We start from the raw sequence: 72,089 nt of genomic DNA on the forward strand, positions 1-72,089 counted from the left end.
CTACCCGCTTTGGATTACTGGGTTGTGGTTTCTTCCCTTAAATACCACTTCTCCCAGTTAGTCGGGGTCAAACTCTCTACCCCTGCGTGGGAAATTAGTTTGGTCCCAGTGCACTGGCTCCTGTCCTGTCAATAAACCTCATGTGATTGCAGCAAGGAGGGTCTCTTGTGAGTACCTGAGGGGTCGTGTTATCCTGAGACTTGAGTGAGAGTCTCCCTGCTCTGGAGGTCTTTCAGAAGAAATAAAGGAAGAAAGGAAGGAAGGAAGGAAGGAAGGACAGAAAGAAAGAAAGAAAGAAAGAAAGAGAGGAAGAGATGAAGAAAAAAGCTTCTTGGCAAGAAAACAGTAACAGAACACCACCTGCTGGCATCATTCAGTCTTGACGGTAAAGAACATATTTTATAATAAAACTTTCTTCTCCAGAAGTTCCTGGATACATGATCTCCACCTCTACAGAGAACTGGCATCCTTCATTATTCTGATTAAAGAATAGTCTGCTTCAGTCCTTATCTAACATGTATGAGACCATGCTCATCTTTAGATATATGTTTTAAATATATATGATAATATATAAGTACGTATATATAATACATATTAATTGTTGATTTCTTTACTTGTTTATTAGGCTCTTTGTTTATTTGATTTCTACCATCATGCCTGACAAAGAGGAAGCTGGACAGGCAAGCATGGGTGCTGAGAACTGAATCCCAGTCCTTCTGGCTGTGAACCTTAGCCTTTAGCTGCAAGGCATCTTTCCAGCTTGCACTTCATTTCAATGTTTTTCATAAGAGCAGTGGATTTCAGTGACAAACACTCTAGAGAACGAACAAAGACATTGTGAGATTTCTCAGAAGGGTGAGGTTTTTTTTTTTAATTTATTTATTTATTAAGGATTTCTGCCTCGTCCCCGCAACTGCTTCCCATTTCCCTCCCCTTCCCCTGATCAAGTCCCCCTCCCTCATCTGCTCGAAGAGCAATCAGGGTTCCCTGACCTGTGGGAAGCCCAAGGACTGCCCACCTCTATCCAGGTCTCATAAGGTGAGCATCCAAACTGCCTACGCTCCCACAAAGCCAGTACGTGCAGTAGGATTAAAAACCCACTGTGATTGTTCTTGAATTCTCAGTATTCCTCATTGTCCGCTATGTTCAGCTAGTCCGGATTTATCCCATGCTTTTTCAGACCTAGGCCAGCTGGCCTTGGTGAGTTCCCAATAGAACATCCCCATTGTCTTAGTGTGTGGGTGCACCCCTCGTGGTCCTGAGTTCCTTGCTCGTGCTCCCTCTCCTGCTCCTGATTTGGACCTTGAGATTTCTGTCCAGTGCTCCCATGTGGGTCTCTGTCTCTGTCTCCTTTCATCGCCTGATGAAGGTTACTATTCATGAGGATGCCTATGTGTTTGTCTTTGGATTCACCTTCTTATTTAGTTTCTCTAGGAACATGAATTATAAGTTCAATGTCCTTTATTTATGGCTAGAAACCAAATATGAGTGAGTACATACCATGTTCCTCTTTTTGGGTCTGGCTTACCTCACTCAGGATAGTGTTTTCTATTTCCATCCATTTGTATGCAAACTTCAAGAAGTCCTTGTTTTTTACTGCTGAGTAATACTCTAATATGTATATATTCCATACTTTCTTCATCCATTCTTCCGTTGAAGGGCATCTAGGTTGTTTCCAGGTTCTGGCTATTACAAACAATGCTGCCATGAACATAGTTGAGCATATACTTTTGTTGTATGATAGGGCCTCTCTTGGGTATATTCCCAAGAGTGGTATTACTGGGTCCAGGGGTAGGTTGATCCCGAATTTCCTGAGAAACCGAAACACTGCTTTCCAGAGTGGTTGCACAAGTTTGCATTCCCACCAGCAATGGGTGAGTGTACCCCTTTCTCCACAACCTCTCCAGCAAAGGCTATCATTGGTGTTTTTTATTTTAGCCATTCTGACAGGTGTAAAGTGGTATCTTAAAGTTGTCTTGATTTGCATTTCCCTGATGGCTAAGGAAGTTGAGCATGACCTTAAGTGTCTTTTGGCCATTTGAAGTTCTTCTGTTGAGAATTCTCTGTTCAGCTCAGTGCCCCATTTTATAATTGGGTTGATTAGCCTTTTGCGGTCTAGTTTCTTGAGTTCTTTATATATTTTGGAGATCAGACCTTTGTCAGTTGTGGGGTTGGTGAAGATCTTCTCCCAGTCAGTGGGTTGCCTTTTAGTCTTAGTGACTGGATTGGGAGGATCAACATAGTAAAAATGGCAATTCTACCAAAAGCAATCTATAGATTCAATGCAATCCCCATCAAAATCCCATCAAAATTCTTCACATATCTGGAGAAGACAATAATCAACTTTATATGGAAAAACAAAAAACCCAGGATAGCCAAAACAATCTTATACAATAAAGGATTGTCTGGAGGCATTACCATCCCTGACTTCAAACTCTATTACAGAGCTACAGTATTGAAAACAGCTTGGTATTGGCATAAAAACAGAGAAGTCGACCAATGGAATCGAATAGAAGACCCTGACTTTAGCCCACAAACCTATGAACACCTGATTTTCGATAAAGGAGCTAAAAGTATACAATGGAAAAAAGAGAGCATCTTCAACAAATTGTGCTGGCAAAACTGGATGTCAATCTGTAGAAGAATGAAAATAGATCCATATCTATCACCATGCACAAAATTCAAGTCCAAATGGATTAAAGACCTCAATATCAGTCAGAACACACTGAACCTGATAGAAGAGAAAGTGGGAAGTACTCTACAGCACATGGGCACAGGAGACCACTTCCTTCGTATAACCCCAGCAGTACAGACACTAAGGGCATCATTGAATAAATGGGACCTCCTGAGGCTGAGAAGCTTCTGTAAAGAAGGGTTAGGTTTTTATTTTTAAATGTTATTAAAGAGATACAAAAGATGACATGCTAAATTGTATGTTCAAAAACTCATTGATGTCCATTTCTAACAGGTTATGTTATGATTTTATGGATTCATTTTCACTGCAGTGAAACAAGTCATGTAATAGATTTCAGCTTTTTATACATGGACTGATGCTAAGAAAAGAACCTTATTTTGTCACAGCATTTGGTGTGTCCTATTTTGTTGGAGCCCACAAGACTACACAGTGAATGCACAGCTGACAGACCAATAGGCAGATCTATGGGAAGTGTATACATACACATCCACATGGAACAACCCATTTTGCAGAGCTGCAGGAACACTTGTCTTTTGAAAAACCACTGTCACAACTACAGAAATCTTGTGAAACCATGATTCTTCCCTTTGAAATGGGATTTGTTCCCAAAACACCTCAGCAGTGTGACTTCTGCAAGGCAGCAGAGTGATCTTGCTCCATTCCCCACCACCCAGAAGCCTTAAGGAAATAACATTCATTCTTTGTTTTAACAGTAAATTTACATAGTGTCAGTCCCACTCAATTACCCACCAATAGACCAGATAGAAATTTTTATAGAAGACAGGCACTGAGCAGAAAGGCAGCACGTTCCACCTTTGCTAAAAAATAAATCTGCTTGTCCCCAAAGCTGGTTATTGCAAATGAGATTAGATGAAAAGAATGGGTGAATTCAGGATTAGGGGATGTTTAGTAACTTTACCTAATGGTTTGAAATATCAGATACTTCCCACTGAGTGCTGGCTCTTTCCTTGGTGGTACCACTTGTTCCAGTGTTGTGATCCAGCTGCCCTCACTTCCAGTCAGTGGAACTTCCTTGTGGTCTGTAATTGACAAGGATGTTTGTGTTCTTCCTGGCTGGTGGGTCTCCACAGAAGGAGTAGAGGTATAAAAGGTTGCTGGGCAAAATAAAGGTTGCTGTTCTTCCACCTGAAAAGAAGCCTCCATATGTCAATCCCAGCACCCCCACCCCCCAGTCTCAGCTATCCAGGCTGTGCTGGCAGCAGCATTCCAGAGTATTGCTTGTGTCAGGGGCCAGCCTTGACAAAAATACTCTTTCCAGAGTGCAGGTGTGGGAATGTAGAAATATAATAAAGAATACAAAGACACAAACAAAAATAATAAAACCCAGAAACATATAGGATAGTATCAGGAGGGAATTTTTCAGTGAGTACTGAAAATTCACCAGTGTTTTATTTTCCAACAGTTTCATACACCCCAGATTTCAAAATGTAGTAGATCAAAAGAACAGCATTAACATACAAATTGAAAGTCCTGGGGTGCATTCATTGCTCATTCCCTTGACTCATGCCCTAGACCAAATACTCTGTAGGCAAACCACTCCCTGGGTAGAATCCCAAGTTATTTCCATAAAGGGAACTAGAATTGAGCTGGGTCCTTAGACTTTTGTTTTAGGTAGGAACCAACTACTTCCCTATTTCAGGAGGATGGACAAGGTCTGGTAACTAGCACACCTGTTGATGATAGTCTTGAGAGAGTAGAACTTTGATTTACATATAGGTGGGACCTTTGCTTGAATGAACTACAAACAAGTCCCAAACTCTCTGACCTCTTTGGCCTCTTTGGGCCTCCACAGCTTTGTCAGGTTCTACCTGCCCCTTTTTGTGATTTTGATATCCATATTATCATTGTCCTTGCCTATGGCATTTTCCAACTATGTCTGTAAAAACTAGAAACCTCAGGAAGATCAGCTCTTACCCTTATTCTTCCTCTTCTACTCTCTACTTCTCTTCTCCCCCTTACTCTCCTTCTTTCTTCATATTCTTCTCCTAACTCATCTTATGTTTCCTCTGCTCTGTGCTGCCTTCACTTCATTTTTCCTTTACAAGAAAAATAAAGAAGAAGCAGAGGTAATTTTCTTGAGTTAATTTTTTTACCCTAAGACCCTTGCCTTCCACAGATATCTAGTTCTGAGCCCTGAGGGGGTACTGAGGCTGGTACTCAAGGCCCCCAATACCACTTCCCATGGCTCACATAGTCTGTATCTGTGTTGATTCAACATTAAGTCTGCTGTTGATTTACTGCTGTTTTCTGTTCAGTGATGTGGATTCTGGTTTGGTTGTCAGAGAAATATCAGCTTTCCATTTAAAATGTAAATATTTGCTTCCAATATTTGGTCAACTTTGTCATCTCTGGGTCCATTGTTTGAGGACTATGCCTCCAGTAAGAAGACTTTAAGGAAAACTAAAGATGAATAAATTGTAACTGCTGTGGTCATGGTTACTAGAGAAACTAAGTATGGGTTCTCTGTGAGCACTACAGCAGAATAACCACCCATGTGAGGCAAGAAGATAGAGTTCAGCACCTCTCAGTAGCCGGTGTGCATTCAGACATCTGGACTGCAGAACCAGGAAGATTGTTTGAGACATATTTAAATACAACACAATTGTGGAAGAGCATTTCCTGGTGACAATGAACTCAATCCTATGTGTGCAATAAAGCTTAAGGCATCACTACATTGAATTGTAAAGTACCTGTGACTTCTGTGAAGATGGGTTCTATATTGAATGCATGTGACATATTAAGGGTGTGGGGGATGGTTTGGTGTCATCATGGTCTTACAGATAGCATAGAGGGTCCCTAAGTTATTAACCACCTCTTCTCCCCTTTGTAAAGTTCATGTGACATCTCCCATAAGGATGAGCCCCTTTGACTGAGAATCAGTGCTCAAGATGAGGGTCTCATGAGGAAGAGTTTGGGGAATCAGGTGTGGCCTGGCCATAAAGACTCAGAGGTCACCAGGTTATTGGTCACATCCATTTCCAGACTTTTGGCAGAAAATAGGTTTGACTTCCATGTTTAACATTCCGGGTTCCTTTAGTGCTTATCTGTGAGAAGAAATCTTTGTGTCCCCAACAGCCGTGTGTTACTATATACAAATCAATAAAATCCAATGAGGTTTTTCTTATTTTGTTTTGTTTTGCAGTTGGGGTGGGGGTGGGGGGATAACAAAGTGTCTTACCTAGCCAGAGTAGTCTTTATCTTCTGCCTTCTACCTCCCAGTGGGGATTATAGGTGTGGTACCTCTGGGTCCTACCATAGGCTTTTTGTTCTTTAATGAGTTCTATCACCACAACCCTATTACCACATAGCATGTCACATAAGATCTCACTTTTCACATAAATTTTATGATCCCTTCATTAAGTCGACAATCAGGAATGAAGAATGAGGCCAGTCCTTGAAATAGTTCCTAATAGCTTTTGTGCACAACTATTTCATTTTGAAGGCAACAAACATATTCTATATGTTTTTCCTAAAGATCATCTTCAGAACCTTGGCAGTCATTAAAGTGCTTGCCACATAAGTGTAAGCACATGAATTCCATCCTTCAGAAGGGACATAAGAAATTTGCACCTGGTGACATGAGCTTGTAAATGCAGTTCCAGGAGGGTAGAGACTGGCAGATCCTTGGGACAAGTTGGTCAGTTGTTTAGCTTAATCTGTGAGCTCCGGGTTCAGTAAGAGAACTTGTCTTAAAAAACAAAATACAGTAATGAAGGAAGTGAATGTCTCTACCCTTACCTACCGAAGACAATGAGGCCTTTCTTCTGAGGAAGTATTGAACATGGTTCCAGGATGTGCCACCTGTGCTAGGTACTTTAAGATTTCATTTTCTTTTTCTTTTTTTCCTTTTTTCTCCCCTAATTACAAAAAAAATGGCAGGACCTGGCTGGTCCATCCTAGTGGCCATTCAAAGCAGGGCCTTGCAGTCTAACTGCTGACTCTTATCCTTTGAAATTTCAAAATGGAAAAAAAAAAAACAAGAAATCAATGTTACACCCAGGTTAAATCATCCCTTCCCCTCTTTGAAAGGGTATTAAGAGCTGGTTAGAGATCCAGAGTTCTTACTTTTTTAAAAGAAATGCATTATTTTATACTTTCTTTTCTCTTTTGCCACAAGCTTTGCAGAGAAGTGAAACACAAGGAGCCCAAAAAGTCCTTGAGTGGATGAAATAACTGGTCTATATCAACTCCTGAGGGAGCCTCAAAATAAAATTAACCAACAACACCCTACACCCTCAAAACTCTAGGACTCTGGCTGAATGGGGAATTTGGAGTGAGTTAGGTAGCAATGCAGTAAGGTGGGAGGACAATAGCTAGAAATATTCAAGGAGCTCCTTCCTGCCTTATTTTCTATCTTCCTGCCTCCCTCTGTTGAAATATGAGCAGCGGGGCTGCGTCCCCAGCACCCCGGCCGCCCGCACGGCTAGCTTATACCCCGAAATAATTACACGGAAACTGTATTCTTTTAAACACCGCTTGGCCCATTATATCTAGCCTTTTCTTGGCTAACTCTCACACCTGGACTAGCCCATTTCTAATAATCTGTGTAGCCCACGAGCTGGCTTACCAGGAATGATCTTAACCTGTGTCTGCCTGGAGTAGGAGAATAATGGCGACTCCTTGACTCAGCTTCTTTCTCCCAGCATTCTGTTCTGTTTACTCCACCCACGTATGTTTTAACCTATGAGGGCCAAGCAGTTTTTTATTGCTTAACCAATGAAATCAACAGATAGAAAGATGACCCTCCTCCATCATCCCTCTTCTTCCTTCCTCCTTTCTTTCTTAAATATTTATATGCATGTGTGCATGGTAATAGAACCTCTGAGACTAGTGTTATAGGCAGTTAGGAGCTACCCAGTTTGGGTTCTGGGAACAGAACTCAGGCATATTCTTCTAACTGCTCAATCATCATCTTTCCAGTTAAGCAAGTCTTAGTTCTGAAAAAGAAATTTGTATTTAGAAGTTGAAAAATTCCTAATAAATAATAAAGAAGCACTCACTACTGCATTTGCATATATTAAATAAAGAATAGGCAGCTTTCTTCCAAATCTGTAAGCAGGACAGAAAGTATAACCCAAGGAAGCAGAGAGAACTGGCTCCTGTGACCACATGACATCTCACATATGATGTGGCATGGGTGTGCCCCCCTTCACTAGTTAGTCAACTAACTTTTAATGGCCAAAAGGTAACTCGCCCATATTTCAAATGGGTGTATATGCCTAGTGAATATAATTATTTATTGCACACTAAAACATGCTTTCCAGGGAAGAAAGGTAGCTCTTCCCATCACTGCTTTCCTAGGGCTCCTGAGAGTCAGTGCAGACAGACTGCAGTTACTTCTGAAATGGTTATAGTGGTAGTAAAGGCCCTTTAAGGGAAAATTCCTGGTCAAGAATAGAACCTCTGACATACCTGGAGACCTACAGTTCCAGCAATTACAATGTCACACAAAGCCCTCTGTCTTCCTTCATGCCTAAAATAAAACAAAAGACAGTAAAATTTCGGAGTATTTCCAGTATCACAGGAAAATTGGCTGGAAAGTATTGAGACTTTTTGCATTTGCTGTCCTTCCTGGATCGATTTCCCTAAGGTCAATGTACTACAGTGAGAAGCACACATGCCCAGGACAGGAATAAATATTGACTCTGTTATGACTCTGAGTCAGTCTGCTCTTGGCAGTGTGCCTTCTTTGGGTCTGGAAGAATAGACATGTACTTTTTTTTTACCCTTACGTTGCTACAAACTGTAGCCTCACTGCCTGACAATACCTGGGCTTCTAGGGATATCTCTCTTCAATCCAGACCAGGAGTCTGGATCTACTTATGCCTCTCCTAGGCTACCTGACTCCCAGAACTGCTCCAGGCTTGGGATAAGAGGAGGACTAGAGGTCTTTATCATTGGGTTAAAGTTCACTCTGTCCTCATTGCTGTGCCAGGCTTCACTGTGTCCTTATGGCTGGGACAGGCTATACACTCTGCTCCAGGAAAAGGTCTATAATCTCTTGCTCAGAATTCTGGGATTGGATGGAGAAGCCTCCAGCTATGGGAGGGTTGAAAGTCCTTGGGGTTTAGTAAGGTCTCTTGTGTTAACAGTTTCACTTCAAGTCAGAGCTCTAAAAAGAAAGTAAACACAAAGATAATCAGTTAATGAGAAATCAATCTTCAGATGGCGCCGCCACGGCTGCCATGTATTCTCATCCTGTTCCAGCAGGATTTTATGATCAGGAGTTCTGAGATCAGAGTCACACACTATTGTACCCATCACCCAAATATTTTATTCTACTATTTAAGTAAATTTTCTGAGATGTTTACAATTTTCTTTGGCATATGTTCCTAAATTATAAAAACAACACTAAGTTTGTTTTTATTGAGGTTGATGATATTTCATTGCTACAATTCTGAAGCACCTGCATTCTAAATTCAAACTCCTCAAGGAGCAATCTGATGCCCTCTGCTGACCTCTGCAGGCACCTGCACTCACAGGAACAGACCCATAGACTGGTATAACCTCTTAAATACATAGGATTCAATATAATACAAATAAATCTTAGACTCCAATTCTGCTTCATAAACTGTCTAGTTCTGAAGTTCTTTTTGGCATCAAAGCTGTGCACCTTGGTTTGTCCTGAGTCCATAGTCCCTGGAAATCTAGAGCAGTGATTCTCAACCTGTGGGTGGTGACCTCTTTTGGGGAAGTTGAATGATCATTTCACAAGGGTCATCATATCAGGTATCCTGTGTATTAATATTGACATTCTCATGTATAACAATAGTAAATTACAGTAGCGATGAAGTAATTTTAATGGTCTGGGGTAACAGAGCATGTGGAACTGTATTAAAAGCATTAAGCAAGCTGAGAACCACTGATCTACAGGCATTGTTTGGACTGGTGAGGGTGGCAGTAGGATATGTCTTTCTGTTTCCACACCACTAATCAAACATTTCCATGTTGGAACCTGGTATAAGAGACAATTTGAATCAGTTCTCAAAACTCAGAGTTGTAGCAACATGAGGATCACCTCTCACATTGTCTTTTGTGTGAGAAAAGGGCTGGCAATTGCAAAGGAGGAGTGTGCTGATTGCACAGTGTGGTGATTGCGTAGGCAGAGTGGAGACAGAACCGCCCATGAAACTAAAAGGTCATTGCTTCCCTCTCGACGATTTTAGCTCAATGATTTTAGTTTCTATCCAAGATGAGTGCTGCAGAACCTGCAGAGGCTTCTCTTGGCATGCTCAGTACCACAGACCACCTGGAGGAAAAAGAGATTGGTATGTATTTAATGCATATTCAAAAGGAACTACAGGAGCAGAGAGCTGCTTGCCAGGGACAAGCACAGACAGGGAGGACAGGGGAGCTGAACCTCATGCCTGTGAGCCTGTAACAGTGGATCTCTTTAGAACAAAGACAGCAGACAGGACTTTAGTTAGCTAAGAGGTTGTTACATTAGTTATTCTATTATAGCATATAATACTTAAATAGTTCTCACACAGAGAAATGAACAGTGAATTGTCATACAAAAGTCAGAGCATTCTGGTGATTCTCACCAAGTCCCTGTAGAACAGGCTTGCTCTTCAAGTTCCACTGAAAAAGCAAATCAAACAGCTTGGTAGCGTGCACTGACGGAAGTTGCCTGGGAAGCTGGGGCTTTTGCTTTACAGAGTCACTGTAATGGAAAAACAATATAAGGAGGAGTCCGGAGGCTTGGGGTCCAGACTAAACTCATCCAGGACCAAATCATCTACATTTTGAGCTAATAGTAAAATATGGAAAAGAATATAATGTGTTTTCTACTTCAGTCTTCAGGAAGGAGGCAAAATTGTGTTTCCTGCCTTTTGAAAATGTCTTTGCTTCAATATATTTCACTGTTTTATTTTGCTTTTTTCTTCTTCCCTGTCCATTCACTTTATTTATTTTTTTTATTTTGGAAACTATACTGGATTTTGGGAAAACACTACTGCTATTTACCAAATACAAAATTTACAACAAAATATTCCCCTTTATCACTTAAACAAAGTACCTTCCTAACTAAATCATTTATTTTTATTTTTATCATCCTTTTATTATTATTGTTGTCGTTGTTGTTATTGTTGCTGTTGTTAGATATTTCTCTTAAGCCAAACCTCTCCACCGATACCAATAATTACAGTCAGACCAAATTAAACCCAATTAAAGGATGCTCATGTTTAATGCAATGCTCCAGGACAGCATGAAGAGGGGAAGAGAAGAAAGGGGAGATCATGCAAAACCCAGAGACCACATGCTTATTCTCTGGGGGGCAGTTTAAATAGCCTGCGGGAGTGGTCTTGACCTTCCCAGGGGAGGGGTTACCTTTTGGTGGGCTTTTTGACCCTCTTATGCCAGGAGCTGGGGTGAAGCTCCCAGCCAAACAATCTGGACTTTTGTATAAAAGGGTGTTAAGGAGCTGGGGTGGTACTTTCAACCAATCATTGCAGGCTTTTTGGATAAAGGGGTGCCAACGAGCTGAGGTGAAGCCCTTCAAACAAAGTTTTAAACTCCTTAGATAAATGGGCACTGGCTCCAGTCTGGCTGCTTCCTGTGGGCATGGGGCAACGTGGGAGAGGGGAGAGCTGGGAGTTGGTGGGATAACACTAAGTGAGAGGTGTGGCTGGAGAGACATCTGGTTTACTGTCATCTTGGAGACCTCAAGCACCTGTTTCTTGAGGGAGATATGAAGGCAGGTGGCTAGGAGAAAAAAATTATTGTAACTATTGGCACTATGAATGGGACTAGCCATGGAGAAAAAATATATTGTTATTATTGGCCCTATGAATGGGGCTAGCCATGGGAAGAGTCATTAACTGCCAGAAAGAATGGGACAGAGAAGTGTCCTGGGTATCCAGGTGAGGCTCAGGTGTATAAATGGATACAATAGCAGATAAAAACAGATTTTAGTTGATAGGTATCCTTGATCCAGGAGAGTTGGTACAAATGGTGAAGTTCCAGGAGCTGGTGAAGTTTCAGGAGCCAGTGAAAGTTTTGGCATTGTCTGGAGAGTGTTTTGCTAGTTGGTCTTGGCCAGACAGCAGGAGTGAATGATGGAGGAAGGTCATTGGCTAATAAAGGAACTGCCTTTGCACATTTTATTGGTTAGAACATAGGTAGGTGGAGTAAACAGAACGGAGAGCTGGGAGGAAGAGGAAGTGAGCTCAGACTCCACAGCTCTCCTCTCAGGAGCAGACGCCTCAGAGAGATTCCATGCCTCGCTCCCGGGCAGATGCACGCGATGAAGTTCCGACCCAGGATGGACATAGGCTAGAATCTTCCCGGTAAGACCTGTGCTACACAGATGATAGGAAATGGGCTAGTCCAGGTGCGAGAGTTAGCCTAGAAGAGGCTAGATAGAAATGGGCCAAGCAATGATTAAAAGAATACAGTGTCCATGTAATTATTTCGGGGCATAAGCTAGCCGTGCAGGCAGCTGGGGTGTTGGGGACGCAGCCCCGCCGCTCTTATCACTACAGAGTGACCTGTAAAATATGCTAAAAACAAAATCAGCAATGTTTCATTTCTTTATGTTTTGAGAGATCATTTCTAATATTGCTTCCTAATAAAGACACAAAAGTTATCTTCCAACTGTGCTGTGGGAGGCATTAGAATTTAGAAGAGATGCTTACATATACCGTATGAGAAAGGCAGAAGGAAAAATTACCATTTTTGTATCAAAATGAAACAGACAGTATCAGATTTTATACAACTGTAAATACAGAGGATTATCAATAAATCTTGGTGTTGATTATGTATCTAAAATGTCTTGGTTAGAATCCTGTTGGAATATGGTGAAAATAAAAAAAAATACTGTTATGATTTGTGGTGCAAGTGACCCTGGCAGGTCTCCCTTCAGACGTGGGGACTGTGCAAAAGGTAAGTGACAGAGAGATATGCCAAGCAGAAAGAGCTTGAATATGTAGAGTTTATTTAGTGAGTATTGGAAAGCTATATGGATAGGGGTAGTATGTGGTAAAGAGAGAGAGAGAAATAGAGGGATAGAGAGAGAGAGAAAGAAAGAAGAGAAGGAAGGAAGGAGGGAGGCAGGGGGCTGCCTCTTCAGAAGAGTAGACACAGAGAGAGACTGGGAAAGGGAAGAGGGCCAAGACCAGCTTGCATTGGTACAAAGGGGAAGATTGGGAGTGGGTAGAGCTTGTCTCTAAAAGGAACAGGTCAGGCCAACATAATTATAATTATAACAATTACACCTTTCTTTTCTAGGAAGCTCTAGAATTACTGTCAATATTTAAATGTACATTTTATTTTTTAGTGGAAAATTGGTTTTCATATCTTGTGGGTAGCAGGGCCAGGGCATATTGTAAATGTATTCTCATTTTAACAAACTGATGATCTGTTTCCAGTTGTCTTTTCTTAAACCTGGTTATGTTGAACATATTTAATACATGATCTTTGTTAGCCACTATTCAGGTATTTGGTCCATTGTTATTCTCTCTCTCTCCCTCCCTTTCTTTCTCTCATAGACCAATAAGTTCTCACAACTCTCAGAATACAACTTCTTTTTGATCTATGCCTTGCAAAAATTATTTTTTGAATTCCCTTTGCTGGGCTCAGAAAAGAGGCTTTTTAAAATTAGATCAAAATCCAAGTGTTTCATTTTCTATAATGTGGATAAGGATTTTGGTAATATACCCGAAACATTTTTATTCACCACTAAGTCACAGAGATTTTTCTTCTCTCTTTTCCTCAGAGAGTTTTATAGTATTAGGTTTCATGCTTGTATAGCATTTTATAGAAGGTAGGAGAAATGAGTTTTGGCATGTGGATACAGATTGCTCAGACGGTAGGCAAAAGCCCGAACCATACTTATGTCTTTGTTTCTGTCCCTCTTTGATTAGGTGGTGTCCTTTCTGCAAATTTGGCCTCTTTATTTTTTCTAAATTGCTCAGCTAGACTAATTCTTTGGAATTTTCATACAATTTGAAAGTTATTTTGTGCTGGAGAGATGACACATGGTTAAAAGCACTGGCTGTTCTTGCAGAGAACCCAGGTTTAGTCTATAATACCCTCATGGCCATTCACAACTATTTGTAACTCCAGTTCCAAGAAATTCAGCACCCTTTTCTGGTCTCCATTTGGATCAGGCATGTATATCATGCACAGACGTACAATGAGTTTTTCTTTGTCCCTCTAGCTCCCAAATAATGACATAGAAACTTCTTAATTATGAAAGCTTGGCCTTAGCTTAGGCTGTTTTTAACAAGGTCTTGGAACTTAAATTGACCCATTTCTGTTCATCTATATTTTGCCTTGCAGCTTTTTTAACCTTCTTTTCATTCTATATGTCCAACTGTCTTAGTGTCTCATTGCATCTTGATTATTCCTCTTATTCCTTTCTCTCCAAGGAAATCCTAACTATCTCTCCTACAAAGCTATTGGCCATTCTGTTCTTTATTAAAGCAATTAAAAAGGGCCTTGGCAGAGACAATTTACAATTATTCTACAACACAGACATATATACAGGCAAATCAACTATATGAATAAAATAAAAAATAAAGTTAAGAAGAATGTCAAACCTTGCTTGTTGCTTTCAAATGAACCATATCCATAAATGTGTCTGGAAGAGTTCCTTCAATTCCTAACCTGTTGAGAGTTTTTGTTATTTTGGACTAATATTAATTTTTTTCACGGTTTTGGTAAACTTGTTAAAATGCTACCATGGTTCACCCATTAATTATGTCAATGAGTTCTATTATACTTATGTATGTACTTACTAAACTTTTGCTTGCTAGGTATTTTGAAACTGATCATTATAAGTCCTTTTTTATAGCCAAGGCTGACTTTGTATCCCTGACTTGCCAACTTCTGCCTCTCTAGCTCTAGAATTGCAGAAGTGTACTAACATATTTGTCTCATTGACTAGAGCAGGAGTTATACAAACAGTCATGAGCAGTCCCATGAGGAAACTGGGAGCCAAACTTGGGTCCTCTAGAAGAGCAACAACTGTTTTTAATCTCTCAGCTTTCTATATATCCAGCCTCCTGCTTATCCCTGCTACTGCCAACCCCCACGATGTTTTCCTCAAACTTAACCAGTCTATTCTTAAAGAATTAAATTTACAGGTAGTTTTTTGTTGTTATATTTTTTCCATCCTGATCTTCAATCTTTGTTTCTTGATCCATTATTGGCTCTAGTTCAATAACTGGAAGGCTCCATGGCAACACTTCTGCTTCCTTTTCCTCAACTTTTCTGTGAGTTATAGACCAGGACTTTCTGAGAAGGTTGTTTGCAGAGGAGTACAAGCCAAATCTACAGATGAATCTGAGTAAGTTTATCCTTTTCCCTGAAATGTTCTTAAGATTGATTTTTCTCATATTTATATTTTTACAGGTAAAAAGCTCCAAGAAAACATTTTCAGAATCGTTTCCCCCGTGTCTCCTGCTAGGCTTCACTGCTGCTATGCAGTGATCACCGTCCTCACTGGAGCTGTGATTGCACTTTCTGTGGCTCTGTCATTGTCAGGTGAGTGACATTCTCCAGATCCTGCAGCATTCTGTCCACATTCACACTGTCAGTTACACTTACTGAGCACTGTGAGCCAGGAACTATGTGAAGGGCAGAGAGAAACCACACTGGAAATTCCTGTTCTCTGGGAACTTAGGGTCTAGCATGAGATGAAGGGAAGGAACAGCACAGACTGGTGGTGTTCACAAGAGACCAGGCTCAGCATCCCTGGGAAGAGGACATTCTGCAACCTCAAGAGAGATGTATGAGATATGTCTTCCTTGGGGAGCTATTCAAGGTAAAGAATAAAGAGCACAATACCCAAAGGAAGAACTTCAAGAAAATGTGAGAACAAAGAAGAGTAATATGGCCAGGAAGATACAGTACCTCCCCCGATTACACATGGTGTTAGTTAAAATGTTCAACTGTATTTTGAAAGTATTCAATGAAAGGTTTTTGAGATGATCAATTTATAGGATTTTAGAACCACACTGTTCAGAATAGTGTAATAAAAGGCTTATATTGTTGCCGTCTAGGGGGGTGGTCCTCCTTCCTCCTTGTCCTGTTGGTCACCAGGCTGAGAGGGGAAAGATGAAGAAAGGGTGACAGAAAGTTTTGTATGCAGTCCATGAGCACAGATGAAAGGAAACCTCTGAGAGACAGACTTAGGTGAATCAGCTCAACTTTATTTCAGAGTACAAGGAAGATATAGGATTGGAGAGCCTGAGACAAGCCGTAATTTTTATAAAGTGCCAAGGTCCTATCACAAGGTCCTAGCACTAGGGTCCTTTAGCAGAGCTCCTAGCACTATTCTTAGCAGGGATCTATATTAAGGGTCAAGCTAATGATGAATCAAGCATTTGGTTACAGACAGCTTTCAGATGAGGTTAGTCCCCTAGGCTCAGGGACACAATCCAGATAAGACTAGTAGGTAAGGAGCAAGAAACTTAGTTGGGGGAGAGAGAGAGTTCTATATTGCTGAACATTGAGAGAAAGCTGCCAGGCTATGGCAGACTGTGACTTCTACCAGCAAGCACTGTTTTACAACTTATGAACAATCCCTTAGTGCCACAGGTACATACTGTATATACCACCTTCCCAATAGTCCTCATTGTTATCTCAGTTATCAGGCTGACTGTCAAAATAGGTGTCCATACAGAGTACTTGTTGCTCTAACAATTCCTATTGTAGAGAAATATCACAAAGCAGAAAAAGTGATAATATTATAGAAATACACATCCTGGAAGCCCTGTTTCCAATGGGAACTTGAGAAAGAATGGGGCAGAGGCCCAAGCTGGGACACCATTAAATAAAGAACCATCATGCTAAGGAGAAGATTTCTATAGATCAGATAGGAAAACTACAGTCAAATTCACATGCATCTGAGATCAGTAGGTTATGCCAATTCTTATAATAATTCATTTTATTGTCCAAATTTTAGAAAGAAAGCCAGAAAGAAAGCCAGAACAGGTCTCAGTCAAAACTACCTACAATACATGCCCAAGAAACTGGACTGGATTTGGGAGTAAATGTTTTTATTTTTCTGAAGACATAAGCACTTGGACATTCAGTCAGAACTTCTGCATGGAGCTGGAGGCCCAACTAGCTGGATTTGACAACATGGAGGAGCTGGTAAGAAAGGACCAGGAATTTGTTTGTTTGTTTGTTCTGCTGAATATGTATTGCCTTTAATAGACTGGTTAAAGAAGAAGCAGGAGGAAGGATCCCATCCTTTGCACCTGGAAAAAAGGGGAACACATGGGTATGTGTCATTTGTTGATGGTAGCACTGCTGATTGGAGCCCTGAGACATTCAAGAAACATTTTCTCATGTAATGCTCATAGTCAATCTGGAAGTTTGGATATGCTGTTTTACTGAGATATCTGCTGGTGTTGAGCATTTTTCTCCAAGCTAGCAAATGCCTCCTAAGGGCTACAATTGTTAATAACTGCAAAAGGAGGCATAACCAGGAACTATCCCAACCACAGAGAGATGTCATAAAACTTGGCAATTTAATTCAAATGAGGTACTTAAGAATTATGGATGTCAACTGGATCCACTGAGAACTGATGTCTATGGCTCCAAAGTCTATGTCCCTCAGGTACACCATCTTATCTTCTAAAGAGAAAGCTGTGGGTTGGAAACACTCGAGGGTCATTTGAAATAGAGAGACACATATATTTGCTTTCTGTGTTTTATGACAGAATTTCCTGAGAAGATACACAGTGAATTTTGACTACTGGATTGGCCTGCACAGAGAGTCACCAGAGCACCCTTGGAGGTGGATGGACGACACTGAATATAACAGCTCGTATGTTTTCAAACCACTTTCCCTTCTACTGTGATCAATTTTTAAGTGTGTGAGTTGTGTCTATTAGAGAGGAATGGATGTGTCATTTGAATCCAGCTGTACTGCTTTGGAGGTATATTGGCCATCATTTTCAAACCTTTAGTGTGATTTTCCTCAAAATTCTTAGCATGCTGATGGCATCTGGGTTTACTATTGTCTGCTTCTTCATCAATTTAAAGTTTTGTTGTTGTTGTTGTTGTTGATAAATGCCCTGTGTAGAATGTAGACTGAACCTCAGTTGGGCAATGAGGAATCTGAAATTTCAGGAAGTCACTGTAGAAAGGCAAACCTGAGACCCAGCAGTCCACTGTGTGGGTGACTGCACCCATTCACAGAAGCAGAGACTCCAAGGGCATTGGAAACCTTCTCTAAAGTCTTGTAATCAGAGTGCACCTAAAACAGTACTTGGAGGTGAGCAAAGCTGTTTTGAATGGAGCCTTTATAATGGAATAGTAGATAGCAGACGTAGGCTTGTCCATCATTAAAGTCCACTCAGCAGTTTACCAAGAAGTGGCTTTCCCCATATGTGAAACGCTTCAAAACAGAATTGAAAATCACCTCAGTGAGGCCACCCATGTCTGTAGTTCATCTGAACAGAGTGGTAAGCACCAGTCAAATGCTTTGTGCATATATTAAAGGGCTGAACATGGATGAATGTCAAAGTTCTGTGTTGAAGTCAAGCCCCGTGAATGTAAAAGACCATAGTTACAAAACTAGTGCTAATGATTTTCATGGACTCTGCTTTTTTTTGATTCATACTACAAACAAGCACTAGAGACTGACAAGATTTTACTGAGGAGCAAATGCAGTTCTGGACTCCACAGATTTACTGTTTATGGTTTATTTTCAGGGTTCCCATTCGAGGAGCAGAAAATCATGCCTACCTGAAAAACAACAAGATCAGCAGCGCCAGGATCTATGCAGAGAAGAGATGGATCTGTAGCAAGCCCAACAACTGTATCCTCCAATGCCAAATTCCTTCTGCTTCTTTCTAGTTTTTGTTAGGAGATGTTTTGTAACCTGTATCAACAGTTACTGCTCTATCTGCTATCTTCCAACACTGTTATCAAAAGAAACTGAGTATTTGTTGGCATCACAACTGAAAATCATCTTGGAAAATGGCACATACAGGGGATTAGAACAGCATTGATGCTTCTAAAATGGGTGCTGGCACTCATGACTCAAGCCTCAGTATAATTAATGTACTTGTATTTATTTTTTATGAAATTTTTATTTTTATGTAATTTATTTTATTTAATTTTTATAAAATTTTATGATATGAAGTTTTGGTGCAGACCGTCTTCCTTATGAGAATATTGGACCACGAACATGAGTTCTCCAATGTTCACTTACCCTTGCACTTTAATAATGAAAAGAGGCAGGCAGTGGTGGTAGTGGCTGCAAGGCCATTTAATCCCAGGGGCTTTTAGAATTTCTTTTCTCACTTTTTGGTGCCAGATACTGTGTGTTATGGTTCTTAAAAGCATTGGTATGATTACCTGAGGGGCTGGCCACAAGGAGTAGTGGGTCTTACCACCCAAGGCCTAGGAGGGTTCCCTGCTGGTGGGAGACCATTGTAGGTGACAGACAGATATGTCATGCCGATAGAGTTTGAGCATAGACTTTATTTAGTGAGTTATGGAAGGAAAAGGGAAGGGGGGAGAGAGAGAGAGGCAGGGGGAGAGAGAAACAGATAGGAGGAAGAGAGATAGACAGAGAGAGAAAGACAGCAGCCATCTCTTCAGAAGAGGGACAAGGAGAGAGACAGAAAAAGAGAGAGAGAGAAAGAGAGAGACAGAGAGAGGCAGGGGAGAGAGAAACAGATAGGAGGAAGAGAGATAGAGAGAGAAAGACAGCAGCCATCTCTTCAGAAGAGGGACAAGGAGAGAGAGAGAGAGAGAGAGAGAGAGAGAGAGAGAGAGAGAGAGAGAGAAAGCATACATGCTGGAGGAAGTAGAAGATCTACTTGCCCTGGCAGAAGGTGGGGTGGGAGAGCAGGGCTTGTCTCTTAAAGAGACAGGATACCCAGATAACAGGGTACACCATAACATTGAGTAAACTTGTGGATCCTATGATAAGATCCAACAACTCCAGACAGATCTCCAAAAATATAAGAACAAGACTAATGCTTCTGGTAAATGAATGGTTGACAATCCAATATGAAATTTGGACACTGCCTTTCCTAACCTCCCTTATCTTCTTTTTTTTTAATCCTAATTTCACCTTGACTTATAAACTTCTTGTTGAGATTCTTCAATAGCAAATTCAAAAGATTTCTAACCAGATTTTTAATCAGCTGTTATTACAGGATTATAAGCCCCTGGCTATGAATCCTGACTATACCTAATAGTCAAGGTCAAGTTTTTCCCAAGAACTTTGATGCCCCCCAATCAGCAGGAAGTATTCAATTAATATTTTCCCTTTCCTGACACCTAATTGTTTACCAATGGTAAACAAAATGGGGGGAATCATGGAGCTGGCTTGGTCCAGCTGACTTGAGAGGGATGTGTGATAGATTTTTCAGGTCTGAGTACTTGGCCACTGGAACACAATGTGCCTTCTAATTCCAAAGAGACCAATGTGCTCCCTCAGGCAGTGAAGTGTTCAGGCAGCTTTGTGTTTCTCTGTTTGTTCCCTTACTAGTCAAGAAAGTATGTAGGCTTTACAGGACAATTGGTATTTGACATTAATCTTGAGTAACCTGTATAATTTGCAAACTTCACTGTATCCTGTCAACTACAACTATATTGATCTTGGAAACTGCCATTGTATTGATTATCTTAATAAGGGTTTCTACTGCTGTGAAGATATACCATGACTCTGACAACTCCTATAAAGGAAACCATTTAATTGAGGTGGTGGCTTACTGTTTCAGAGGTTTAGTTCATTATCATCATGGTGGGGTACGTAGGTATACAGGCAGACATTGTGCTAGAGCTAAGAGTCCTACATCTTGAACAACAGGACACCAAATGTAAATTGAGACACTGAGCATATCTTGAGCCTTTTCCGTTTTTCTCATTAGGTAAAAGTCAAGTCACAGGCCTCACTTCCTTAGGTTGATGCCACATCAAAAAAATAATTTGCCTTTCTACCTAATTCCAAATTATAATAACCTGAAATATCTGTCATTTTTGCCTCTTAAGAAAGGTTCTTATAAGCTGCAAGAGGTCAATTTAGATCCACCAACATCATCTCAGGTCAAAATAAACTCAGATAAGTATTGCTTGTCTACAGTTTGCTTTCTTACCTACCTATTTATTGGGCATTGGTACCTAAACTTCCCTTGTTAAGTGAAGGTCAGAGGACCTTGTACTTAGTTATTTGTTAATGTTTCCTACCTATTTCCTGATAGAGATCCTATAAGAGAAGATTCTAAAATTTGAGATGACATAGTTCCCATTCCCAGAGACACTCTTTGTTTTCATAATGCTTCTAACATATTTACTTATGTTATTATCTCTTTTCTCGTTACGTATTAGTTGACATATTCAGCTCTTTGTTCTAGATGCTCTGCTCTCAGGAATGCAAAATCTTATGAAGGGGGGGGGGGCTGTAGGAGAACATACAGTCTTGACTGAAGGGTCAGCCTACCTGGAACATTGCACTTCTAAATAAGAAGCATGGCACACCATGCTCCTGGGTATTTTCAGAAGTCGGAACACTAGTAGCCTGTAACTGACTTGTTGAAGAGTCTGCACTGTCGTCTCCTTTATGTGTTTCTCCCATATAAGGACCTAAGTGATATGATCACTCACGATGCAATCCAAAGTAATGATTTAATAAATCACAGCCCATAGGCTTCCAGTCTATAAGTTGTTGTTCAGCTACAATAAAGCAAAGGCTGTTTCCTGAAACTGTCTCCAGAGGCGTTCATTTCTGGTCTCTTTACTGACCCATTGGATTTTGCCAGGGACCATTGTCCTAAAGATGATAGCAGGGACCATTGTCCTAAGGATGTTTGCAGAGAGCCCACATCCCAACTATCTTGAGAACTGTTTGTTGATGGAATCACAAAAGGAATGTTTCCGCTTGAACAGAGAACACTGGGTGTGCTAACTGGTGACCTTTGCTACCTCGGCAAAGTTCCTTCTTACCCCTACCTCCTACCCCAAGCCAAGTTCCTCATTCAAGGGCTATATAAGCCACAACCATTACCCTAATAAACGGAGACCTTGACAACTAAATCTTGCTTGGTCTCCTTCTTTTCTCTCGCTCATGATTCATTCAGGTAGAACCTCTTCAGACACTGAATAACTGGACCTGCTGGACGGGTCAAGTGGCACCCGAACAGGGACCCTGAAGCATGGTCAACTACAGGACGGTGGAGGATTTTCCCAGGACATGGAGGATCCTGTCGACTGCATTGCTCGTGCACCTCTTCAGGAGAAGGTAAGGTGCCTTTTCATTGCCATCCCATTGTCATCAGCCATACATTGTCAAAGGAACTAAAAGGAGTTCAAGAATTCGCTCAGAGAGAAAGGGGTAAGAGTTAAAAAGAAAGATTTAGAAGACTTCTTTTGTTTTATTGATGAAAAATGCCCCTGGTTGGTATTGACAGGGCCAGGAATTCACCCCCAGACATGGGGCAAGCATTCAGTAAACAGGATATGTATTCTTGCGGACTCAAAAAAGAGTCTCTCAAGACGTGAGAAGTAAGGGTATGGATCCACACAGCTATGCCTGCCAAGCAGGCTGGCTGCCAGGCCTAGAGAGCCTATGTCTTAACTCCATGCCATACGGAGCAGAAGCTGCCAGGCAGGTTTGCATAATGGGAACTAGCCTCAGAAAACTACAGCTTCAGGACAGTAAAAGGAAGATAAATATGCTTCTTTTCCATTTTATAATTTTGCTTCTTGGTCAAAAATCTTTAGTTTGTAGGCATATAAATTTATATCCAAGGTAGGTTAATTTCAATACTGTGGTTCTGTAGAAAAGTTTTAAAATCAAAGATTGTAATACATTCAGAGGATTTTAAAATTGTTTAGGCTATCCTGAGTTTTTATTTCTTTCTTATAAAGTTAAGGATTGTTCTTTCGAGTTCTGTGAGAAATTTTGCTATAATTTTAATGAACATTTACATTAAATCTGTAGGTGAGTTCTGTGAGGAATGTTGCTATAATTTTAATGGACATTTACACTGAATCTGTAGATTTCTTTTCGTGAGATTGTCATTTTTGCTGTGTTTCTTCTATTTTCCCAAGAAAATAGGAGATCTTTTTATTTTCTAATGTCCTAAATTTCTTAAAAGAGTTAAAGTTCTTATCATACAAGTTTTTCCATTTGTACAGTCTGCTCTTGGGTGGGAGTCAAGTTGTCTCAGCTTGTGGTCCTTTCCTGCTGCCAGGTGTTGCTTCAGGGTGGACTGCTGAGACTCAGGCCTCTTATTAAATTTGTCAAGGGACAGAGTTATACTCAAACAAGTGATATTGGTTAAAAATAAAAATCATTTCCCCCTTCACAAGCAGAGATGACAGGACCCAACCTTCAATCCTGTTTGCTTAGAGTAACTCCAAGATATTTTATGATATTCATGGCTATTTTAAAGGATGATGTCTCTTGTATCCTTGGTGTAAAAGAGATACATTTGAGTTGTTTTCAGATTCTGGCTATGATAAAGTAATTTTGCTGTAAGTATAGCTGAGCACATGTCCTTAGGGTATGGTTGAACAACTTTTGTATTTAGGCCCAAAAGGGGTATTGCTGAGTTTTAAGGTAGATATTTGCCTAATTTTAAAAAATAACCATACTATGATCCAAAAGTGGCTGTGCCAGTTTGCACTTACAGCAATGAATTTTTTCTTTACCCATATTTTCTTAAGCATAAGTTGTTAGCAGTAATTTTTAATCTTGGTCATTTTTACAAGGATAAGATGAAATCTCAGAGCTTTGATTTGCATTTCTCTAATGGCTAAAGGATGGTATGTTTGAGCATTTTTTAAGTGTCTCTCACTTTTTTTTTAAAGTTTGTCTGTTGAGATTTTTCAGTTTAAGTCTGTAACAAATATTTTTATTGGATTAATTTTTTGATAACTAATTTCCTGAGTTCTTCATATATTTTTGGAGTGGGTTTATGATAAGTAAAAATCGTTTCCCATTCTATAGGCTGATATTATGTTTGTTATACAAAAGTTTCTCAATTCAGAAGATCTAATTTATTGTTTCTCCCAATGTTTGTGCCACTGAGGCTGTGTTTGAGATGTGGCAAAGTGTACTTCTAATTTTTTTTTTCTCTGTAAGGTTCAATGTAATTTTTATATGCTGAGGCCTTTGACTTATTTAAACTTGAGTTTTTTACATGGAGATGGATGCGGATCTATTTTTATTCTTCTACATGTTGATGTCTAATGAGGCCCAAATCATTAGTTAAAATGCTTCCTTTTTCCATTCTCCTATTTGCTAGGCAGACTTGCAACTTAAGAGGAGGATAGCTTATAAACTTTTAATTACATATTCAATGGTTAAAGCCCTAGTTATAATATTATTATGGGAGACCTTGAGCCGCTAGCTAAAATTCTTACAAAAAACAATGAGCCAGTTTCCAATAGAAAGCTTATAAAAGCTGCCGGACAGGTACTCAAGCAGGTAAAGTATAAATCACAGGCAAAGTATACAATAATCAACAAGTACAGTATATTAATTATAATTCAGCTATGACAAATGTGTGTATTAAGTGTAAAACTTATTCTACAACAGTTTTATGAAAAAGTAAAATGTTGTTTATGGCTAAACCTTTCCAGTTTTGACAGTTAAGATATTAAACTCTTAATTTTAGAACACTAGCCTGTCTGGTACAAAAGGGCAGAATAAAATCTGGAAGATGGTTTGACAGAATATTGACTATGATCAATGTTTCTTATACTAAACAATAGATTCATTGATAGTTTTAAGAATGATTCCTGGACAATTATGTTTGCTCCATTCAAAGGCCAGAATAATAATCTTTTCCCAGATGATTATTGCTACAATTAACACAACTGTATTTTGCTAATGTTATAGCTAAAAATCCCTTAAAGATTTTATACTAAATTTTACAAATGGTTCTTCCAATGGAAGAACTGCATATATGGTTAATAATAAAAAGAAATTGTGGAGCGTACCAAGGCTCCATGAAAGCAACTTATAAAAGTTGCAAACAGATCCTGATGCAAACAGATCTAACATGATGACACCAAGCTGACCTTTATTAAGGCAAGGTAAAAAAGCCCATGCAATGCATTATGAAAAGACCCGACCTATATATATTTGGGGTCGAGGATATGTTTGTGCTTTTTTTCACAGAAAGAAAAAAAAAAGCTGGATCTGATGATGTTGTACCTGCAAACACCCCATAAAGGAGTTCCAGAAACAACTGGAGGGGAATCCTTGATCCGGTCTTCCCTGCCCCCATGGAGAGGAGTGCCTGATAGCAGGACCTGCTACACCACTCTATAGGGTGTCATTCTGACTCCAGAGAGTCCAAACAAAGAGAAGCAGCTGAGATAACTGCCAAGATGTGCTTCAGGTAGCTGAATCTAATGCACCTCACCCAGGAATCCCACCTGCCCTGAAGCACAAATGCTGAGATCACCTGACCATGGTGACTACAATTTTCTGCAGTTTGAATTCTGTTTGTTTTGGGGGCTAAGATGCAGACTAAACATCTGACTATTTTAATCTTTGGGACACAGAACTCATTTTGATTAAAATATTAACCCCAGGCTAGGCAGTTTGGATGCTCACCTTACTAGACATGAATGGAGGTGGGTGGTCCTTGGACCTCCCACAGGTCAGGTGACCTTGACTGCTCTTCGAGCTGATGAGGGAGGGGGACTTGATCAGGGGAGGGGGAGGGAAATGGGAGGCGGTGGTGGGGAGGAGGCAGAAATCTTTAATAAATAAATAAATTTAAAAAATAAAATAAATAAAATAAAATATTAACCCCTCTTCACTTAAGAAGGGGGAAGATCGGGGTTTTGACTGTTGCTCAGAGACTGGAATTGGTACTTAATAACAACAATGTCTGTCATTGTACTCTTACTGGAATTGACCTAATGATATTTGTAATGGCTTATGACTGTTGCTCAGAGACTGGAATTGGTACTTAATAACAACAATGTCTGTCATTGTTCTCTTACTGGAATTGACCTAATGATATTTGTAATGGCTTATAGATGTTGGGAAAAGTTTGACACACCCTGTAAATTATTTGGGTTTAATGCATATGTTAAGAATTTTAGATTTTGATCCCTTTACACTGCCCTAATTTTTGGCAGGCAGCACTCGTAATCTTATGTTGGAGTAGGTGCTTAGGAAGGAGTATATACCATAAGCCAGACTAAAAAGTGGATACTGGGTTCGGAAGGTGCCCTTCCTTCTTGTCCGGAGAGCAAGTCATTGGTGTCCAAATTATATCTTTACTCAAACTATACAAGATATCTTTTATTTGAGGAGCTCCAAGGACGGGCAACTTGTGGCAGGACCTCCCCCAACCTAAGACAGGGCCCTGGGAACCCTAGGACGGGTAAGGGGGAAAAGACCTGGTCCCCACTCGACCTAAGACAGGGGCCCTCATCGCAGGCCATCGTTAAGGGCCAAAATCAAAAATATAAATCAAAAGATAACTAATGCTACCCATAAGACACCCCTCTATTCCCAGGAGAGAAGAAAATGCTCCACCACTCAAGAGGAGGGTCCTCCTTGTCCCAGTCTCTTCTCCTCTAGGTCTGACAATGTGGTTAGACTCTGACCTGGTGCCCTCTACTTCATAAGCTGCCTGCCATAATAAAAGGAAGTGGGATATGTCAGGGACCATTGTCCTAAAGATGATAGCAGGGACCATTGTCCTAAGGATGTTTGCAGAGAGCCCACATCCCAACTATCTTGAGAACTGTTTGTTGATGGAATCACAAAAGGAATGTTTCCGCTTGAACAGAGAACACTAGGTGTGCTAACTGGTGACCTTTGCTACCTCGGCAAAGTTCCTTCTTACCCTTACCCCCTACCCCAAGCCAAGTTCATCATTCAAGGGCTATATAAGCCACAACCATTACCCTAATAAACGGAGACCTAGACAACTGAATCTTGCTTTGTCTCCTTCTTTTCTCTCGCTCATGATTCATTCAGGTAGAACCTCTTCAGACCCTGAATAACTGGACCTGCTAGACAGGTCAAGATTTTTTTTTTGTGGAAGTGGTATGGATATTTGGATAATGACAGCAAGACAACATCTGTAATCTCAGTGTGGCCCTGTAAGGAGAAGGGAGACAGAGGTAACTGAGGCAAGAGTTTTAGCTTCATATTTCCGCAAATAAACATTAATCCTCTTTATGAAACTTGACCACCTTGAGTCCAGGGGAAAATCAATGATATTGAATGTTTCAGGACAACATCTCTTGTCCACTACAGAAATTTCAAAATTCTTCCCTGCTCTTAATTTTTCTGAACTGTGGCCCATGTGCATCTGGAACTATAGAAAAATAAAAGTTACAATTGTGGAAAACATGAAAAAACATGAAAAAAACTAAAAGCCCTCCAGAATTTGCTTATTACATGCCTGCTAAACTTTCCCTTGTTGTGGGTGTGATTGAAGATGAACAAGCTCACATGTGACTGTGAGCAATGAGAGTATCAGCAATACCCCCAGATTGACTGGTTAATCAGATAGTATGCAAACTCAGAGCTGTTTGAATTTATGTGTTCTGTGCTTCTCTGGATCATAATCCTGTCTGCGCACTTATCCCTTAACCCAGTTTGCTGAAACTTTATCCTCAGTTTCTTTGTCTGAAGTTAATTAATAGAAACAAAACATAACATAATCATTTGTCAATATGATTCCTTTGATGGAGGAAGGTCATTGGCTAATAAAGGAACTGCCTTGGCCCATTTTATTGATTAGAAGATAGGTGGGAGGAGTAAACAGAACAGAACACTGGGAGGAAGAGGAAGTGAGCTCAGACTCGACATCCCCTCGGGGGCAGACGCCTGAGAGAGACGCCATGCCCCGCTCCCGGGATGAAGCTCTGACCCAGGACGAACATAGGCTAGAATCTCCCCAGTAAGCGCACCTTGGGGTGCTACACACAGATGATTAGAAATGGGCTAAATTAATATGTGAGAATTAGCCTAGGAGAGAATGGGCCAAGCAGTGTTTAAATGAATACAGTTTGTGTGTTGTTATTTCGGGCATAAGCTAGCCAGGCAGCCGGGGTGCTGGGGACACAACCCCGCCGCCCTTATTACTACATTCCTTGACAAATGACATCACTACCTTGTTTCAGCATGGGGCTAAAAAGCAACTTCTGTAGAGAGTTGATTGTAGTATAGCAGGAACAGGGCAGAATAGAACATAACACTTTCCCGTAGTTATGCTGACATCTTTAGACTTTAATCATCTATGCCGAGGGAATGGAGACTTGGATTTTAGGCAGTTCATAATTATAGAGTCTAATAGTAATAATCAATTAATAACTGAATATAGTGAGATGAATCAATTAAAATATATATATATATATATATATATATATATATATATAAGCCAATTTTATGAAGTAGAGAGAGTTATGCTGTTAGGAATCTAGGAAGGACTTTAAACATTAGTAATAGCATTTTAGAAGGATAGTAGAAGAAAATAAGTCATGAATAAACACATTATAGATTAAATCTCTCACTCCAATCTTTTATTGGAGATTCATGCAGGACTTCTTAAAGGAAATAGAAGAGTTCTTTTTTCTATTGGAATAAATTATGTCCCAGTGGAGAAGATCTGAAATTGGACAAATGGCTCTGTTTTAACTCCTGATTTATAAGATTTAAATAATCTAATTTAAATATTCAATTCACATCATTTTATTGAAAATTAAATTTAGTAATTTTGATTTAGTTAAAATTTTCTAGAGTGGGTAAGAGTAGGCAGAAAAGACAATTCCAAAGTAAGTTAAAATTTTCATATACATGTAGACACCAACAATTTATAATAATGTGTGTGTATGTGTGTATCTCTCAGTGTGTATATGTGTATCTGTGTGTGTATGTGTGTGTGTATGTGTGTGTGTGTGTATGTGTACTGAGAACTTAGATTTTTTTTTGTTTTTTTTTGTTTTTGTTTTTTTTTTTTAGCTACCACAGTGACTTTTATTTATGAAGCTCCCAGGCACAGCCTAGACACACAATACAAAGGAAAGCAGGAGGTGGCCACACAGCTACCAAGGGAAGTCACAGGGCAGCTCCTACCCAGCTCAGTCCCCACTACACAGGTTCTCTCCTGCCTCAGAAAACCCTCAAAGAGCAGCCCGATGTGTAGCTCAGGCATTAGGGGGACTTGCCCTTCCCTTCCTAGGATGAAGAACAGGTCTGGGCCAGCCAAGGTGCTTCCTCTGGGTATAAAAGCCAGGGCACCCCAGGCAATTTCTACTCCTGGGCTATTTGGGGTTGGCCCCTGGCTCCTTTCGACCACTTGGCTGAGACCAGAGTTTTATGCTCTGATGACAGCTCCAGCTCTGACAGTTCCTTAGACATGGTGGAGACAGCAGGGCACAGTAACTTCCCAGGCTTTGGTGGGACAGAAAGGCAGGGTAGCAGGACAGCCAAAAGGGACTATGGCTAAGTGGGCGGAAGTTTATTAAGAGCGGCTTTCAGCCCTGTCCCCTGGGTGTCCCCCACAGTGGACCTGGGTTAGTCCAGCAGGGAAGATGAACATCTGAAGTCCAGACCGGTGAAGTACATACCTACACACACCACACTGACACACGTACTCAAGGAATCAACATGACACAGGAGATAAAGACCCTCCCCTGCCTCTGGTCAAAGTCCTATCCAATGGAGACGTTGGCTGAGCTCAATCCATCCAAGTCCCCTTATTCACTGGTTCAGGGTAAGGGCCGAGAAGAAGCTGGTTTTAAGCTTAGATCTTGTACAGTGTCTGCAGCAGATTGTGGCGAGCAAAAGAGCAGATTTCCAGTGCGCCATTGGGCTTTGTCACAAATGCCAACAGCAGCGGTACAAGGGTTTGGGGGAAGTAATCCTGCTGCACCATGTGGTTCAGCACCATCAGGGGGCCATGCAGACTCGGGATGGCCTTGATCTTGTCTTCACTCTTGAGCAGACCCATGTGGATGAGTAGTCTGGTGAGGAAGGTGTTGGAATTGAAAGATGAGGAGCTGAAGGCCTTCTTCATGAGGGCATCGACGGCATCCAGCACTGCTGTCTTCACTGAGGCTTCTTCCCTGTACACAGATGCTACCTTCAAGAAGGCTGAGACAACCTTCTCAGGGTCGGAGGTATCAGTCTGCTGGACTATCAGCACAGAGACCTTGGGACCAAGGCGCAGGAGCTTCTCTGGGGAGGGGAATGACAGGAAGGTGGAGAGGTCTGTGGGAGGCGGGGAGGACAGCACGGCAGCTGGCTCTTCACTGTTAGGGTCCGTAATCTTCCGTGAGGGTGTAGCTGACTCCTCTCCTTGCCCTCGCTGCTGCGGCTCTTCGTCTTCATCCTCCTCCTCCTCCTCATCATCATCCTCTTCTCCCTCCTCATCTTCCTCCTCCTCATCCTCTCCCTCATCATCACTGAGGGATGCCAGCACCTTGGCCATATTGAAGCTGTCCAGCACTTCCTGAAGTTGCTCACAGCCCTCCTCTCCCAGCGCATTGCCATTGAGGTCCAGATTTTCTAGCTCAGCCTTATCAGCCACAGCCTCAGCAACAACCAGGGCAGCATCTCTCTTGATTTCACAAAACGACAGGTTCAGTTCCTTCAGCTTGGGCAGGCCCCCACGGACAGCATCTGCAATGGCAACGGCCCCCTTCGAGCGCACGAGACAGTCCCCGAAATTGATCACCTCCACTTGCCGCAAGGTCTTCAGGGTCTCAGCCATGGCCACTGCACCCTTTTCAGTGAAGGTGTTGTCATTCAGGTTGATGACTCGCAGCAGGGGGTTGATGGAGAAGGCCTGGGCCAGGGCTGTGACCCCAGGGTGGTTAATTCCATTCTGTGGCATGTGAACTTCTTCCAGAGTCCCGATGATCCCAAAAGCTTCTGCCAAAGCAGTGGCTCCATCGTTCTCCCCAGGCGGTTTCTGCCAGCCACCTCCAATGCCCATGCCACAGTTGTTAAGCTTGAGTTCGTGCAGGGTGAAGCAGGCTGGGCTCTTGAGGAGGGCCTCGAAGCCTCGCACTCCATCAGGCCCAAATGCGTTGTCACTGAGGTCGAGTTCCACCAGCTGCTCTCCTGCAGTGATGAGCCCCTCCCCTAGTGAGATCAGAGCTGGTGGGATCTCGGACCGAAGCTTTCCGGTGAACATGTCATTCCAGTGGCAGCGCTTCAGCTCCGACTTCTTCTCTAAGGCCTTGGCAATGACTTTGGCCGCTTCCACACCCACTGTGTTACCTTCCAGTCGTAGAGCCTCCAGGCCGTCGAAGTCTTCAATCTCCTTAATCACATCTTTAGCATCTTCAGCAGTATTCAGTTTGAGACTCTTGCCCTTGAAACTCAGCTGTCCCCCGGCCACCTGGGTTTTAGCCAGGGTCTCTGCCAGTTTGGCAATATCTTCAGAGGCCATGCTGGCGACAAAGGTGGGCTGCCCTAGAGATCAGCAAACGCAAACAGGCGGCGTTGCCCCACACGCGTCGGTGCGGAGCTTTGGAGACTGCTCGAGAGCCCACGTGAGGGACGGGCCGGTCACCACGCCCCCGTACGACGGTCCCAGAGCACAGTCCCGCCCGACTGTCCTCGCTGCAGCGGCTGCTCGTCTCGCTTGTGCACACCACCTGCTCCAGGATCTTCCGAGAACTTAGTTTTAAAGGACAATAAATAGATTAACTTCTCAGGGTTAGAGACAAAATATTTTTAAATGTCAGTCTGGAATCATAGATTTTTCTTTATTTTTTCACATATACACACTTACATAGAATTTCTTTTTAAATTATTTGTTTATTTTATGCCTGAGTGTATGTATGTGTACCATGTGCATGAAGGAGGTCACAGAGTTCAGAGGAGGGAGGGCATAACATTCCTTGGAGCTGTAATTACAGATGGTTGTGAGCTGCCCTGTGGGTGCTAGAACTTGAATCTTTGTCCTCTATAAGAGCAGTAAGCATGCTTAACCCCAAAGCCGTCCCTCCAGTCCCTACACAGAATTTCTTAAGCTGTAATTTTAAAGTTGTTACAACAGAAAGAGTCAGTCAAACCAGCTTTTGTTTCAGCTGAACTGAGAAATGGCTCTGGGTAAAAGTTCTAGCTGTGTAAATCTCACAGTCTGAGTTCAATCCACAGAATCCTTATTAAAAAAAGTCAGATTCAGAAGTCCACATCTGTATCACAGCACTCCTGCAGAGAGATAGGGCATGGAGATTGGAGAATAACCCAAAAGCACGTGGGCCAGTGGGCAAACAGTACACAGCACACTGGCAGAAACAAGGTAGAAAAGGAGGATCCCCCAACATTGTCCTTTTATTTCTACACAAGCTCTTATTTTTCCTCTCTCCCTCCCTTCCCCCACTCTCTTTCATACAAACACAGGTAAATGTTTATTTTAACTTCCTGAACCCTGGTTTCAGGTAAGGAAACCTGGAAAAACAAAGGCAATGAAAAATTTTGCAAACAGGGTTATTTTGGGAATTAAATGAGATAATTTTAGATCCCTCACCAGAAGTCTGACTGGGGAAACCCTGAGAATCCATCAAAGACTTTTTGTGAAGAAGTCATTAGCTTGAACAGATTGGCCTTAAGAAAGGATCTTGAAGATTGAAGAAAGCTAGAGGATGAAGAATAGAATGTAGGGACATTTACAGAAGCCCAACTGGGGAAAGTTCACAGTCTGATTAGCAAACTGGGAACTAGGGAGGCATCGCATTGCTGCTAAGATCCAAGGAGCTCAATAAAGAACAGATCAGAAGCAAAGTGACAGCTGTGAGGGAGCCTGCCTATTGCCTGATGTGTGACATCCTCTGCTAGAGACTTGTTGAGGGAGCTGCGGGCCTCTTCCCACAGCCCAGCTCCTGGCTAGCTTATGTCCCGAAATAACAACACACAAACTGTATTCATTTAAACACTGCTTGGCCCATTAGCTCTAGCCCTTACTGGCTAATTCTCATATCCTGATCAACCCATCTCTAATAATCTGTGTAGCACCAATCTTACCGGGAAAGATTCAGCATGTCTGACCTGGCGTCTCCCTGGGAGAGGGAAGCTATTGAGTCTGAGCTCACTTCCTCTTCCTCCCAGCATTCTGTTCTGTTTACTCCGCCTACCTAATTTTCCATCCTATCAGGGCCAAGGCAGTTTCTTTATTTAACCAATGACCTTCCTCCATCAGAGACTGACTGCTCTTGAACACACCCCTTCCTTGTAATCACTCCAGAAGATGTCTGTGTTAGTGCTGACTTCTGGTCTCATTCCCACCAGCAGTAATCATAGGAACCCTGGGTGTAGGAGTATTGTTGTGATAAAGCAGAAACACACCAACTTTGGGATGACAATGGAAGAAATCTGTTTCTGTTCCACATGAGTCCAGGGTCTTTTTCTCTCTGCATTCAACTCTATAGACTAGATAGATATTCTGGTGGAAGCTCTACCCCATTCCCTAGCATCCATATACCCTAACAGTCTGGAGTGTTCTGGTGGAAACTCCACCCCAAACCTCCTCACCCAACTAGCTCCAAACCCTGCATCATTTTAGAAAGCCTGCAGAATGATGACTTATCCCCCAGATATGCTCAAGACCACTTCCATGGATATTTAAACTGTGTCCCTCCCCCCACAAAAGCATATATAACATTGTTTGGTCTCTCTTCCTTGTGTTCTTTCTGGGGAAAGGGTGAGCAAAATCATTGCAGGGTGTTTTAGTCTGTAGATCTGGGCTTTTTTTTTTTAGTTTGGTTTGATTTGGTCTGATTGGATTTCTGTGTTAGCAGAGAGGCTTGTGGGGTGCAGAAACTTTCACCCACTGTGTATACTCTGTAGGTTGAGTAGATTTACTGAACACCTACTGTGGGTAACTGCTGTCATGCTTTCATGCATACCTTGATAGCTTCTGTAAACATCAGCTGGTAATACACTGTATGTTTAAGGAAACGGAAACTGAGGAAAATGCAGATGTTTTTCACAGGATCATATGACATGTTAATAGTAGCACGAGGAGTTTTCACAAACTTTCTTCTTTTTTTACATCATTATGAATGTTCTTGCTGGACAATTTCTTCTCCAGTGAGGATGAAACTGAAAATTACTTCTATCAACTATATCTTTAATGTTTCTATATATTTATAATATTTGTTACTGTGTGCTTACTATGCTTAAATACTATGTAATCTGAAGCATCCTTAAAAGTCCCAAAAGAAATAATGCCTGATGTGATAATTGGAAGGAACTCCTAAGTGCTAGGAGCAGCAGATATTTCCTCTTTAGATCAGGAATCACTGTCAAAGATGAAGAAAACAGCTGTGATGTCATCTCAGGGGCAGAAGTATTTTCTGACTTCTGCAGACAACCGTGGGGTCTGCCAAAAGAAGCTGATATGTCCCTGAAATTCTATGTCCTGAGTCTTGATTGTGAATGTCTGCTCTATTACTTTACCTTCCACAGGAGATCTCTGCATTGAACTGTCAAAGTTGGTAACCCTCCCCAGTGCACAGTTAGTGGCACAAAGCATGGACTATAAAATCATTTTGGCTCTTCCCTTACAATTTCTTTATTGTATAACTATAAGTGTATATATAACTAATTATAAATTTACGTGTACACAGACACAGATGTGTCATTCTAACAGAGGTGTTCTCTAGGAGGGAGCCTAGGACAGCAGGGGGCACTGGAGGCCTTGTATGGCCTTTGTTGATGTCTGTGCATGAGGTTAACTGCAAAGTTCTGACTCTACCTTCCACTCTGAGCTATCTCACATCTGAGCTGTAGAACCTTGATTAAAGTCTTTGCTGCTGACTCTGACTTAACAATGACATCACAGAGTTGAGACCATAATAAACTTCTCTAAATTCTACCATGCACAGTCCAGTGTGAAACTGCCCACCTCCAGGCTGGCCTGCTCTAATCTTGCTCTGGAGAGTATATTCACTTTTAGTTACTTTGCCCTCTTAAACAATATTCTCCTAAACTATATTTTGGTCAATTTCTATGAGAAGGCAATAGAGAAGAAACTCTCATTTGTAACAATGACAGCATCCGAAAGCAAATCAGAAAGAAATATTTCAATAATTGATAATGTGCACACTTCCTCTTGGAAAAGTGTTGGTACCAGCATTCTGGTGTTGTTCAAGATGAGCTGAGTCATTCTTTTTTTAATATTTATTTATTTATTTATTTATTTATTATGTATACAGTGCTCTGCTTGCATGTGTTCCTGTAGGCCATAAGAGAGCATCAGATCTCATTACAGATGGTTGTGAGCCACCATGTGGTTGCTGGGAATTGAATTCAGGACCTCTGGAACAGCAGTCAGTGCTCTTAACTTCCAAGCCATCTCTCCATCTCCATAGCTGAGTCCTTCTTTATGGATCATGATTCATCACACCTAAGGGTTATATCTGATATCAAATAATCCTAAAGGCATGTTAATAGGACTGTTTTCCCATGATCCCTACCCCAAGAAATTAATTTCCTGTCTCTGTCACTTTTGTTCCAGCATTAACTTTCTATTGGAGAGGATTCTACTGAGATCCCCTTAGACTAGGAAGGAGAAATTCCACCAGGAAGCCATGTTTTCAAGCCTATTTCTCAATAGAAAATAATAAATCATGATTATTATATAAGTGAGATTTCTTTAACTTCTACTATATAAAACTTAAGTGGGATTATAATAGTTGTGCACCCTTGTGTGGTTCATCTGAGTCAGTATTTATTGATATACTTAACTATGACTTGAATTGATGGCAAAGGTGTACATTCAGTCTGTTGTTCAAACCCTGCCTTCTGCCAATTACCAAACAACACAAGAGATGGAAATGTAGAGGAGGTTATGCAGCAAAAGAAAACTGTCTACCTTGGAGGGAATGAAAGTTAAAATTGTCGCCATGAAAAACAGTAAGAGATTACTCTCTTAAAAATTAAAAACACATCCATTGCACCATCAAGAAATCTCCCACACACCATATAGCCCGATAAAAAAAAATCTAAGATATACCAAAATTTAATTTTAAAAGTTGGGGGATGTAGTAGGATTATAGTTTTCCATCTCTTTAAGTGTCATCTTTGACGATGAGATGTGTTTCTTGGAGCAATAATTGTCAGGCCCTATCTTTTAATTCAATCTGCCAATCAGTTTTCCTTATGAAGTAATGGTTACCATTAATATTTGAGTTATTATTGAAAGCTGTGTACTATTTCCTGTCACTGCAGATTACTTGATTTTTCCCCATTCCTTTTATAACTATATTCAAACTTTGTTTCTTCCCTGTGGCCTCACAAGTCTGTTTATCTTTATCATCAGGTTAATGGATGTCTTTATACTTCCTCCATGGAGCTCTCTTGGAATTCTCTTGTTAGCCATGAATCTTTCTTTTCAAGACAGGTTTCTCTGTGTCACAGTCGTAGCTGTCCTAAAACTCACTCTGTTGACCAGGCTGGCCTCGGACTCACAGAGGTCTGCCTACCTCTGCCTCCCTGAGTACTGAGATTAAGCTGTGCACCAATACCACTTGATGACCTGAATGACCATGAATTTTTTTAGCTTACATTTATTATTTTTTATATTCATCAGCAGTAATTTTAGGATTAAAGCATTGAAAATATATGATAATTACTGCATTATTTCAGTTAATTATTTGGGGATTAAGGGAAGATTTAAATGCATTAATTAAATGGGATTTTTCTTTTAGGAGCAGTGAAGAATTGCTCTCAAGTGTACAATGCAAACCTCTCAACAACATCTTTCTTTTCCATTTTTTTCACCAATGTATCAAAATATCACAGAAGGGCAGCTTAGTGTGTGGTGCTCACCAAATACAAATAAATGAGAATATGTACAGGAATTTTAAAGTTTTTTTTTCTGGATAATTGTTTTTGGAGACAGTCTGGAGAAATGTGACTGTTCATGTTCACTTACTGGAGATTTTAAATAATTGTTTAGGAATCCAACTCTAGGGGATTGAGCAATGACTCAATGTTTTAGAGCACTTAATGCTCTGAGGAGGACATGGATTCTGTTCCCAGAAGCCATGATGGCAACTCAAACCCCTTGTAATTCTCCCAAATTTGACAACCTCCTCTGGACTCCTTGGGAACCCTCAGGTATTTGGCAAACTTACAAATAGAAATAAATCTTTAGGAAAAAAATGTCTAATTCTGTACTCTAGGGTGGGGACTATGGTTATTAGCAACTGAAGGAAATTCTGTTTTCTGTTTAGTCACACCGCAAGTCCAATCTTGGCCACAAACTTTGTAGTAGGAGCTGCAAGCTGTGTTCCCGCCCAGCTCCGCAAGGCTAGCTTTACCCGAAATAATTACACGGAAACTGTATTCTTTTACACACTGCTTGGCCCGTTAGTTTCATCCTCTTACTGGCTAACTCTCACATCTTGATTTAACCCATTTCTATTAATGTGTGTAACACCACGAGGTGTGGCTTACCAGGAAAGATCTTAACCTGCATCTGTGTCGGGTGGGAGAATCATGGCGACTGCCTGACTCGGCTTCTTTCTCCCAGCATTCTGTTCTGTCTACTCCGCCTACCTCATTTTCTGTCCTATTAAAGGGCCAAGGCAGTTTCTTTATTTAACCAATGAAATCAACACAAAACAGAAGACTCTCCCACATCAAAACTTTGTAGTGCATACATTCTCTCATTTTATTTATATTTTCTTAATACATTAAGTGGTATGTGACTCTTTAGGACCATATGTTACATGTATTTAAACATTTTCACACTATTTACCACTTGCTTAGCACATAATCTACTTGGTTGAGCTATATTTTTTTCTAAATTAGAACCCATAATGATAACCAGTTGTACACAAACAGAAATAACCCAGGTCAAAAACAACAACACAACAAGAACAACTAAAAAAAATGCTGAAAACACTAATCTTTTTAACCAGAGCTAACAAATCAGTAGCAAGTGATTTATACTCATTTCAGACTTACCTCATGAAATTACATAACACTAAGCTAGAATTACAATTAGATAAAAACTGTAAATATGATTGTCATTTGTGCCCTATTCAGCATGACACTCATCTCCACATTCTGAAGCTTAGTAAACAGTATTTCAATTTTGTCATGTGCTTAGATGACTTTGCCTTGGCTGACTGTCACACCCATGGGATTTCGAGTAGTCATCTGAGGATTGGCTGACACACCACATGTTTCCAGTGCTTCAGCAGCTTGTTTACATGGTCATTGGACAGAGCTGGAAAACATGACACGTCTTGACCTTCCATGTAACTCTGTGCATGCTCATGCATATTCTGCTGGATGAGTCAAGTTCAAGGGTCAGGAACTGACATCTTTCCTTGATGGAAGGAGATTCAAGTCACATTATACAGGGCATAAACAGGAAAAACAGGGAACTGGGTCTTTTATTTAACTTTCACCACATAAAACTTTAATATTATTTGACTTTGTACTAAACTCAAGACGGCATGTATGGGAAAATCTGTTAGGACCAGATGGCCACAAAAATACTTTCCTGCCAGGAGTGGTGGTAGTCTATAACTATAATGCCAGCACCTCAGATGTAGAGGCCTGAGCAGCAGGAGTTTAAGGTCATCTTCAGCTGCATAAAGAGTTTGAGGCCAACATGGGCTACATGTGACCCTCTCTCGAAAACGAAAACAATCCCAACACCTCATCAAAAAATCTAAATATACCCATGAGACTGTGATTCTATTTACGCATGTGTTGGTGGTGTGTGTATAGGAGAAGGGGGTGGTCTGCAAACAGAACTATAACTGGGGCTACTGACAGCCGATTTCCAGGATCAACAAGAGACCCTGTTTCAAATAAACCAAATGAAGAGGTGATGGAAAAAAATGGACATCTGACATCCCTTCTGGTCTCCCAGACATCATGTGCATTTACATGTTTGAATGCGTGTACACACAAGCATACACACAGGCACACACACACACACACACTAATAGGAAATGATCTGATTATATTGTATTGACTGATAAATGATTGTCATTTGTGCCCTATTCAGCATGATAACCATCTCTACATTATGCAGCTTAGTAAATAGTGCTTCAGTTTTGTCGTGTACTTAGATGACTTTGCCTTGGCTGACTCTCACACCCATGGGAAGTCAAGACGTGTCATGTTTTCATCCAACTTCCCTGTTAGTGTTTTGAATTTCTAATTAGCCCAGCATGATTTACATAGAAATGACATTTTTCTCCAGAAGAAGAAGTCCAAACCTCTAAGTATCAATACAAACCAAATAGCTTAAATTCTAATAATGTAAAACATAGTATAAAATATTTTATAGCGGCTGAGGAATCCCATCAGGACGGGTGAGTGTGTGCTACCCACGGGCGGACTGTCCCGGAAGAAAGCACGTTCTGCTTTCTACAAGAAACACACCTCAACCACAAAGACAGGCACCTACTCAGAGTAAAGGGCTGGGAAAAGGCTTATCAAGCAAATGGTCCTAAGAAACAAGCAGGTGTGGCCATACTAATTTCTAACAAAGTTGACTTCAAACTTAAATCAATCAGAAGAGATGAAGAGGGACATTTTATACTCATAACAGGAACAATTCATCAGGATGAAGTCTCAATCCTGAATATCTATGCCCCGAATATAAAAGCGCCCACGTATGTAAAAGAAACATTACTAAAACTCAAGGCAGCCATCAAACCACACACACTAATAGTAGGAGACTTCAACACTCCTCTCTCACCAATGGACAGGTCAATCAAACAGAAACCTAACAGAGAAATTAGAGAATTAATGGAGGTAATGAAGCAAATGGACTTAACAGACATCTATAGATTATTCCACCCAAAGAGGAAAGAATATGCCTTCTTCTCTGCAGCTCATGGAACCTTCTCGAAAATTGACCACATACTCGGTAACAAAGCTAACTTACACAGTTACAAAAAAATATTAGTAACCACCTGTGTCTTATCAGATCACCATGGATTAAAGTTAGAATTCAACAACAATGCTACCCCCAGAAAGCCTACAAACTCATGGAAACTGAACAGTCAACTACTGAACCATACCTGGATTAAGGAAGAAATAAAGAAAGAAATTAAAGTCTTCCTTGAATTCAATGAAAATAAAGAAACAACATACTCGAACTTATAGGACACTATGAAAGCAGTGCTAAGAGGAAAGTTCATCGCACTAAGTGCCCACTTAAAGAAAACAGAGAAAGCACATATTGAAGACTTAACAGCCCACCTGAAAGCTCTAGAAAAAAAAGAAGCAGACTCACCTAGGAGGAGTAGAAGATTGGAAATAATCAAACTGAGGGCTGAAATCAACAAAATAGAAACACAGAAAACAATCCAAAGAATCAATGAAACAAAAAGCTGGTTCCTGGAGAAAATCAACAAGATTGATAAACCCCTATCCAAACTAATCAAACGGCAGAGAGAGAATACGCAAATTAATGAGATCAGAAATGAAAAGGGGGACATAACCACAGACACAGAGGAAATTCAGAGAATCATCAGATCATATTACAAAAGCCTGTATAACACAAAACTGGAAAATGTAAAAGAAATGGACACTTTTTTAGATAAATACCATATACCAAAGTTACACCAGGACCAGGTGAACAATCTAAACAGACCTGTTGGTCGCGAAGAATTAGAAGCTGTTATCAAAAACCTCCCTACCAAAAAAAGCCCAGGACCAGATGGTTTCAATGCGGAATTCTACCAGAACTTCCAAGAAGAGCTAATACCCATACTCCTTAATGTATTCCACAATAGAGAAACAGAAGGGTCATTACTTAATTCCTTTTATGAAGCTACAGTTACTCTGAAACCAAAACCACACAAAGACTCAACCAGGAAAGAGAATTACAGGCCAATCTCACTCATGAACATCGACGCAAAAATCCTCAACAAAATACTGGCAAACCGAATCCAAGAACACATTAGGAAAATTATCCATTTTGATCAAGTAGGCTTCATTCCTGAGATGCAGGGCTGGTTCAACATACGAAAATCTATCAATGTAATCCAGCACATAAATAAACTGAAGGAAAATAACCATATGATCATCTCATTAGATGCTGAAAAAGCATTCGACAAAATTCAACATCCATTTATGTTAAAAGTCTTGGAGAGATTAGGGATACAAGGGTCATACCTAAATATAATAAAAGCTATATACAGCAAGCCGACAGCTAACATCAAATTAAACGGAGAGAAACTCAAAGCCATCCCGCTTAACTCAGGAATACGACAAGGATGTCCACTCTCTCCATACCTCTTCAATATAGTACTTGAAGTTCTAGCAATAGCAATAAGACAACATAATGGGATCAAGGGGATTCGAATTGGAAAGGAAGAAGTTAAACTTTCGTTATTCGCAGATGATAAGATAGTGTACTTAAGCGACCCCCAAAACTCCACCAAAGAACTTTTTCAGCTGATAAACAGCTTTAGTAATGTGGCAGGATACAAGATCAACTCCAAAAAATCAGTCGCCCTCTTATACACAAAGGATAGGGAAGCAGAGAGGGAAATCAGAGAAGCTTCACCATTCACGATAGCCACAAACAGCATTAAATATCTTGGGGTAAATCTAACCAAGGAAGTGAAAGATCTATTTGACAAGAACTTTAAGGCATTGAAGAAAGAAATTGAAGAGGATACCAAAAAATGGATGGATCTCCCTTGCTCTTGGATTGGGAGGATCAACATAGTAAAAATGGCAATTCTACCTAAGGCAATTTATAGATTCAATGCAATCCCCATCAAGATCCCATCAAAATTCTTCACAGATCTGGAGAGGACAATAATCAACTTTATATGGAAAAACAAAAAACCCAGGATAGCCAAAACAATCCTATACAATAAAGGATCTTCTGGAGGCATTACCATCCCTGACTTCAAACTCTATTACAGAGCTACAGTAATGAAAACAGTGTGGTACTGGCATAAAAACAGAGAAGTCGACCAATGGAATCGTATAGAAGACCCGGATTTTAACCCACAAACCTATGAACACCTCATTTTTGATAAAGGAGCTAAAAGTATACAATGGAAGAAAGAAAGCATCTTCAACAAATGGTGCTGGCACAACTGGATGTCAACCTGTAAAAGAATGAAAATAGACCCACATCTTTCACCGTGCACAAAACTCAAGTCCAAATGGATTAAAGACCTCAATATCAGCCCGAACACACTGAAAAGGATAGAAGAGGAAGTGGGAAATACCCTACAACAGATGGGCACAGGAGATTGCTTCCTATGTATAACCCCAGAAGCACAGACATTAAGAGCAACATTGAATAAATGGGACCTACTAAAACTGAGAAGCTTCTGCAAAGCAAAGGACACTGTCACTAAGACACAAAGGCAACCTACTGACTGGGAGAAGATCTTCACCAACCCCGCAACAGACAAAGGTCTGATCTCCAAAATATATAGAGAACTCAAGAAACTAGACTTTAAAATGCTAATTAACCCAATTAAAAAATGGGGCACTGATCTGAACAGAGAATTCTCAACAGAAGAAGTTCAAATGGCCAAAAGACACTTAAGGTCATGCTCAACTTCCTTAGCAATCAAGGAAATGCAAATCAAAACAACTTTGAGATATCATCTTACACCTGTGAGAATGGCTAAAGTCAAAAACACCAACGATAACCTTTGCTGGAGAGGTTGTGGAGGAAGGGGTACCCTCATCCATTGCTGGTGGGAATGCAATCTTGTGCAACCACTATGGAAGTCAGTGTTTCGGTTTCTTAGGAAATTCGGGATCAACCTACCCCTGGACCCAGCAATACCACTCTTGGGAATATACCCAAGAAATGCCCTATCATATGACAAAAGCATTTGTTCAACTATGTTCATAGCAGTATTATTTGTAATAGCCAGAACCTGGAAACAACGTAGATGCCCTTCAATGGAAGAATGGATGAAGAAAGTATGGAATATCTACACATTAGAGTACTACTCAGCGGTAAAAAACAATGACTTCTCGAATTTTGCATGCAAATGGGTGGAAATAGAAAACACTATACTGAGTGAGGTATCCCAGACCCTAAAAGATGAACATGGGATGTACTCACTCATAATTGGTTTCTAGCCATAAATAAGGGTCACGGAGTCTACAATAAGTGAATCTAAAGAAGCTAAGTAAGAAGGGGAACCCAAGGAAAAACATAGTTATCCTCTTGGCTAAGGGAAGTAGACAAAATTGCCGGGGAGAAAATTGGGATCTTGGGGTGGGGTGGGTTGGGGGTAAGGGGAGATGGGGAGAGAAAAGATAGAAGGGAAGGAGGTCTGGCCTTGGGAAAGCAGGAGGATTGGGATAAAGGAAGGTTGGACAGGGGAGCACGGAACCACAATTCTTAGTTAAGGGAACCACTTTAGGGTTGGCAAGAGACCTGACCCTAGAGAGGCTCCCAGGTGCCCAAGCTGAGGTCCCCAGATAGTTCCTTGGGCAGTTGAGAATAGGGAACCTGAAATGACCCTATCCTTGAGCAATACTGACGAATATCTTGCATATCATCATAGAACCTTCATCTGGTGATGGATGGAGATAGAGACAGAGACCCACACTGGAGCACTGGACTGAGCTCCCAAAGTCCCAATGAGGAGCAGAAGGAGGGAGAACATGAGCAAAGAAGTCGGGACCACGAGGGATGCACTCACCCACTGAGACAGTGGAGCTGATCTATTGAGAGCTCACCAAGACCAGCTGGACTGTGACTGAAAAAGCATGGGATAAAACTGGACTCTCTGAACATGGCGAACTATGAGGGCTGATGAGACGCAAAGGACAATGGCACGGGGGTTTGATCCTACGTAATGTGATGGCTTTGTGGGAGCCCAGCCAGTTTGGATGTTCACCTTCCTAGATATGGACGGAGGTGGGAGGTCCTAGGTCTTACCACAGGGCAGAAAACCCTGACTGCTCTTTGGACTGGAGAGGGAGGGGGAAAGGAGTGGGGGGAGGGGGAGAAGGGTGGGAGGAGGGGGCGTAGGGGGGGAGGAGGGGGAGGGAAATGGGAGGCTGGGAGGAGGTAGAAACTTGTTTTTTTTTTCTCCTTTTCTCAATAAAAAAAAGGGAAAAAATATTTTATAGCATAGATGTATCACAGGCTTATAAATTTATTTAAAAACTTAAAATCTCTTAGCAATTAACCCCAGATTTTTATTCAGTGTTTGAAATCCTATTGGGGTACATCCATCCCCTACAACTATGGCTTGCAGCCTTGCTACATTGCAACAACAAGGCTTCATAGCCCAGTCATCTATCCACACAAGCAGGCTGCCCTCCAGCTGGCAGCCTTGTGCTTGGGGCGAAGGCTGACTCCTTTTTATGAAATGTTTAAGGCAGTAATGAAAATATAGTCCTAGGTTATGGCCCTATCACTAAAGTCCTGTAAGTGATCATAATATCAAAGTCAAAGAAGTCATGATTTGAGTCTGTTCCATATCGTCAGTGTCAGTTTAAGTCAGGACAGGAACACAACAATACACAGACACACAGGATATTAAATAAGACAATGGCACTAAACCAAACCAAAGACACAGCTTCAAGCTGTTTTCCAGGTGTGACCTACCCCTCTATCACAATGAGACTTCTATCTGTGTGTCTCTATACTGACTTGAGAGCCATTACCCGCAGAACTGAACAGGTTACCCACAAGTCTTACCACAGAACTGAGAAACACTACCTGTGTATCTCCCCATGCTACTCATGTGTCATACCACAGAACTGAGAGATCAATACCCCTGTGTCTCCCCCAGAAGGAACCGTCCTCTGAAGAAGGGCCCCTACATTCCTGGGCACCCTGCATGTGATCTTTTCATATCCAAAATATCCACAGATTGTCTTCAGGCACTACTTTTCCTGCACCTGCTCATAGAGAGACAGACATAATACATGGGAAAAAAAATACAGAAAACTTACTGACATAAAACAAAACATAGAAAACTTACTGAACAGTTGAAGGCTCTATAGGTGGTAGTCCCAGTGGCTTGGGGGATCCAGGATGAGCCACCAAATGTTAATCAAGTTTTCAAACTCAGTCCAACCACATGTCCAACGTATTGGAATAAACGGAGTGCCCAGGACTCAATTAAAATTGGGTTTTTGTAATAGTAGAGGTGGGGGTGAGGGGTTTCTGAGGTTCAGGACCCCTAATTGGATGACATTTGTCTAGGGGTGTCCTGGTAAATGTGTGATGGCAGGTGATCCTACCTATAGCAGTTGGAATGTTGGCCATTTCCTTTGGATGGTCTGTTCTTGGGCGGTGGTCAGGTATTCTCAGTTTGTGATTCCTACTGCAACTAGGTATTTCCTCAGAGCAAACTACTGAGACTCGGGTTTCTTATTAAACTTATGGTTGGCCAGAGTTCTACTCTGGCAGGTGATAATGGTGGGAAGTAAAGAACTTCCTTTGGGTGACCTGTCCATAGTTAGCTTATCATGACTGGCCCCACATTTACTTATTTATTAATTTTTTTGCTTATTTGATATCTATAGCAAAGAGGAAGCTAAGAGGTAAGCATGGGGGCCAAGAACTAAACCCTAGCCCTTCTTGTTGTGAACTTTTAGCTGTGAGGTCATCTCTCCAGGATGCACTTCATTTCAATGTTTTTCATAAGATCAGCTGGTTTCAGTGACATAAGCTCTAGAGAATGAATGAAGACATTATGAGATTTCTCAGTAGGGTTAGGTTTTTGTTTTTAAATGTTATCAAACTGGTGACATGCTAAATGTTCAAAACCTCACTGTAATTATTCAGCCACAGATAAGGCTGCACTTCCTTGTTTTAAAGGCAGGCACTTGCAGATGGGCCCTCGGGCACAAAGGGCCCCACATGACACGTGCACATGCATGGTTGCATCCACATATGACTCAGCTAAACCCTTGCACTCATGCATGTGTCGCCTGTCATCTATTGCCACACCAACTCCAATGTTGTCTGGGTGATATGACTTATGTCATTATACCGGGCGGGAGCTACGTGTCCCATGGGACTATGCTTCCTGGAGGTCAATGGCAGATGGCCCAGTATTGGCCGCCCTTGAGGCATAGACAGGTTTCTCTATTAGCTGGCTATGTGAGATATGGGCTTTGCGCAATCTCTTTTATAATAATGATATTTTATATATCTACAAGACAAGGATTATCTCTTCAGGAACAGCTCTGGGATAGGGAAGCACAGTATGGGAATGTATAAGACTACAGCAGAACCTTTGTCATACATGGGGTGTATGATGAGCAAGGGAATAGTTGTGTTAATGTAAATGGACAAAGAGTGTTATACTTTGAACTTTATGGATAGGCTTGCTAGATCCCAACCCTTATGGTGTCTGCTGCATAAGATGGTACTAAAAAGTATATTTCAACAGGTGCAGAGAACTGATTAGTCATATTTGTTCACTACATGAGATAAAGAAAGGGTTAGAAAGAGGAAAGGCCATGATAGAGATAATGAGACAGAAACTTTCTATTCTTAAGATGAAACCACTTGTCTGAGGTTTACATTCCCAAGGACAAGATTTCCTCTTCTAAGGATGCTTTATGTCTAACACCTGTTCCTGATAATACACTTTTCTTAAATATCGCTGATATGACTAAAAGTAGCATTCATTCTGTGCCAACCAATGATACATGACCTTCTGATTTGTTCTTTGTTTGAATACTATATAATGAAAACATGAATTCAGTAAAATCATAGCAGATTCCAACTACTCTCTTGTGTGTTGTGTCTGTCTGTCATTTGCCGAACTTGTGCCTTCCTGTTACCAAGACCCTGCTTCTCCCATGGTCTGAGTGGCTCCCCTGAGGTGGTCCGTGGCAATCTAGGTCATCAGTGTGACCTAGTCATGCCAACCTCCTGTGCACATGTGCTAGGCAGCTTTTAAAAGCTGGACATGCCCCCACCTCTCTCTGCACACCAATCCCCAGGCCTGTACTCACCCCTTTCTAATAAACTCCTAAGCGGGTTTGTCGTTATTTTGTGTTTTCTTCTTTCTTGCACCAGGTAATTACACACATTGATGCCCATTTATAACAGGTTATGTCATGATTTTATGTGATTTATATTCACTACATTGAAACAAGTCATATAAATGGATTTCAATTTTTGTACATGGACTGACACTGAGAAAAGAACCTTATTTTGTCACAGCATTTGGTGTTTCCCATTTTGTTGAAGCCCACAATAATATACAATGAATGCACAGATGAGAGACCAATAGGCAGATCCACAGGAAGTGAATACATGTATGTCCATATAAAACAAATAGTCTTGCAGAGCTGCAGGAACACTGTCTTTTGGAAAAGTCACTGTCACATCTGTGGATGTGAAACCATGATTCTTCCCTTTGAAATGGGATTTGTTCACAAAACACCTCAGCAGTGTGACTTCTGTGTGGCAATGGAGTGACCGTGCTCCATTCCCCCACACACCAGGAGGCCTTAGAGAGATAATATTCATTCTTTGTTCTAACAGTTCCTGAGCTTCCAATATGTCTCCCCAACTCAGACTAGAAGTCTGGTTCTGCCTATGACTCTCTTGGGCTTCCCAACTCCAAGAACTGCTGCAGACCTGGGATAAGGAGAGGGCTGCAGTTCCTTATCACTGGGTAGAGTTCACTCTGTCCTCATCCCTGTGCCAGGCTTCTGTCTTTATCACTGGGCCAGGCTACACCCTGCTGTTGGAAGAGGTCTATTATCTCTCTGACTCAGAGTTCTGGGATTAAAGGAAAAGTACTCCAGCTAGGGGAGGGTTCAGAGTCCTTGGGTCTTAGTAAGGGCTCTTGTGTTAATAATTCACCTCAAGTCCATCTGTAAAGAGAAAGAGAATACAAAGTTAATCAGTAAATGAGAAGTCACTCTCCAGGTGTTACCACAATTGCTGACGTGGACACTTGTAGTGATCCAGCAAGATTTTATGAAGGATATTAAAAGAGAGTGGGACCTAAGAGCAGGGGCTAGGGGTGAAAGGGAGAGAAAGAGGCATAAGGAGGGGAAGAGAGAGGGATGGGGAGAAACAGAATGGAGATAGATTGGAAGGGGAGAGAGGCAGAAAAGGATAAAAAGTGGAACAGCGAGAGGGATCAGAATTTGAAGGTTTTTTTTTTCTTTTTTTCTGAGACAGGGCTCCTCTGTAGCTATGAATCCTGTCCAGGAACTAGCTCTTGTAGACCAGGCTGAGCTCAAACTCCAGAGATCCACCTGCCTCTGCCTCCTGGGTGCTGGGATTAAAGGTGGGAGCCACCACTCCTGGACCAGGATTTGAAGTTTTTATGTGATTTTATGGAAGACAGGGTGTGCTACTGGATGGATTAAAAGCCTTCCATGACTTTGTTTTAAGCTGCCAGGCTTTGTCTTAGGTCAAGATGATGAGGAAGAAATGAATGAGGACCAAAACCAGGTGACTTCACTCGTTAAGAAAGACACTGATGAAAGATTACCTTCAGCTTGGGCAGAAAAGATGGTATTGTGTTACCTTTAGCTACCTCCTGCACTATAAAAACCTCAGGAGATATACTTTTATATTTTTCTTTTGTACCTCAAACTTGTGCTGACATCCGAGGAAATAACTGCTTTTGTAACAAGATTTGTTTGTCATCCTTTTTTTTTTGGGGGGGGGGGAGGAATGCCAGTTCCCAATAATAATGATATGGAGACTTATTATTAATTATCAAAGTTTGACCTTTAACTTAGACTTATGCCAAACTAGCTCATATAACTTAATCCATTTTTATTAAACTTCATTCTGCTATGCAACTTTTTACCTGTTCTTTATTCTATATGTCCAACTCCCTCTTTGTCTCACTTGTACCTCCTTTTTTCTTAATTCCAGAGTTCCTCTCTTTCTTCAGAAATCCTTCCTATACTGTCTTGTCTAGCTATTGGCCGTTTAGCTTTTTATTAAACCCATCAGGTGCTTTAGGAGGTGAGACAAAACATAAACATATTTTCATGTAGTGTAAAAATTTTTCTTTAACATACTTGCACATCAAAAAATCTGGGTGATACTCGTCTCCAACTACATTGACATTTGAGTACCCCAAATACCTGAATTCAAAACCCCTCTGATTCTATATCTGTTAACTCATATTTTTATAATATGCATAATATATTTGTATTTAATATGATATATTGCTATATTGATTTTATATTATGGTTATATTTTATATAATTAATATATTGATTTTTATTAATTTTTAAAATATTTCAACTAATTTCATTTTATGTGCATTGATGTAAGGGTGTCAGATCTCCTGGAACTGGAGTTACAGAGAATTGTGAGCTGCCATGTGGGTACTCAGAATTGAGCCCGGGTTCTCTGGAAGAGCAGCCAATGCTGTTAACCAATGAGTCATACCTCCAGCCCCTAAATCTGTAGTATTTTTTTTAACTTAACCTTGACTGGCCTGGATCTCCCTCTGTAGACCAGGCTAGTCTTAGATTCATAGAGATCCACCTGTCACAGCCTCCCTAGTTCTGGGGTCAGTGTCACATGCTACCGTATCCATCACTCTAATATTTTATTCTAGTATTTTAAAATTTTTCTGACATGTTTACAATTTTCCTTTGCATATGTTTCTAAATGATTAAAAACAATGCTAAATTTTTGTTTGTTTGTTTAGGACAATGATATTCTGTTGCTATATTTCTGGGGCACCTGCATTCTAAATCCAAATTCTTCCAGCCTGTGATCCCAGCTCTGGAGCAAACTGACACCTTCTTCTGACCTCTTCAGGCACCTGCACTCACAGGCACAGACACACAGACAAGCATACCCACATAGATATAATTAAATACAACACAATAATCTTAGAAAAACTCCAACTCTGCTTCATAAACTGTTTAGTCCTGAAATTCTTCTTGTCATCAAAGCTATGAACCTTGGTTTGGCCTGAGTCAAAAGACCCTGGAAATCTAGGGAAATAATTCTTAACCTGTGGGTTTTGACTTCTTTGCGGGTATGGGGGTTGAATGACCATGTCACAGGGATCACATATCAGATATCCTGCATATCAAGTTACATTTTGATTCAGAACAATAACAAACTACAGTAGCAATGCAATAATTTTATGGTTTGGGTCACCACAGCATAACGAGCTGTCTTAAAGATGCACAGCATCAAGAAAGTTGAGAACCACTGATCTAGAGGCATTTCTTGGACTAGTGAGGATGGCCATGGGATGTGTTTTTCTGTCCCCACACCACTAACCAAACATTTTCATATTGGAACCTGTTGTTATGAGAGAGCCTGAATCAGTCATAACTGTCTTCAGAATAAACAATCTCTTGTTCCCAGAGAGGAGAGAAATGTGTTCACTGACTGTGGACAATGTGCTTCCAGCTCTCTCCATTCTGACACTCTGTCTCCTAGACAGTCTCTGGATCCTTAGCACACAGAATCCTGAGACCTGGCTCTGGTGCCCCTTTCTTCAGTGATGTCCTCAGCCTGGGATTCACCCTCCAGAGGTTCACTGACTTTTTTTATTCAAAGTAGGAAGGGTTGGCAATAGAGGAGGAGGAGTTTGCTGATATAAAACACAAGTAGCCTGCAGAGAACCGCCCCTGAAGCAAAAGCAGTGTTTCATCTTCTCAGTGTTTACAGTTTCTTTCTTGTTGTCACTGAAACAACTTGTGGGCTCTAAGATGAGTGCTGCAGGACCTGCAGAGGCTTCTGTGGGCATGCTCAGTACCACAGACAGTCTGAAGGAAGGAGAGCTGGGTATGTATTTAATGCATATTCGAATTTGAATGAACTACAAGAGCAGAGAGGTGCTTGCCAGGAAAGGAAATAGAAGCAAAGGGCAGAAGAGCTGAACCTCACACTTGTGAGCCTGTTACAGTGGGTTTCTGCAAAACCAAAGAATGCAGACAGGAGTTTAGTTAGCTAATAGGTTTTTATATCTTTATATTGCTATTCTATTGCAGCATATAATATTTAAATAGTTCTCACGCAAGATAAATGAAGAGTGAACTGCAATACAAAAGCTTTTTTTTCTTTTTTTCTTTCTTTTTTTTTCCTTTTTCTTTTTTTGTGTGCTAGTTTATGCTTTTCAAAGGGATCTGGTAAATGACACTCTGGTGAATCACACCAAGTCCCTGTGGAACAGGCTTGCTCTACAAGACCAACAGCAAAGGCAAATTCAAACAATAACAGCTCTGCAGTGCACAATGACAGGAGGTGCCTGGGAAAAGCTGGGGCTTTTGCTTTGCAGATCCACTGAGATGGAAAAAGATGTAAGGAGGAGGCAGGAGGCCTGGGGTCCAGGTTGACCCCATCCAGAACCAAATCCTCTGTATTTTGAGCTCCTAGTAACTTATAGAAAAAACAACTACTTTAGTCTTCAGGAAGGAAGTAAAATTGTGTTTCTTGCATTTTGAACATGTCTATGCATCATTATATTTCACTGTTTTATCTTCCTTTTTCCTTCTTCCCAGTCCCTCCACCTTAATTGTTTTCATTTAGGAAAAGATACTGGATTTTGAGAAAACTAGATTGATATTTACCAAAATGCCAAATTCATGACAATATATTAATGCTTATCACAAACCAAGTATTCTCCTAACTGAAACATTATCATCATCATCATTATTATTATTATGTATTGATGTTGTTGCTGCTGCTTCTCCCTGTTGCTGATAGACTAATTCTTTGAGACAGTCTCATAGTATTTTTCAAGCTGGCCGATAACTTCTTCTCCCTTTGCCCCAGCAGGGTTGACTTTTGAAACCAAATACTTACCCAGTTATCTGTTGCTAACGTGGAGCTCCTGTCCAAAGGGCAGATATTGTGTAATTGGAGGCATTCTGCAACTTGTAATTTATCTCTCATTTGAAACCATAGTTGGTTCTCTGAGTGAAGCAGGGTTTTTGTTTATTTGATTGTTTTTGTTTTTGTTTTTCAAGACAGGGTTTCCCTGTGTAGCCCTGGCTATACTGATCTCTCTCTTGTCGACCAGGCAGCCCTCAGACCCAGAGATCTGCCAGCCTACCTCTGCTTCCTGAGTGTTGGGATCACCAGCACACACGCACACACACACACACACACACACACACACACACACACACACAAAGCTAAAACTCAGAGCAGCAATGCTTCATTTCTTTGTTTATTGGGAGCTCATTTTTAATATTGGTAATATTGTGGACTGTCTATTCAGAGGTTTTAAGCACAATGCTAAACTCAGAATGCATCGGTAAGTATAGACATTTCAAGCTTGAAGGTGTCTAGAAATCTAGGGATAGGGTGACAAGAGGAATAGAAAATTGATGAAAATTGATTTCTCACATGCAGACCAGTGTTGGACTGGGTAGTGAGTACATGAGAATTTAGCATATTTTTATTTATTTTTATAAAGGCTTGCAATTCTCAAAAGATAGTGACTTGTTTTAAAATGATAAAAAAAAAATAGAAGAAAACATGAGGGATGACTTACAGATGACTGACTTTCAGGAGCCTGATAAGAATAAGAGCAGCTCCACCTGTGCAAGAAATCCAATTAAATCAAATCAAACCAAATCAAAATGTCCATTGTTTTATTAAGGATGACGGGCTCTTGGGTTGCTGAGTGCATGATAGGGAGACAGGTCAGCAAGGAGCGATGCAGATCCCAAAACCAAGTGTTCCTTCTCTAGGAGGCTCCTTAAATACCCTGTGGGATTGGGATTTGCATGCTGGGATTTGGAGTCCAGAGCAAAGCAACTCCTAGACCAAGGACTGGGGCTATGCCCCCAACTTAACAGAGACCAGTGAAACAAAGGGGTCATTATTGGGGAGATTAAAGGACAATTTGAGTATCATCTTAGTAGAAAGAAAAAATAGAAATGAACTTTGGGAGTTTTGTATGTAGTCAAAATCCAAGGGACATTATAAAATGCTTACAATCCTCTAATCCTAAGCATTGTCTTTCTTGTTAGTTTAAGCGTCAGTTCTCTCCTGACTTGGAGATATATACTCATGTCAGACATATGCTCATGTATCCATCACAGTGAAATATAGACCTATAGCTCCACTCAAATTCCTCTGAGGCACATTGCAGATTCTTCCCAGTGACTTCTTTCCTCTGACCTGACATTTGTTTTTCCAGAAACTGTCCCCATGGATCCTACAGTCTGGTAGTCATTTCACCTATCTCTCCTACATAGCTGCTGTCCATTCAGCTCTTGATTAAACCAATCAGAAAGGGCCTTGGCAGAGACACATCTTCACAGTGTACAAATATTCTGCAACACAGACATATATGTAGGCAAATCAACCATATGCAAAAAATAAAAATATAAAGTTAAAAAGAATGACAGATCTTGCCTGTTTCTTTGAAATGCCCTATATCCATAAATGTGTTTGGAAGAATTTCTTCAATTCCTAACCTATTGAGAGTTTTTTTATTTTGGAGTAATATTAATTTTTGCATGATTTTTGTAAACTTGTTGAAATGGTCCCATATTTCACCCATTAATTAAGTCAATGCTGTCTATTATATTTATGTGTTGTGTATGCTTACTAAATTTTTACTTACTAGGTTCTTTGAAATTGATCCTTATAAGCCACGTTGGGCTCAAACCTCTATTGTATCCAAGGCTCGTCTTGCACCCCCGACTCTCCAACTTCTGCCTATCTAGCACTTAAACTGCAGAAGTGTACTAACTTATCTGTCTCGTTAACTGGAGCAGGAGTTATAAAGACAGTCATGAGCAAACTTGAGTCCTCTAGAAGATTAACAACTCTTCTTAACCTCTCAGCTATCTATATCTCCAGCATCTTGCTGATCCCTATGACCTCCAACCCCCATGGTGTTTCCCTCAATCCTAACCAGTCTATTCTTAAGGAACTAACTCCACAGGTGGTTTTTGTTGTTATTTCTTTTTCATCTTGATTTTCACTATTTCTGTTTCTTACCCCTTTATTGGTTCATAGTGCAAAAACTGGAAGACTCCATGGCAACACTTCTGTTTTCCTTTCTTCTACTTTTCTATGAGCCATAGACATCATTTCTAGACCAAGACTTTTTGAAAAGGATGTTTTCAGAGGAGGAGTACAAGCCAAACCAACAGGTTATTCTGAGTAAATTTATATTTTTCCCTAAAAGGTTCTTGAGACTGACATTCTTATATTGATATTTTTCAGGTAAAAGTCTCAAAAGAAAATACCTCAGAATCATCTCTCACGTGCATCCTGCTAAGCTTTATTGCTGCTATGCAGTGATCATCATCCTCACTGTAGCTGTAATTGTACTTTCTGTTGCTTTGTCAGTTGTAGGTGAGTGACATTCTCCAGATTTTCATCAGTCTGTCCACATCCACACTGTCAGTTACACTTACCGAACACCATGAGTCTGGTACTGTGTGAAAGCACACTAGAAATTCCTGTTCTCTAGGAACTTAGGGTCTAGCCAGAAGATACAGAGAAGGAAGAGCACAGGCTATAATATGCACAGGAGACCAGGCTCAGCATCCCTGGGAAAATGACATATAGTAACCTCTAGAGAGATGTAGGAGATATATGTCCACCTTGGGAAACTATTCAAGGTAGAGAACAAGGGAAGCAACACACATAGGAGGAAGCTAAAGGAAATACGAGGACAGAAAAAAGGAATATGGCCAGGATAACACAGCACCCCCCTATTACCCATTGTGTTAGTTACTATATTCAACTGTACTTTTGAAAGTATTCAATGAAAGGTTTTTAAGGTGATCAATTTATAGAATTTTAGAACTACACTGTTCAGAATAGTATAATAAAATCTTGTACTGTTGCCATCTGGGTGGGGGGTGGTCCTTTTTCCCTTTTGGCCAGTTTGCCACCAAGTTGAAAGGGCAAAGATAAAGAAGAGGTGACAGAAGTTTTATATACCATACATAAGCACAGATGAAGAGAGGCTTCTATGAAACAGACTTAGTTGGATCAGCTCAACTTCATTCCAGAATATAATGAATATATAGGTTTGGGGAACCTATGGACAAATCATGGTGTGGTCCTATCACAAGACCTTGTATGTGAGCATTAAGGTCCTTTACTAGAGATCCTAGCACAAGTCTTCTTAGCAGGGCTCTGTATCAAGCGTCAAGCTAAAGATGAATCAAGCATCTGGTTTTAAAGACAAGCATCTGGTTTAGAAACAGCTTTTAGATAAGATTAGTCCTCCAGGCCTAGGGACATCCTTCATATAAGGTTATACAGAGAGCAGGAAGCTTAGTTGGAGAGGGAGGAAGTTCCATATTGCCAAGCTTAGAGAGAAAGCTGCTAGGCTATGGCAGGCTGTGACCTGTAATGAGCCAGCATGTATTCCAACATATGAGCAATTCCTTAGTACATCAGGTCCACACTGTATATATTACCTTCCCAATAGTCCTCACTGTTATCTCAATTATCAGGCTGACTGTCAAAATAGGTGTCCATACAGAGTGTTTGTTGCTATAATGACCCCTTTTGTAGGGAACAATCATAAAGCACAGAAAGTGATGTTATTATATAAATTCACTTCCTGGGTGCCCTATTGTCAGTGAGCACCTGAGAGAGTTTGTGGCATAGGCCTGGGCTGGGATGCCTTCAGATAAAGGATCATCATCCTAAGGAAATGACTCCTACAGATCAGTTAGGTAAATTACAGTCAAATTCATACCTCATACCTGAACTGAGTAGGGTATGCCAATTCTTGTTATAATTCATTTTATTGTCCAAATTTTAGAAAGAAGCCAACAACAGGCCTCAACCAAAGAAACATATGCTGCTTGCCCAAGAAACTGGATTGGAGTTCGGAATAAATGTTTTTATTTTTCTGAAGACTCAAGTACTTGGACATTAAGCCAGAAATTCTGCCTGGAACAAAAGGCCCAGTTAGCTCGATTTGACAACATAGAGGAGCTGGTAAGAAAGGATCAGGAATTTTTTTGATTCTTCTGTTGAATATGTATCGCCTTGAGATATACTGGTGAAAGATGAAGCATAAGGAAAGATCCCACAACTTTCAGATGGAGACATGGGGAACACATGAGTGTGTCCATTTGCTAATGGCAACACTTCTGATTGGAGCCCTGAGACATTCAAGCAACATTTTCTCAAGTAGTGCTCATAGTCAACCTGAAAGATCGGATATGCCATTTTACTGAGATACCTGCTGGTGATAAGCATTTTTCTCCAAGCCAACAAATGCTACATCCTAAGGTGATAACTGTTAATAACTGCAAGGGGAGGCTTAACCAGGGACTAACTCAGCCATGAGGACTATGTCATTAAACTTGGTACTTTAATTCAAATGAGGTACTTAAGAATTATGGCTGTCAACAGGATCTTCTGAGAAATGAGGGGTATTATCACTCCAAAGTCTATGTCTCTCAGTTGCATTTTCCTGTCATCTATATAGGAAGCTGTGGGTAGAAACACTCAAGGGTCGTCTGAAACAGAGAGACACATATATTCACTTTCCATGTTTTATGACAGAATTTCCTGAAAAGATACAAAGGGACCTCTGACTACTGGATTGGCCTGCATAGAGAGTCACCAGAGCACCCTTGGAGGTGGATGGACGACACTGAATATAACAACTCGTATGTTTTCAAACCACTTTCTTTTCTAATGTGATCACTTGTTGTGAAGTGTGTGAGTTGTGTCTATTAGAGAGGAATGGATGTGTCGTGTGAATCCAACTGTACTGCCTCGGAGGTATATTGGCCAACATTTTCAAAACCTTTACTTAGTATGATTTTCCTCAAAATCTTTAGCATGATAATGGCATCTTGGGTAGCTATTGTCTGCTCCATTACCCATTTAATTTTTTTTTGTTGATAAATGACATGTGTAGAATGTAGACCAAACCTCAGAAGGGCAATGAGGGCTCTGAAACTTCATAAAGTTACTGCAGAAGGGCAAGCCTGAGACCCATCAGTCCACTGTGTGCATGACTACACCTGCTCACAGAAGCAGAGGCTTCAAGGCCTTGGAAACCTCCTCTAAAGTCTTGTAACTAGAGAGAACTCAAGACCATTCTTGGATATGAGCATAGTTGTTTTGAATATAGTCATTATACTGAAATGGGAGATCACAGACCCAGTCTTGTCCATCATTAAAGCCCTTTCAGAAATTTACAAAGAAGTGGGTTTCAGTCGGGCAGCGGTGACACATGCCTTTAATCCCAGCACTAGGGAGGCAGCAGCAGGCAGATCTCTATGAGTTCCATGACTGCCTGATCTACAAGAGCTAATTCCAGGACAGGCTCTATAGCTACAGAGAAACCCTCTCTCGAATCCCCACCCCCCATAAGAATGTGGTTTCCCCATATGTGAAATGCTTCATTGAAAATCATGGTGAGGCCACCCATGGCTGTGGTTCATTTGAAGAGGGTAACAAACACTAGTCAGGTGCTTTGTACAAAAGGGTTGGTTCAACATAGATGAATGTCAAAGGTTCTGTGTTCAAATCAAACCCTGAAAATGTAAGACAGTAGGTACAAAACTAGTGCAGATGATTCTCTTGGACTCTGTCTTTGATTCATAATACAAATAAACAGTGCAGACAGGCAAGATTTCCTTGCAGAAGTGAATGTAGTTCTGGGCTCTCCAGATTACTGTTTTTGGTTTATTTTCAGGGTTCCCATCCGAGGAGTGGAAGACTACGCCTACCTGAACAACAATGGGATCAGCAGTGCCAGGATCTATGCAGATAGGAGATGGATCTGTAGCAAGCCCCATAGCTATATCCTCCAATGCCAAATTCCTTTTGTTTCTTTCTAGTCTTTGCCAAGAGATCCTTCGCAATCTGCTATCTATAGTTGCTGCTCTATCCCCTATTTGTCAACACTGCTATCAAAATGATTGAGAATATTTCTTTACATCCAAATGAAATCCATCTTAGAGAAATGCACATACGAGTTTTTACAACAACATAGATGAGTCTAAAATAGGTGTTGGCTCATACCTTCAGCCTAAAGTACAATTAATGTCAGTGAACCCCACTTTTATGGAAAGATGATTTTGTGCAGACAGTCCTCCTCTTGAATTTATGAGATCACCAAAATGAATTCCTCAATGCGCAATGGCTCATGGACTTTAATAAGGAAAAGAAGCTGGCCAGTGGTGTTGCCTGCCTTTAATTTTAGCACTCAGAAGGCAAAAGCAGGAGAATCTCTATGAGTTTGAGACCAACTTCATCTGCAGAGCTATTTCCAGGACAGATAGGGCTGTTACACAGAGAAATTCTGTCTCAAGAAACCAAAAACAAAAAAAAAAAAGAAAGAAAGAAAGAAAGAAAGAAGGAAAGAAAAGTAGGCAGTGGTGGTGAAAGATTTAATCCTAGTACTCAGGATCCAGAGGCAGGCAGAGTTTGAGGCCAGCTTGATCTAAAAAGTAAGTTCTAGGACAGCCAAAACTATGCAAAGACACCATATTTCAGGGAGGAGAAAAAAGAGAAAGAAAAAGAAAAAATGAAAAGCAGAATGACTGGTGTTTTCAGAAATTACTTGTGTTTTGAAAAAAATGAAAGCATTTACTCCCAAATCCAATCCAGTTAATTGGGCAAGCAGCATAGGTATTTTTGATTGAGACCTGTAATTACACCTGTAACCACAGGTGCTTAAAGGTTGAAACAGGAGAGTCACAGATTTACAAGTGGGGTTTGAAAGTATGGGAATCCATTTGTACCCATCCCGTAATTTGGGGACTCACACTACACATTGTTTTTAAAAGTCGTTCCAACATACAGAAAAATTTAACAAGTATTTAACATTAAGATTTACTTTATACTCTCCAATTTAAAACATTAGGGACATTGCCAAACTGTTTCTCTACATTAGTTTTCAATATTTCTGTTTCCAGTTATTCTATTCTAAGTACATCTTAAAAACAAATGTCCTTTTGTTTAGTGATTTGTTTGGATTTATTTTACATCAAATGGCAATTAGTTAAACTCCTCAAGCATTCAATGCTTCATCTCTCAGTAGTGTGTGTACTATTTGGCTCTAAAATTAAAGCATTTAAAATCTTTATAGAGCAACTACACTATACTGATGAGTCCCAAAAAGGATGAAATACCAGGTTGCACAGTATCTCTTGACCTCTTCATCCTTTCCTCTCCCCCTTATTATGTTCAAAAAATACTTTTATATTCATTGCTTTTGAATAAGGATATATATATTAAAAAATAAACTTAAAAGAAAAAAGTGCAAGTCACTTTTGAATAACATATTGTGCTTATTTTATAGCTATATTTTATTATTTATTTGATGAAGCAAAGTATATTTTATTCTGGGAAATGATTCTCAGCCCCCTCCTTTATACGCACACACTCACACACACACACACATACACACATCCATTGCTTTTGAATAAGGATATATATATACTACCTGAGCTTCAGCTCCCCAGAACTGGACATGTAAACTCATGTTGGCACTGTATATGGAACCCAAGTCTTCTGCAGGAACAGCAAGTGCTCTTTACTGCTGAACTATCTCTCCTTCCTTGATGTTTCTTTTATTGATGCTTCTTACCAAACTTTGAAAAGTTAAGTTTTTGTAAAGTGCAAATGCCACATTTTGTATCTGTCCCTTTCTTAATAGGAAAGAGCATGAGTGAGGGTGAAAGGGGGTGGAGTTGGTAACGGGAGGAGGGAAGTGAGGGAAATTTACATTAAAAATAAATTTAATTAAGAAAAAAGTGCAAATCACTTTTGAATAATGTATTGTGCTTATTTTATAGCTATATTTTATTATTTATTTGATGAAGCAAAGTATATTTTATTCTGGGAAATGACTTCTCAGCCCCCTCCTTTATACACACACACACACACACACACACACACACACACACACACGTTTCATTTAGCCCTAATAAAAATTCTTCCTTGCAATTTGTTTTACTTTCTACATCCTTATAAGAAGGTAAAAATCATCCTCAGGGACTAGCAGTGTGTCCAACACAGGAGTCTCCAAAGCAGACTCATGGAATGAATCATGTTGTCACAATTATGACTGTGAGACTGGTTAGTTTCAACTAAGTCCCTAACAAAGAAACCTATATTTCTACAAAAAGTTCATTTTAGTTCATTATATTGGTGAACTTTATCCACTAAAGAAACTTGATAGGTTCATGACCTTATCTGACCCAATAATATTGTTCATAGTAGACTTGAAAAATAGGTCTACTCATACCAACTCCTCAGATTCAGATGAGATAACAAAGGGAAATGTCTTGTCAGTACCTCCATCTGACTTATAATAAACATATAGTAAGTTTTCCTCTATAGCTCTGTGGAAATAATTCTGAAAAGAAAGAGTACATTTTCAAGAGCATTGACACTTCTAAGTTATTCCCTCAGAAGCTGCCAGTGAGCTATTCAAACCAGTTTCTTACAGAGACAGTAAATTATCATTAGTTAAATGAATCATTTAAACAGCATATAGGAAATGATGTGGGATGTGGGATGTGCTTATGCATGCTATAAGTATGTGTTCCTTTTATTGGTTGATAAATAAAGCTCTTTGGCATGTGACAGGGCAGAATATAGCTAGGTTGAATATCCAAACAAAGATATGGAGAGAAAGAAGGCAAAGTCCAGGAGAGATTCCATGTAGCTGCCTAAGGAGTAAGATCTCAATACATTACTGGTAAGTCACAGCCACATGGCAATATATAGATTAATAAAAATGGGTTGTTTTAGGTTGTAAGAACTAGTCGGTAATATGCTTAATCCTTTGACCAAACGGTTATATTAATTAACATTAAGCCTCTGAGTATTTGTTTGGGAGTTGGCAAGAACCTCCATTTACATATGATGCTCCACATCTAGCGTGGATCCACCTAAAAGAGTTTAATGGTTCTGAACTCACAGAAACACAGCTGCACTGGACTTTCTGGTCTCACAGTCTCATGTAGGTCATGTTGCACAGACACTGTGGCATCCCATTTGGGGTTGACCACAGCATGGTGGATTCCCCGTGGTATACAGAGACAACTACAAGTCACGCAGCATACTGTTTGGTAGATTCAGCTTTTACTCATACAGAGAAAAAAAGGGCAGTGTGCTACAAACTGCTTGGTAGTAGTGTAGACCAGAGCTACAGGAATAAGTATGGCTCCCAGAGCAGGAAGTAAACATACCCCCACTATGTTGGAAAATCGAGAAGGATGGAACAAACTGCCATAGTGATCTTTCTGGTCCTAGTCACTCCTGTTTAGTAATTTAAAACAATGGTTACTAAAAAGTTACAGATGCACAATAAAAACAAATTCAGACAAAAAGAGCCTTCAAATAGGTCACAGTGTGTTTGATAAATGTGCATGGGATTGAAAGAGTGAGGATAAAAGATAGATAGAGTCATAGATAAAAATGATAACTCTAGGATAATAATCTGAGGTCCTTAAAAGAGAAATAGAATAAAAAAATATATAGTGGGCCATGTAAAAATGGAAAATATACACAGAGTCTAAATTATGTATATTATTATATTTACTTCAAATTTTTGAATGGTTAATGTGTTAACTACTGAGAGACATTTGATTATGTAGGCTCCTAAGCTATACCACATATGTATTTGAAAAGTATCTTGACTTCAAAATTTGGGTCTAAAGATATATTACCTGGAAAAAAGGTTCTACTTTCGTTTTCACAGAAAAAGAGAACTTGTATATTGCTTCCAGGCTAATATGGTCTGATCAAGCCATACTCCCTGAAACAATGGCCCAGGTGATACACAATCTACAATGTCTGCAGGACTGCTGACTGAAATGGACCAACCACACAGGATAGCCCAGTCAGAACTAAACCATAATTCTAAATTTTCTCAGGGTACCCACAAAGTCACTGTGCCCAACAATCAACAGCAAGTAGTCTAGAGAACTATAACCAAACTCCCAAATGTTGTTTACAAATATTTGTTTTTATTTAAACGGGGTTGATTATAAATGATTATTGGTCACAGTCAATCTCATTCTAAAGAAAAAAAAGGAAAATGATATAGAAATCAATACTTAACATTGGTATGGATTTTAGTTTATTGATACAAATTTGCAAGTTGAATTTTGTTTTATATATATATTAATTTGTGTTTAAGTAAAAGTCATATAATTTTAACTATACATTAAATTTTTAAATGAGCTGCATAAACAAAATACATTAAATAAGAATAGAAATATATATTATGTATTATGTTTATGAAGTTCATTTAAAAATGCAATTAATCCCAGCACTCGGGAGGCAGAGGCAGGCGGATCTCTGTGAGTTCAAGACCAGCCTGGTCTACAAGAGCTAGTTCCAGGACAGGCTCCAAAACCACAGAGAAACCCTGTCTCGAAAAACCAAAAAAAAAAAAAATGCAATACTTAGATAAAAATACAAATACAAATTAATAGTCATCTATAATAAACTTATAGTCATGTTAGGTTTTCTAAATAAACAGAGATATATTTCAGGTGGATAGACAATCTTCAAACACTTTGAAGATCAACAGAATATACCATTTAAAATGTGTTAAGAACTTAGAATTTTCTCGACAGTGAGACACATCTGATGTAGGAGGTCTTTCTATTTTTGTTTTGCTTTCATTAGTTCATGAATAAATGAACGGCCTTGGCCTTTTGATAGGGCAGAACTTAGGTAGGTAGGGAAAACAGAACTGAATGCTGGGAGGAAAAGAACAGAATAGAGAGACACCATGGATCCTCTGCCTGAGATGGACACTGGTTAGAATCTTTCTAGGTAAGCCACTGGCATGTGGTGATATACAACTTAATAGAAATGGGTTAAATCAAGATGGAAGAGTTAGCCAATAAGAGGCTAGAGATAATGTGCCAGGGGTTAATGATTTAATTAATACAATTTCTATGTTTTTATTTCAGGGATAAGCTAGCCAGGTGGCTGGGATGAACAAAAGGGCCCCCTTCCCCTGCTACAATTGGCACAAACCTGTTGGACTAAACCCACTTAAAAACCTGAGAAAGCTTAATGTCAAACACAAAAATACACAGATTAACACAGCTTTTTGCTGCTTGCTGGTGGCATGACACAGCTCATTTTTCTTTTTCTTTTTTTTTTTTTAGTTTTTTTCCCTTTACTTCTTTTTTTAAATTTATTTACTTATTAAAATTTTCCACCTCCTCCCATCCTCCCATTTCCTTCCCACTCTCCTCTTCCTCTTCCCCCTCCCCCTCACTCTCCAGTCCTAAGAGCAGTCAGGGTACCCTGCCCTGTGGGAAGTCCAAGGCCCCCACCTCCATCCAGGTCTAGGAATGTGTGCATCCAAACAGACTAGGCTCCCAAAAATGCCAGTACATGCAGTAGAAGCAAAATCCAGTGTCGTTGTCATTGACTTCTTAGTCCACCGTCATTGTCAGTCACATCCAGAGAGTGTAGTTGGATCACATGCTCGTTCAGTCCCAGTCCAGCTGGCCTTGGAGAGCTCCCACTAGATCAGTACCATCGTCTCCTTGTCTCCATGGGTGGACACACCCCTCACTGTCCTGACTTCCTTGTTCATGTTCTCCTTCCTTCTGCTCTTCATCTGGGTCTCTGAAGCTAAATCCAGTGCTCCAATGTGGGTCTATGTCTCTATCTCCATCCATCACCAGGTGAAGGTTCTATGGTGATATGCAAAATATTAATCAGTGTGGCTATGGGAAAAGGCCAGTTCAGGCACCCTCTCCCCTGCTGCCCATGGACCTAGCTGGGGAAATCCCCTTAGACTCCTGAAAACCCCTTTAGAGCCAAATCTCTTGCCAACCCTAAAATGGTTCCCTTAGTTAAGATATCTTCTTCCCTGCTCCCATATCCATGCTTCCTCCATCTCAAACATCCCATTCCCACAAGCTCTCCCCAATCCTCCCCTTCTCCTTTCTCTCCCCCCTCCCCCCTCACCCCAACCCATCCCTACTCCCATGCTCCCAATTTTTGCCCAGCGATCTTGTCTACTTCCAATATCCAGGAGGATAAATATATGTTTTTCTTTGGATTCGCCTTCTTATTTAGCTTCTCTAGGATCATGAACTATAGGCTCAATGTTCTTTGTTTATGGCTAGAATCTACTTATGTGTAAGTACATACCATATTCTTCTGTTTGGATCTGGGTCATCTCACTCAGTAAAGTGTTTTCTGCTTCCATCCATTTGTATGGAAAATTCAAGATGTCATTGTTGTTTACTACTGAGTAGAACTCTAAAATGTATATGTGCCACACCTTCTTTATTAATTTTTCTATTGAGGGGCACCTAGGTTGTTTCCAGGTTCTGGCTATCACAAATAGTGCTGCTATGAAAATAGTTGAACAAATGCTTTTATAGTATGATTAGGTATCTTTTGGGTATATTCTCAAGAGTGTAATTGCTGGATCCTGAGGTAGGTTGACTCCCAGTTTCCTAAGAAACTGTCACACTGATTTCCAAAGTGGTTGCACAAGATTGCATTCTCAACAACAATGGATGAGTGTTCCCCTTACTCCACAACCTCTCCAGCATAGGCTATCATTGGTGTTTTGGATTTTAGCCATTCTGACAGGTGTAAGATGGTATCTCAATGTTGTTTTGATTTGCATTTCCCTGATCACTAAAGAAGTTAAACATGACCTTAAGTGTCTTTTGGCCATTTGAACTTCTTCTGTTGAGAATTCTCTGTTCAGTTCAGTACCCCATTTTTAATTGGGTTAATTAAATTGAGTTTTAATGTCTAGCTCCTTGAGTTCTTTATATATTTTAGAGTTCAGACCTTTGTCTGATGCAAGGTTGGTGAAGATCTTCTCCCATTCAGGAGGTTGCCTTTTTGTCTTAATGACAATGTCCTTTACATGACAGAAGCTTCTCAGTTTCAGGAGGTCCCATTTATTCATTGTTGCTCTTATTGTCTGTGCTACTAGGGTTATATATAGGAAGTGGTCTCCTGTGCCCATGTGTTGCAGACTACTTCCCACTTTCTCTTCTATTATGTTCAGTGTGTTCAGATTTATATTGAGGTCTTTAATCCATTTGAACTTGAGTTTTGTGCATGGTGATAGATATGGATCTATTTTCATTCTTCTACAGGTTGACATCCAGTTATGCCAGCACCATTTGTTGAATTTGTTATTTTCTTTAATCAATGAATTTATTTCCTCTATAGTATCTTCAGTGTCTGAGATTCTTTCTTTTATCTCTTGAATTCTGTTGGTTATACTTGTCTCTGTAGCTCCTGTTCATTTATCCAGATTTTCCATATCCAGCCTTTCCTTGGTTTGTGTTTTCTTCATTACCTCCATTTCATTTTTCAAGTCTTGAACTGTTTCTATAACCTGTTTGATTGCTTTATCTTGGTTTTCTCAGGTTTCTTTTTTCTCTATCTTTGAGAGATTTATTCATTTATTCTACCTTTTTGTTTGTCTTCTCTATTTCTTTTTTTAATATTTATTTATTTCTTTATTATGTATACAGCATTCTTCCTGCAGGCCTCATTACAGATGGTTGTGAGCCACCATGTGGTTGCTGGAAATTGAACTCAGGACCTTTGCAAGAGCAGGCAATGCTCTTAACCACTGAGCCATCTCTCCAGCCCTGTATTCTCTATTTCTTTAAAGCAGTTTTTCACTGTTTAAGGTCCTCTATTATTTTTATAATGTTACATTTAAAGTTGATTTCTTCTACTTCTTCTGGAATAGGGTGCTCAAGTCTTCTTTTTGTGTGATCCCTAGAATCTGGTGTTGTCATGTTGCCTTTCAGGATGTTAGAGAAATTCTTGCATTGGCACCTGCCCATCTCTTCCTTCAAATGCAGCCAGGAGAGTCTTGGTGTCTTGGTACAATCTATGTTGTGACTGACTCTGGGTGGATCTCCTCGGTGCAGGAGCAGGAACTGTTCCTGGGCCATGTACCTAACAGACAATAGGGCAGGCATGGGGGAGGCAGGGTCATTTGGAACAAAAAAGCCCCTTCAGCAGAAGCTGAAGGGGCCCTGTGCTCCTTTCCTGGAAGTTCTGTCCTGCCCTGGGATGGCACCCACTCACCAGTCTGGATGGTTGTCCTCAGCACAGGGACAAGGACTCCTGGAGGTCCAAGAGCCCTACAGACAAAAGCATGACACAGGTTTTTAAGAGAGATTTTCCTGACTCAGCCATAGCAAAAGAAAAAAGCCATGCAGTTTTAAAATGCCACCTTTCTGGTTGCTAGCATGACATCTGGCTCTTGCGGGAGACAGAGCATTTGGATGGGGTTTGTGAGTAAAATGCTATGGCATGTTTCATGGCAACGTGACCTCTCTGTGTGCTTGAAAGTGGGGCTGTGCCTGTGGCTCAGAGGCACATGTGGCTCTGCCATGCTGGACTGGTGGGATAAGCAGGCACTGCCATATTACCAGAGCAATGATGGAACTCAAGTTTTTAAGAAGTACTTAGCATTTTAAAAAGCACTTCTGGACAGTAAAGAATTGCAGATTCACAATAAAACAAATTCAGACATAAAAGACCCGAAAATGGATCACAGCATTGGATAAATGTACATAGGCTTGGGAGAGAGAAGAAAAATAGTATAGAGAGTCATAAAATAAAATTAATGTTTTTTTTTTTAAAAAAACAGAGTATAGATAGTCATAGATTAAAAGGAGTAAAAAGAAAAACCTGGTAAAAATGGAAAATTCACAGAGAGTCAGGAATATGTATATTGTGTTTTCTTTGAATTTTTTGACTGTGAAGTAGCTAAGTACAGAGAGACCTTTTAGTGTATAGGCTGCTAAGCTAAACCAGCATGTATATTATATAGGAATCTTGACTTCAGAATTTGGGTTAATGATATGATGCTTTGGAAAAGAGGTTCTTCTTTTGTTTCCCCAGAAGATGAGAACCTGTGGACTGCTTCTAGGTGGATATGGTTTCATGGACCAAGGCATGCCTCAAAAAATTACTTTGCCCAACTGCTGACTGAGATGAACCTAACACTCAGGATACACCATAAAACACCTGATTAACAGCATTTCCATAGAGTAGGAAACAGTTTGTAGAGAAAAAACTATGCTCATATTCCCAAATATTATCTATAAATGTGTGTTTATATTTAAAGGGGAATATTATATAGGTATAAATGATGAGTATTGGTATGGATCTGCTTTATTGCTACAAATTTAAGGTCAATTTTGGTATATGCATATTTCTGCTCTTAATTAAAGTGTTGTGATTGTGTAGCTCATTTAAAAATGTAATGTATAATTAAGAAATATAGGATAAATAATCAAGCTTGTAGTCATGTTAGTTAGATTTTCTAGATGTATAGAGATATATTTCAGTTAAATGGGTATTCTTCAAATCATTCAGAGACCTTAAGAATATGGCATTTAAAATGTTTAAGAACTTAAGATGTTTCATGGCTGTTAGACACATCTTTTCCTTGCAACACAAGCTACTTCAACAGGAAAATGGGCATCGAAGAGGCTCCTTTGCCATTTGGGCAAGAAACTGCTCTTGCCTAGACTGCTTCACTGAACATGCAGTACCCATAAAGAGATGACTGCTAAACTTGCAAAAAGGTGAGATGGTCTTTGGGGGATCCTTCTTCATGAAAGGGTCTGTGAGACATCCTGCAGGACACAGAAGAAAGTGACTGAACAGTCTTTGAAATTTCCTGCTTCATGGAGAATTCTGCTGGACACTATCAGCCTGTAGATGGATGCCCCAAACGTACAAAAGAACTTTGGGTGACTGTACAGGCAGTGAGATGTCTCTGTCAGTTCTCGAATTTTGGAAGTTTCTTGCAATGTACTACCTGTTTACTTAGGCAATATTATATCTTTCTGGAGTCTTTGATGGAGTTGAAGAATAGATAGATAATGATAGTTATAGTTTTCATTAGTTATGATAAAAGATAAAGTAGATATGTTTATATATTTTTATTGTAATTCTTGCTTGATATTTGTTTTGTTATATGCAATATTACTATGTTAAAGTTAAATCCTTCCTTTTCTTTTTAAACAGAAAAGGGGAAATGGTGTAGAAGTTACTTCTGTTTATGTATTGCTTTCATTGGTTGGTCAATAAAGAAACTGCTTGGCCTGATAGGGCAGAACTTAGGTAGGTGGAGAAGACAGAACTTAATTCTGGGAGGAAGGAAGCAGAGTCAGGGAGCTGCCATGGAACTGCTAGGTCAGACATGTTGAATTTATCCCAGTAAGCCATGACCTTGTGGTGATATACAGATTATTAGAAATGGATTAAATCAAGATGTGAGAGTTAACCAATAAGGGACTAGAGATAATGAGCTAGTCAATGATTTAATTAGTACAGTTTTGTGTGGTTATTTCAGGTATATGCTAGCCGGGTGGCTGAGACCAAAAGCAGGCCCTCTCTCCGTCAACAATTGGCACTTCAACATGGTCAACTAACTCAATGCAAAACTTGAGAGGGCTTGAAAAGAAATTCTAAACACAAATATAGAGTTTAGCACAGCTGGTGGCATACCATAGCTCCTTTAAAAGAAAATTTCCCAACTTAGCATCCATAGCAGGAAAATAATGGCATTTTTAAGATGCCAGCTTTCTGAGCTATGCTGCTACCCTGACCTCTGTCTCTTGTGGGAGACAAAGCATTTGGACTGACTTTTGTGAGAAGATTTCTCCATCTTGGTTGATGACAACACGAACAGGATTGTGCCTGGAAGTTGGTCATTTTTCCCAACTCACAGAGGCAAGTGGTTCTGCCATGCTAAACTGTGCTGATCTCAGGCAGGAACCATCATATTTATCATAAAATAACAGCACAGTTAAGGTTTAGACTGGGCAAGAAACACGCAGTACCGTATTACCCCTACATGGTGCAGCTTAAGTATTTAAGAAGTTGTTAGCATTTTAAGAAGTGCTCCTGGACAATAAAGAATTACAGATTCACAATAGGACAAATTCAGAAACAAAAAAGCTCTAAATGGGTCACATTTAAATGTACATAGGCTTGGGAGAGAGAAGAAAAATATATACAGAGTCATAAAAAAGTTAATGCTTGAAAAAAAGGTAAAGTCTTTAAAGAGAAAGAGTACAAATAATCATAGATTAAAGGAAGTAAAGAATAAATAAGCCACGAGAAAATGGAAAATTCACAGTCTGGATTCTGTATATTATTGTGTTTTCCTTAAATTGACTGTGAAGAATCTAAGTACAGAGAGACATTTCATTGTGTTGGCTGCTAAGCTAAACCAGGATGTATATTATAAAGGTAATATGACTTCAAAATTTGGGTCTAACGATATGATGCTTTGGAAAAGAAGTTCTTCTTTTGTTTTCACAGAGGATGAGACCCTGTGGATTGCTTCTAGACCAATATGGTATGATAGACTACTCCCTCCTGAAAGGTTGCTATAAACACCTTCAAAAAATTACATCACTCAACTGCTGACTGAGATGAATCTAGCACACAGGATATACCATGAAGGATCTCATTACCAGTGCCACATACAGCAAGAAGTTTGGAGAGAAATAACTAGGTCCATATTCCCAAATATTGTTTATAATTGTTCTTTTACATTTAAAGGGGGATATGATATAGATTTGAATAATTTGTATTGGTATGGATTTTGCTTTATTGATATAAATTTAATGTCCATTTTGTTATATGTATATGCATTTCTGATTTTGATTAAGGTATTGTGATTATGTAGCTCATTTAAAGATGTAATGTATAATTAAAAAATTAGGTTAATAGATAATTACCTATAAAAGTCAAGTTTGTAGTCATGTTAGTTAGATTTTCTAAATGTGCATACATATACTTCAAATGGCTAAGCATTCTTCATATCTTTCAAAGACTACAGAACACGGCATTTAAAATGTTTTAATAACTTAGGACTTTTCAGGACAAATGAGACACATCTGCTTCTGGCAGCACCAAGCTACTTTGAGAGGAAGATAGGCATCGAAGAAGCTCCTTAGCCATTTGGGCAAGAAACTGCTCTTTGCTGGACTGCTTCACTGGATATACATGACCTGAAGAGAAAGGACTGCTGGACTTGCCTGAAGGTGAGATTATCCTTCGGGGTTCCTGCTTCATAAAAGAGTCTGCAAGACATTCTGTAGGATACAGAAGAAAGTGGCTGAACTGTCTTTGAAATTTCCAGCTTCATGGAAAAGTCTGCTGGATACTATCGGCCTGTAGGCTGAAGATGGATGCCCCAATGGTACAGAAAAACCTTGGGTAAATGTTTAGGCAGCAAGATGTCTCTGTCAATTCTAGAGATTTGGAAGTTGCTTACAATGCACTTCCTGTTTACTTAGGTAATATTATATCCTTCTGGCGTCTTTGACGGAGTTGAAGAATAGATAGATAGTCATAGTTATAGTTTTCTTTTGTTATGATAAAAGATAAAATAGATATAAATATTACAACTGTAATTCTTTCTTGATAACTGTTTTGTTATATATAATTTTACTGTGTTAAAGTTAAAGGCTTCCTTTTTGTTTAAACAGAAAAGGGGAAATGGTGTAGGAGGTCCTTCTGTTTATGTGTTGCTTTCATTGGTTAATCAATAAAGAAAATTCTTGGCCTGATAGGGCAGACCTTTGGTAGGTAGAGAAGATAGAACTGAATTCTTGGAAGAAGAAAGCAGAGTCAGAGAGCTGCCATGATTCTTCCAGGTCAGACACGTTGAATCTTTCCTGTAAACCACAACCTCATGGCGATATACAGATTATCAGAAATGGGTTAAATCAAGATGTGAAAATTAGTCAATGAGAGGCTAGAGATAACAGGTCAGGCAGTGATTTAATTAATGCAGTTTTTGTGTGGTTATGTCAGGTGTATGCGATCCAGGCTGCCGGGACAAAAAGCAGGCCCTCTGTCCTTCAACAGTGAGACATAATCAGGTTATATTCTTCTACATGTAGTTATACAGTCTGACTAGAAACATTCATTGAAGATACTATATTTTCTTCAACATGTATTGCTAGCCTTATTTTCAAAAATCAAATGACTGTAGATGTGTGGGTTTACATGCAGGTACTATCCTATTCTATTGATCAATGGGTTTGGTTTTATGCCAGTAACATGCTATTTATACTGCTTTTGTTACTACAACTTGGTAACATAATGAGATCTCAGATGGGTGAAATCTCCAGCAAATTGTTGTTGTTTAGGATTTTTTAGGTTATCTTTGATATTTTTTATTTTCATATACAGTTTAATATTTTTTTAATTTTTATGTAGAATCATAGAAGAAACTTGGTGGGGATTGTATTGAATCTGTAGATTATTTTTAGTAGAATATCATTTTCACAATGTTAATTCTACCAAAACACAATAAAGGTAGGTTTTCCAATATTGTATCCTCAATTTCTTTCCTCTATAAGTTTTTCTTTTTTGGATTTTTGATACAGGTTTTCTCTGTAGCTTTGGAGATTTTTCTGGAACTAATTCTTGTAGACCAGGCTGGCCTCAAACTCACAGAGATCTGTCTACCTCTGCCTTCCAAGTGTTGGGATTAAACATGTGTACCACCACTGCCCATATTTTTCTATTATCTTATGGTTTTCACTTACATGTCTTCCTTTCTTGGTTTGATTTATTCAGAAATGTTTTATTTTGAGTCTATTATGATCAGGTCATTGGGAATGAACCGAGGTTTCTGTCCCACCTAATCCCTCAGCCATTCAGTCCAATGAAATACACGGAGGTCTGCATTAATTATAAACTGGTTGACCAGTAGCTTAGGCTTCTTATTAATTAATTTCTTCTTACATCTTAAATTAGCCCATTATTCTTGTCAATGTTAACCACATGGCTTGGTACCTATCTTGGCAAGGCAGTCACATCTTACTTGCTCTGTGTCTGGTTTCCTCTGTGTCTGGGTGATGACTGAAGACTGAATCTTTCCTCTTCCCACAATTCCCATCTCCCTGCCACTACTTCCTGCCTGGTCACCCTGCCTGTACTCCCTGCCTGGCTACTGACCAATCAGCATTTATTTAAAATATAAGTGACAGGATAAAGACCATTGTCCACAGCACTTGTCCTTCTTACATGAGAAAACAAAACTAGAAGACATCATCTATGAGTCAAATGATGTCAGATTTGCCACTGCAATAATCTTGGACATTCTGCTGTTTATAAGCTATCCAGTTTATTATACATTTTATAACACGAAAGATCATTATATTTGGACAGATAGTAGTCACTGTATCCTGCCCCTCAAAAACAGCAAACCAGACAACAGATGTCTGAGCTAAGAGAACAGAGTAACCTTTAGGCGAAAATGGCAAGCATCCCTTCTAAGTGGTTAGGGGTGTCCGGCACAGGTGCAAGGTCTTTGCTTTCTCTCCCATCCTGTTTAGTCATCTTGTTCTTTGTTTTCAGAGCAAGGCCACCCTGCCCCCCCCCCCCCCGAGTCAGGCCATCTTTATCACCAGTTGGCCGGGTGTCCTTATGCTTTGGATTCTCTGGGGTGGGAGGGGGGAAGGGAAGGCCACTATCTTTCTGGGAATATAAAGCTAGTCTGGGTTTCTAATTTTAAAACATTCAGATAGGAAATTCCTTCTCCTTCTTTG

At 40.1% G+C, this 72,089-nt stretch overlaps 3 protein-coding genes across 4 annotated transcripts; 2 read left to right on the plus strand and 1 right to left on the minus strand.

The window, feature by feature from the left end:
• The first annotated feature begins 9,823 nt into the window (after window positions 1-9,823).
• LOC121434222 (C-type lectin domain family 2 member D11-like) lies at window positions 9,824-21,794 on the plus strand. 2 transcript variants are annotated; one of them, XM_041633035.1, is made up of 6 exons: window positions 9,824-9,984; window positions 15,071-15,202; window positions 16,626-16,816; window positions 17,389-17,495; window positions 18,385-18,491; window positions 21,402-21,794. In XM_041633035.1, coding segments are annotated over exons 1-6 (615 nt in total). In that variant the 5' UTR covers window positions 9,824-9,908; the 3' UTR covers window positions 21,404-21,794. The 2 variants fall into 2 exon arrangements, with proteins under 2 accessions (XP_041488969.1, XP_041488968.1); XM_041633034.1 differs by lacking the exon at window positions 21,402-21,794 and having other exon boundaries at window positions 18,385-18,817.
• Window positions 21,795-29,281: 7,487 nt separating this feature from the next.
• LOC121434175 (ran GTPase-activating protein 1-like) lies at window positions 29,282-31,110 on the minus strand. Its single transcript, XM_041633030.1, has one exon. The coding sequence runs from the start codon at window positions 31,066-31,068 to the stop codon at window positions 29,416-29,418; it is 1,653 nt and encodes a 550-aa protein (XP_041488964.1). The 5' UTR covers window positions 31,069-31,110; the 3' UTR covers window positions 29,282-29,415.
• Window positions 31,111-50,192: 19,082 nt separating this feature from the next.
• LOC121434248 (C-type lectin domain family 2 member D11-like) lies at window positions 50,193-57,837 on the plus strand. Its single transcript, XM_041633039.1, has 5 exons — window positions 50,193-50,355; window positions 53,758-53,889; window positions 55,319-55,497; window positions 56,071-56,177; window positions 57,215-57,837. Exons 1-5 carry the CDS (start codon window positions 50,280-50,282, stop codon window positions 57,357-57,359), a joined length of 639 nt encoding a protein of 212 aa, XP_041488973.1. The 5' UTR covers window positions 50,193-50,279; the 3' UTR covers window positions 57,360-57,837.
• The last annotated feature ends 14,252 nt before the right edge of the window (window positions 57,838-72,089 follow it).

The sequence above is a fragment of the Microtus oregoni genome, unplaced genomic scaffold (assembly GCF_018167655.1).
Source record: "Microtus oregoni isolate MIOR12 unplaced genomic scaffold, Mior012 000002F_ref0000024, whole genome shotgun sequence".
Lineage (NCBI taxonomy): Eukaryota > Metazoa > Chordata > Mammalia > Rodentia > Cricetidae > Microtus > Microtus oregoni.

What these genes read in the sequence shown, in the direction of transcription:
- LOC121434222 (XM_041633034.1), top strand. Translation starts at nt 9,909, where the DNA reads ATGAGTGCTGCAGAACCTGCAGAGGCTTCTCTTGGCATGCTCAGTACC. An exon ending in CCTGGAGGAAAAAGAGATTG is followed by an intron (nt 9,985 to 15,070) that starts GTATGTATTTAA and finishes ATATTTTTACAG; the next exon opens with GTAAAAAGCTCCAAGAAAAC. An exon ending in TTGACAACATGGAGGAGCTG is followed by an intron (nt 16,817 to 17,388) that starts GTAAGAAAGGAC and finishes GTTTTATGACAG; the next exon opens with AATTTCCTGAGAAGATACAC.
- LOC121434175 (XM_041633030.1), bottom strand. Translation starts at nt 31,068, where the DNA reads ATGGCCTCTGAAGATATTGCCAAACTGGCAGAGACCCTGGCTAAAACC.
- LOC121434248 (XM_041633039.1), top strand. Translation starts at nt 50,280, where the DNA reads ATGAGTGCTGCAGGACCTGCAGAGGCTTCTGTGGGCATGCTCAGTACC. An exon ending in TTGACAACATAGAGGAGCTG is followed by an intron (nt 55,498 to 56,070) that starts GTAAGAAAGGAT and finishes GTTTTATGACAG; the next exon opens with AATTTCCTGAAAAGATACAA. An exon ending in GACACTGAATATAACAACTC is followed by an intron (nt 56,178 to 57,214) that starts GTATGTTTTCAA and finishes GTTTATTTTCAG; the next exon opens with GGTTCCCATCCGAGGAGTGG.